Source organism: Camellia sinensis, chromosome 13, assembly GCF_055761805.1.
Source record: "Camellia sinensis isolate YWXY chromosome 13, ASM5576180v1, whole genome shotgun sequence".
Lineage (NCBI taxonomy): Eukaryota > Viridiplantae > Streptophyta > Magnoliopsida > Ericales > Theaceae > Camellia > Camellia sinensis.
In genome coordinates this window covers 151,813,077-151,885,165 of record NC_138973.1, presented here as the reverse complement: position 1 = coordinate 151,885,165, position 72,089 = coordinate 151,813,077, and the positions used below count along the sequence as shown (strand labels likewise).

The 72,089-nt window shown below is 41.7% G+C and overlaps 1 protein-coding gene across 8 annotated transcripts; it reads left to right on the top strand.

Moving 5' to 3' along the window:
* Positions 1 to 52,136: 52,136 nt before the first annotated feature.
* On the top strand, positions 52,137 to 62,823 carry LOC114295927 (auxin response factor 19). Of its 8 annotated transcripts, none has more exons than XR_014349788.1 (14): positions 52,137 to 52,968; positions 53,333 to 53,445; positions 54,390 to 54,488; positions 54,589 to 54,645; positions 54,855 to 55,010; positions 55,094 to 55,178; positions 55,305 to 55,395; positions 55,513 to 55,677; positions 55,853 to 55,975; positions 56,291 to 56,366; positions 56,472 to 56,613; positions 57,130 to 58,982; positions 59,073 to 59,268; positions 62,145 to 62,823. XR_014349788.1 is itself a non-coding variant. In XM_082903747.1 (14 exons), the coding sequence occupies exons 1-14, from the start codon at positions 52,902 to 52,904 to the stop codon at positions 62,278 to 62,280; spliced, it is 3,354 nt and encodes a 1,117-aa protein (XP_082759873.1). In that variant the 5' UTR covers positions 52,137 to 52,901; the 3' UTR covers positions 62,281 to 62,823. The 8 variants fall into 8 exon arrangements, 5 of the variants coding, with proteins under 5 accessions (XP_082759873.1, XP_028096027.2, XP_082759872.1 ...); XM_082903747.1 differs by having other exon boundaries at positions 59,078 to 59,268; XM_028240226.2 differs by having other exon boundaries at positions 56,472 to 56,622; positions 59,078 to 59,268.
* The last annotated feature ends 9,266 nt before the right edge of the window (positions 62,824 to 72,089 follow it).

The window sequence follows — 72,089 nt, the reverse complement described above, 5'->3', positions numbered from 1 at the left end:
AGCAGAGGTAGCTGCAGTGGCCGGGAAGGTTGATGAGAAAGGAAAACTACTGGAGGGCACATGTGTGGAAAAATAAATCCGAGAAGCGGGTGTTGTAAAAGCTACAGATACTGAATAGGAAGCTGCGCTGAGGCAGTTTGAGAGAGAAAAAGTTGAAAACAACCCGAAAATCGCAACAACATGTCGTCTTGAAAGGGGACATTTGTACTGTAAAGATGATTCAGGTAGAGCCAAACAACTATTTACTAGCGACTAATGATGAGTGATGGGACGACAATGATTTACATCTGGCCCATACTGACGAAGACTGGGGGGACTACATCCCAGATAATACATGGCATTCTGAGGAGATAGACCATCTCACAAGAAGTGGATATTATTTTAAACCTTCACACTTGGATCAAGTAGAGTCATTAGGAAAGGACCGGGAGGTCGAGAAAGAGTAGGAGAAGTAGCTAGAAGAGGAGCTAGTTCTGAAGCAACTCAAGAAGATTCAAGCTGATATCTCTATCTAGGGACTCCTCATGGCTTCACCGGTGCACCGACAGGTAGTATTGTCGGCAATGGATAAAGCAAAATTGTCCATTGATACAATGCCCAAGCAACTTATGGGCCTGGTCTTTCCAAGTGGAGCCAAGCCGATGCTCACTTTCTCTGACAAAGAGCTACCGCCAAAAGGGTCGGCTCATAACAAGCCATTATACATATCTATGGAGTGTAAAGAAAAGTGGGTGCTAGTGGTGTTGGTAAATATCGATTCTACCATTAATGTCTATCTTTTCCGTACTACCTATGCAATAGGCCTCAAACCAGCAGACTTCATCCCTACGGCCTTGGTGATACGGGCATACAACAATACAAGCAGAGAGGTCATAGGAACAGTGAAAGTACAAGTCCAGGTGGGCCCATCCGAGCAAGAGATTGAGTTCCACGTACTGGATGTGCCAGCTACCTTTAACCTGCTGTTAGGGAGGCCTTGGTTACATCACGTGAAGGCTGTATCCTTTACCCTCCATCAAATGTTGAAGTATCCTCATGAGGGAGAAGTAACAACTATTTTTGGAAACTCGTCTATACATCCACCGCCAGAGGTGACTACACCATTGCTAGAGATCAATCATGGGGATGAGGATGTATTCTCCTCGGGATTCACTCTGGCAAAAGCCTAAATAGTGTAGACAGTACAAGTCACGGAGGAAAGTATGTATGTCAATGCCCAGTCCATCTACTTCATGAACAAGCTATGGCATGTTCTGGGAATAGGGCTCAGAAGGAGGGGGCAGAAAGTTGTTATAGCACTAGCAGAGGTGCCACACAACCCGCATGCCTTTAGGTTGGGCTACATGCCCACCAAAGAGGACTAGATAAGAAAGGGGAAAGAAATGAGGGGCAGAGCCAAGGCCAAGAAAGCTGGGAAGCATTATGAACTCGTCCACAGGCCAATCCGAGGGACGTTGAACGGCCGTTTTGTTAGAGAATGAGAGGACTTCCCCTTTTTCTGCTTTCCTAAGCCTTGGGTAGATTCCTCGAAGAAGCGTGTCCCTAGATTTAAGATCTTCTTTGACCATGATTTGCAAGACGATGATGAAGAAAGGGCTAAACTAAGCATCAACACTCGCTGGAGAAAAGAAGATGACTCAGACAATAACGAAGTTGACATAGGGGCAACACTGGCTGATCTCTTGACAGATCCCAGGACCGACATAGAGAACTTAGGGGATAATATTACTGTCTCTATGATTGGAGAGAAACCGGGTGTGGATCCCGCCAATGGTATTCTGGATGCATCAAGGGCATCGTGTCTTACTTAGCAGCTGGAGAAAGGCTTTATTTCCAATTCTGAATCGGGTGATGAGCCAAAATTTGATTCCTCTAAGTCTATGGAGTCAAAATCAGATTTAAGTCAGTCTGGGGAGTCTGAGTCTGGCATTCCCGGGGGTGGTAACCCATATGCCAAGGTCCTGTTGAGGTCCTCTTTTTCCTTCTCTTTTGAGTCTATTGTAACTGAAGAGCCAGAACTTATGAATGAAAACACTGCAGATTCTATATACTACTCTGTGCCGCTGATTTATTGCACTGACCAAGATTTTCAGAATTTCAATGAAAACAAAGAGGAAAAAATTCCTCTGGCTTTGAAAATTTTGATTAATTGAGAGGAGGAGAGGCATGCTAAGCCTGGTACTGATGAAATCATTCCCATTAATGTGGGCACTAAGAAAGATCCACGCTTGGTCCAGATCGGGTCCACGTTGTCTTCAGAGGAATGCGAGCATTTAATCGCTTTATTAAAAGATTTCAAAGATGTTTTCGTGTGGTCCTACAAAGACATGCCTGGAATCAACCCTGAGATTGTACAGCACCAAATCCCTCTTGACCCTGAGGCCTAACCAATCAAACAAAAATTGCACAGAGTTCGTCGGGATTGGGCATTGAAAATCAAGGAAGAGGTCACCAAGCAAATTGATGCAGGATTCTTGTTAGTGTCTGAGTATTCGACCTGGTTGGCCAATATTGTCCCAATTCCAAAGAAAGACTGCAGAATCTGGGTTTGTGCTAATTTTCTGGATGTGAACAGAGCTAGTCCGAAGGATGACTTTCCATTGTCGCACGTTGATGAGTTGGTAGCCTTCACCGTGGGCCATGCATTGCTATCATTCATGGATGGGTTTTCTGGGTATAATTAGATTCTGATGGCACCGGAGGACAGAGAAAAGACCGCATTCACCACGCCGTGGGGTACTTACTATTACCGAGTCATGCCCTTTGGGTTGAAATATGCTGGGGCCACATATTAGAGAGCTAGGACCACCATTCAACATGACATGATTCACAAAGAGGTTGAGGTATACGTAGACGACATGATTGTCAAGTCCAAAGAGCGAGAAGGCCACTATACCACACTGGAAAAATTCTTTCATCAGATCAAGGAATACAGATTAAGGTTAAACCCACGGAAATGCACCTTTGGCGTGATAGCAGAAAAAATGCTCGGATTTCTGATCTCGCAAAGGGGAATTGAAGTAGATCCTTCCAAAATCAAGGCCATCTTAGAAATGCCACCACCAAGGACTGAAAAGGAGGTGCGCGACTTTCTGGGTAAAGTGCAATTCATAAGACGGTTTGTCTCAAAATTAACCTCAACTCGTGAACCACTGTTTGATCTTCTAAAAAAGGGAAGAAGTTTCAATAAGATGATCGATGTCAGTTTGCCTTTGAGCAGGTCAAGCAGTACCTCCAGAATGCACCTATGTTGTCACTACCAGAGCTGGAGAAGCCTTTGATTATGTATTTGTCGGTAACGGATTTGACTATGGGGTGCATGCTAGCTCAAGAATCTAAAGATAAGGTGGAAAAGGTCAACTACTATTTGAGCAAGACGATGCTGGATTATGAGACCTGCTACAATCCCCTCAAGAAAGCTTGCTTAGCTTTGGTATGGCTACCAAGAAGTTGAGGCACTACTTGTTAGCTCACTCTGTAATCTTGGTTTCAAGATTAGATCCCATCAAATATCTCTTCGAGAAACCAGCGTTTATGGGTAAATTAGCTCGTTGGTTGCTTCTTCTCTTCGAATTTGATCTCAAGTATGTCACGCGCAAATCAATTAAAGGGAGAGCTATAACAAAACTCCTAGCAGATCACCCAGTAGAAGGAGATAAGGTAATGAAATACTTATTCCCAGATGAAGACATTCTATAGGTAGAAGAGGAAACATGGATGATGTACTTTGACGAAGCGTCTAATCGGTACGATTATGGGATAGGTGTGTTGCTCATAGCACCTAATGATTCCTATATACCCTTAGCCTTCAAAGTTCGGTTCAAAGTGTCCAACAATGAAACAAAATACGAGGCATGTATTGCTAGTTTGGAAGCTGCTCTAGAACTAGGGCAATAAGGTTGGATGTCATCGGAGACTCAAACTTTGTTGTTTCTCAAACGAACGGAGTTTGGAAAGTCAAAGAAGAGAAAATGAAGGTTTATCATCAGACCCTGGATATTCTGATTCCAAGGTTTGAAAAACTAACATTCACATATCTGCTAAGAGAGAACAATTGGTTTGCTAACACATTGGTAACTCTATCTTCCATGGTAGACATCCCTTTTGGAGTCAAGATGCGTCCAATTATTATCGAACAGAAATACACGTCGGCCTATGAGACCATTGCGGCAATAGATGAAGTTCAATACAAGAACCCCTAGTATTACGACATTTAGAACTTTCTGGAAAAGGAGACATATCCACCAGGGGCAAATGCCAAAGATAAACAGGGAATACGGCATCCAGCTGTCCAATTTATCATCTGCGAAAACAACCTATATAAAAGAGGTCATCTGGGAATGCACAAGTTGTGTGTTAAGGAAGAGGAATTGAAGCGTCTCATGGAGGCTATCCACGGAGGAGAGTGTGGAGCACACATGAATGGTGTGATGCTGGCCAGGAAAATCCTTAGACAAGGCTACTATTAGTCCACTATGGAGGAGGATTGTATTGGTTTTGTACGACGATGCCACAAATGTCAAATCCATGCCAATCGCATGAACATCCCGCCGATAAAGCTTTACAACATGACTTTGCCATGCCTTTCTCAGTTTGGGGAATTGATGTTATCGGTGCAGTCTCGCCAAGGGTTCAAATGGGCCTAAGTTTATCTTGGTGGCGATTGATTATTTTACGAAATTGGTGGAAGCTCAATCTTATGCTGTGTTGAAAGCATCGCATGTAGCCAAGTTTATCAGAAACAACATCATCTGCCGGTACAGAGCTCCAAATGAGATCATATCAGATAACGACTCACACTTCAAGAAAGAAGTGGTGGATCTGCTTGAGAAATATAACATGGCTTTTCACTAGTCATCAACATATAGACCACAGACCAACCGAGCTATTGAGGCTGCTAACAAGAATGTTGAGAACATCCTACGGAAGATGGTGAAGACCTACAGGGACTGGCCGAATAAACTGTCGTTTGCTCTTTGCGGCTACAAAACATCAATTCAAACATCTACAGGAGCAACCCCTTATTCTCTGGTGTATGGGATAGAAGTTGTTCTGCCGATTAAGATCGAAATATTGTCGCTGTGAATTATGGCTGAGTATTAGATAGCAGAGCCGAATTGGCAGCAGAGCAGGTTTGAAGAACTGATGTTGTTTGTTGAGAGGAGGTTGAAGGCATTGTATCACATCCAGGGCTACCAGTGCAAAATTGCTAGGGCTTTTAACAAAAAAGTCAAGTCCAGAAATCTAAAGAAAGAAGATATAGTGCTCAAAGACAACCGAGCTCTCATTCGTGACCCTAGGACAAGTTCCGACCCAATTGGACTGGCCCTTACATTATCAAATCTATCTGGTCAGAAGGAGCAATTATCCTTATGGACTTTGATGGCTTGGAGTTCTCCCAGCCGATCAATATAGATAAGTTGAAGTAATAATATCCTTGAGAGGCTCACTAGGATGAAAACCCGGAAGGGTGACCTAGGCAAAAATTAGAGCATGAAAAATTAGAAATAAAGAAAAACTGAACTCGCAAGGTTAAAAACCCTAAAGGCCGACTTTGGCAAAAGTTAGAGTGCAAAAGGATAGAGTTAATACTCATGTGAACCTCAACCGAACTACGTAAGGCCTGATTCCTATCTTTGGGATACGTAGGCAACTTCATCCCAAAGTTTGGCCGTAACCATCTCCAATTCAACTGTCCTATCCATTTTATCTAATTGGGCCATCTTCGTCCATTATTTGTGCTTGGTTGTGTTATCTTCATTTTAGCAAAAGGGCCAGTTGGAATGAAGTGCAACGGCAGTGTTACAATTTTTTGATTCGGGGTTGTACATCTTGTGGGCTAATTCCATGTGTGTCAGGTGGTGACCATTCCGAAAATTGTTTTGAAAAGTTTTAATGAATTGATTTTTCGCAAAATATTACCCTTTACAACTAAGACCATTTTGGGATCAAAAGGAAAATTTTTAGTGCTCACAACTTTAATTCGATTGATTTCAACACAAGTACATTCTCCAACTCTCTGATTTAAGTCAAAGGTACTTTTACATCATAGAAATAGAAAAGAAAAGTCAAAGCAATAAACTAGGGGCATAGATAAGTCAGGTGATCATGCGTCCTCTGCTCATGCTTGCGGTAGTCTCTGTAGCCAAAGTCAGCCCAACCTGTGCCTCATCTTCAAGCCAAGCCAAGCACTCACCAGAAAGGGCATAATTGAAGCTAATTGCAAGGGCCAGAAGCTCTCTCGTCTTCCAACCAGTGAGGTACCAAGTCAGGTTTAAAGCACGAATGGGAAATGGAGCCAGGTATTCTACCCCCTCCTCTAGGCAGATCTGATCATGTCAAAATTGGCCTCTAAATCGAAATGGAAATAGAACACGCAGTGCGTGAGGCCAATCAATTGTATACTCGATTGTCGAGACATCTCGTAGCTCATCTCAGTCAAGTTAAGCCAGGGGCAACGCCAAGCTATGTTAGCCGTAGATCTGCTACACATCCAGTTGCACCACCATCTCTCTTAGGGAAACTCCACCAGCCTCTAAGGAAAGAAATAAGCTCAGGCTGAATACTCGGGGCAAGGGTCCACCACTTTCAGCTTATCCATTAGCCATACCTGGAAAAGGATGAAAAATAAGAGAGATTAAAGAATAGAGAGATGTACGTTGAGAGAAAAGTAAAGAAATGGGCTTTAAGAGAAAATAGAGCATGAATGCCAAGTGATGAGAGAATCATAAATAAGAAAGGGTGGGAAACAATACCTGAAGAAATAGTAGGCTTCCTGCAAAACGAGTGGTCTTTCTCCAACCCATCAGGGTCTTGGCCAATGCCAAACCAATGCAACTCTTGCCCTCTTTCAAACATTGGGCCACTTCGATCAACCTAATGCTAGCTCCACTTCAACTAGGGGCAAGAAGAAAGTGCGCGAGCATACATAAATAGAGGAAATGTTGCCGATAACCTCGCCAGAGAAGGTCACCTCTGTTGCTGATGTCAAAAAACTGATGAATCAAGCCGAGTATATCTAGCTTCTCATTATGAGCTAAAGACCGAGCTTCGTGCAAAGTGAGCCCACACATCTGTCCCAAAGCTTAGGCATGGCCAAAACGAGGCTGAGGCAGAATTTTTTCATCGCGCCGGGATTCTATCGATGCTTAAAACTCTTCAAGAGTTGAACACATTTCCTGTGCTTCGAAGCAAAATACATGTGTAATTGGGTCCCGATATCGAACCGCGACACGAAGGAATGAAAAAAAAAAATGAAGTATGGCTCAACGGAAAAAGCGCGTTTATGCTAAAACCTCAGAAATTTACCTTTTCCCTGTCGTCCAAGGTGGTTATCCAATCTTTTAGCTTCTCGGCAAGAAATATCTCCATTTTTAGAGAAAATAGCAGCAAAAATGAGGTTATGTCGAAGAAATAGTGAAGGAAGACCTTTTGTAGAGGATAAGGTTATGTGGGTGGATGCTAGCTAATGAGCCACCATACTTGGCCGGTCGGCCACCTCTCCTGGTCGGCCGTCCCCTTTGTTGGCCTAGCAGTTTGGCAGTCTGGTTTTGTTCTGTTCTTTGTGCTTTGAGGTCTTGTTTTGAGTTTTTTATTTTTAGCAAGTGTAAATAGATGTGTTTAAGTTGTTTGTACTTTGTTTTCTGCTTATCAAGTTGTATTTTGTATTTTGGTTGTTGGTTGGCTTATTATCCGATTAAGAACATCATTCCAATACAAGCATTTTCGATTTTAAATACCATTCCATTTTCATTCTATGCAAGTGTGGTGCTTATGACGTAAAACAAAACTTTTTTTATAAAACCGCAAGGTCTTACCCCAATCGTAGTTTTTTAAAAAAGAGAATACAAGTGTTTCAAAAAGCAAAAGTAAAAACTGATCTGAAGCTATACAAGTGCTAAGCTACCAAAGTAAAAAAAAACTAAGCAAAAGAGTATAAAAATCTGTACCGGTCGCATCAAGCTCGAGAGGCCCTCTTTGTCCTCTTTCTTGGAGGGGACTCAGGGGTACTATCTCCATCGACGCCGCCATTGTTAGAAGAGTGCAACTTCGAGCCAGAGCTAGTATCGCCATCTCCACTCCCTGACTCAGAGCCAATCTCGGTATCCTCCTCACTCCTTAACCCCGAGTCAGCATCATCATCCTCGCTCGCAGACAACTCAGAGCATCGGCTCACTGCTTTCTCAATGCTGCTGGGCTCAGCATCATCTCCTCTCAAAATTGGCCCCAAGAAAGAGGATGTCTCCTCTGTCTGGGACTCACTGCTCCAGCCCTGAACCCCTACCTTTGCCCCGACATTGACGCTTATCTCGGCCGCGTGCTAGGCCCTGTCTACCTCTCCTCCCCACCGCTGAAGGAGGTGTCGTCAGTGCCACCGCTGAAGGAGGTGTCGTCAGTGCCACCACTGCTGCTAGTGCCATCGGTACAAGGGGAACCTGAAAACAAGCATCAAAGCATCAGTTACAGTATGAGTATGTTGCAGAGTGTCGCATATAGTATGAGTACGTTGCAGAGTATCAGATACAGTATGAGTATGATGTAGTATGAGTATGATGCAGAAGGTAAATTCAACATAAGTGCAGTGTGTCACTGCAGGGTGAGGCAGTGTCAGAATGCATGTCAGTCTAGAATATGAGTATCACATATCAGTGGGAGTATGGCATGTTAGTGCAGTGTGGTGCGCAACAATATGCAATGAAATCCATGAGAAGAAGAAAGAATACCTGGATACCGTGGAGAACAAGTAGTGTATCTGTCCTCTGCACAATGTGAACCAGAGAGGCAACCAACTGAAGGAGACCACCCGTATACTTTGTAGGTGCCTGCAAGTGAAGTTAAAAAAATCAGTATCCAGAAGAGGAATGGCAGGATGTAAGTTGTAAAACACGATTCATACCTGTGGTGCACCCGGAGCCCTGACATACCCATGCTCCACCGCCGGTGGCTCTATCAGGATCTAATAGGTCGTCCCACTCGGCTACCTGCAAAGAATCACGATAGGAATCGCTGGCCAACCGACTGCATGCACAGTATGGGGGTCCTGTCCAATATCAGCCTCGGCCTCATGTGTAGCCTCTTCAACCAAGGAGGCGCCTGCTGCGTCGCCTGTGTGAACTCTAGTCAAGGGCAGCATGAGATGAGTCTGGATAAAGCTCGCGCAATCTCTGTCCCCTCTGAAGAAATCGACATCCATCCCCGCTATGAACTAAACTATAGCCTCAACTAGGAGGCTATCCGCTATCCTCATGGATGTCAGAGGCGAAGTGAGAATGACTGGAACAGGCAGACCTAGAGTCTAACATGCGAATCGCTCACCCAAAAACCAGGCCCGGCAGAATAGGCCCTCTAACAAGATCCGATACCGGGAGGTAGCCCAAGATCCAACGTACTAGTCCCATACTCTAACCGGCATCATCACCCACGACTGCCATGTGATCTGCAAATGGCGAATTTGTAAGTTGTTAGTTGTTGTCAGGTGTCAGGGTATGGATCAGAACAGTAGCAATGGGAATAAAGCAAAAATGACTGTGAGTTTTGAATTACCTCGCGAGCCTGGCGACAGTAAGCAAAGGTCATGTCATCGCAGTGCCTGCCGCGGCACCTACCATCATACTGCTGCAAGTAAGGCATGACCGGTGCTATCTCGTCTATTGGCACTGGGGCGAGAGCCAAGAAATAGGCATAGACCCACAACTGTAAGGCACAGATAATTTGTGAACAATATGTGCGAACAGATATTAAACAGAAAGTGCAATGCAGAAGGCACAATGGGTGACCAGTGATAAAGACAGAACGTGTAAAGTAGAAAGCACAATGCATGGGTAGATATAAAAGCAGAAAGTGCAAAGCAAAAAGCATAAGAAGCAAATAGAAATTGAAAGTACAGTGCATGCCTTCCAGGCTCTCCAATAGCCTCTGACCTTGTTCCCTTTCATGCTAGGAACCGGAGCTCATGTATCCATAAAGGGTGGCAAGGCCAGCGCCACCCTAGTCATAGAATCGCACCAGGGGCAATGTCACGAGGGCACTCAGCAAATATAGCCCTACGGTATTCTACCTATTCACAAACAATGTGGTACCGACAAGATAGATTAGAAAGCCATGCGTGTACTGGTCGGTCTCCTCTTATGTCTCCAGCTTGCTCCCATAGAACCGCTCATAGAACTAGCTGTATCGGACCATGGATGGCCTGTCTCCCCGAGTAAATACATCCATGCTGCCTCCCATCGGCCCATGTCTATGTCAAAAGGGATTGGATCACCCTCAACCCTGAAACCGGTGATCATGGAGAAATCGTAGAGAGTCATCGTCATCTCCCTAGTAGAGGAGAAGTGAAGAGAGTTGGTGGTGTCCCACCACCTTTCCAGCAAGGATCCAAGTAAGGCACGGCTGGCCAAATGTCATGAGAGCCCGGAGCAGAATAAGCCGAAGCCCGCCTCATCGACCAGCTCCAAGACCTGAGCAGGGAGCTCTTGGTACCAGTCTCTTGCTGTCACCATCCCGTATCCTCTCCAGGAGCGAAAGTCACCCTACAACAAGGAAAATGTAAGTCAGATAGCAAGACAATAATGAAGACAGTAATAAAAGGCAGTAATGAAATGATAAGGTAAAGTTTGTCTAAATTTTTTACCTCAGTAGCACCATGAGAAAGGTTGGAGGTCCGTTCCCTCAACAAAACATCCTCAGGCATGCCACCGATAAAATCCTCAAAGTGCAGCATGCTTTTGGGTGCCATCACAGGCTTGTTCGGGTGATAAGTGACCGGGTCAAATGGCCTCAATCTAAGTGGAAATAGCTCTAGCTCAGGCCCTGAAGGAAAGACCTCCTCTGCCTCAAACTCAGCGACAATGTCCTCCACCGCCCCGTCGGCCTCATCAACTACCGGCTCCTTGACCTCAATAGTAGGTGGAAGTACAAGTACCTCAGGACGAACACCATCATATGGGATATCGTTCGCCCTGTGAAAAATGAAGGAAATGAGGGAAAAGCACAGAAAACCTGAAAAGTCAAACCTAGGAGAGAGAAAATGAGAGAAAAAGTTAACACCTCGGAAAAAGTGTGAAACCCAAGAAGAACCCGAGAGAAATGTGCCCTAGAGAGAGGAAACATCTAGAGAGAGAGAGAGTGATTTTGGTTTTGTGTGTGTGCAAAATGAAGTTTGGTAGTGTATTTAAAGAGACGCGAGCCGAAATGCCTGAAATACCCCCGAAATACCCATGTGTGGCCAGTTGTTCACTTTGTGGCCGGCCGTCCCCTATTTGTGGCCGACCGGCCCCTTTTGTGGTCCCAAGTTGGTTTTTGTTGCTCTCTTGTCCAAACAGTGTACAAGAGATCCTGTGATCTTGTTTTCATCTGGGGAAGGAGAATTGAGGTATTTGAGGCTGGTTCGGATTCTGAGGATCTCGAAATCGTGTTCTGGTTGCACCGTTCCAATTCCCTCAGTTTCTCCAGTGCATGAATGTGTTCGGATCTTGAGACAGAGCAAGTTATATCCTTTTTGAGCATTTTGAGGAACTTTAAAGTGGTAAGTCGGAGATCGTTACGAGGTGTCTTTAAACATCGCTTTCTACCTATCATTTTTTATTCACGAGTCTATTATCTTGCATAGAGCATGCATTAATTATTTCATGTTCTGTTATCTATTTTGTTGCATGGAGCATACATTATCATTACACTCTCATCAATTGTATCGCATTGTGTCGCATTCGTTTGTGTCGTGTTTTTCAGTTCTTGTATCCACCCTTGTCACATGAGTGTGATTTGGGCTTTCTCCTTTTAACCTTGCTACGCGAAAGTGTAGTTTGGTGTGTTCTTGTACCATACTACATGGAAGTGTAGCTTGGTTTGTTTTTGTTATCCCCTCTACACAGAAGTGTAGTTAGGATCACCTTTCTACGCGGTAGTGTAGTTAGGTTTGTTTCTTGTGTCCTCTCTACGCGAAAGTGTAATTAGGATCACCTCGCTATGCAAAACTATAGCTTGGTTGTTTTTGTTCCTCACTACGTGGAAGTGTAGCTTAGTTGTTCTTGTGTCGTCTTTACACGGAAGTGTAGTTAGGCTTACCTTGCTACGAAAAAGTGTGGCTTGGGTTGTTCTTGTTAACCTTTCTACACGAAAGTGTAGTTAGGTTTGTTTCATGTTAGCCTCTCTATGCGGAAATGTAGTTAGGATCACTGTGCTACGCGGAAGTGTAGTTTGGTGTAATCTTGTACCATACTAAGCGGAAGTGTAACTTGGTTTGTTTTTGTTATCTTCTCTACACGAAAGTGTAGTTAGGATCACCTTTCTACACGGTAGTGTGGTTAGGTTGGTTTCTTGTGTCCTCTCTGTGCGGAAGTGTAGTTAGGATCGCCTTACTATGCGGAAGTGTAGCTTGGCTATTTTTGTTCCTCGCTACGCGGAAGTGTAGCTTAGTTGTTCTTGTGTCCTCTCTATGTAGAAGTGTAGTTAGGCTTACCTCACTACGCAGAAGTGTGGCTTGGGTTGGTCTTGTTAACCTTTCTATGCAGAAGTGTAGTTAGGTTTGTTTCCTATTATCCTCTCTACACAAAAGTGTAGTTAGGATCACCTTGCTACGCGGAAGTGTAGCTTGGTGTGTTCTTGTACCATGCTACGCAGGAAGTGTAGCTTGGGTTGTTCTTGTTAACCTCTCCACGCAAAAGTGTAGTTAGGATCACCTCTCTGCGCGTTAGCATAGTTTGGTTTTTCTTGTGTCCTCTCTACGCGGTAGTGTAGTTTGGGTTGTTTTGCACCTCTCTACACAGAAGCGTAGTTTGGTTTGTCTCTTGTTAACCTTTCCTTGCGGAAGTGTGGTTTGGATTGTTTCTGATATGCAGAAGCGTAGTTTTCTCGTTTATTAATTTCAATTGTTTCATTGCATTGCATTGAGTCTCCTTTCCGGATGGTATGCTCGTTTGTATTCTCAACTATTACATCGCATCATATGTATCATTTCGCATTCTACCCCTGAACTACACTGGTTTGATTACTTGTAAAGGGATACGTAGGCAACTTTCGTGTTTAACCAATTTCATTTATGTCTTGATTGTTCGCCCAAGTCTTATGGCCTTGTCAACATGGGTCGTCTCTAGGCCTTAACATTCACTTATGTCATTTTATGACTTCGAGCTCTGTTAAAGAGGGGCAATTATAGACACCCCATTTTTGACCGCCCATAAGACTTGGGTGCCTCAAATTATTCACCCAATGATGAATGTATATGCCGTGCAAATGCTCGATTTCCTCAGCAGAAAGCCTTAGTTTTGAGTCTCAGAAGCTTACAAACCTTGCACCACTTTTGGACCAAAACAGTATTTTTCCAAGCCTGACCACTCAGAAGCCTACAGGCCACCTAGTGGCCGGCTGGCCAGAAGTTAGTGGCCGGCCGTCCCCCTAGTGGCTGGTCGTCCAGTTTTTCCGGTAAAACAGATATTTTCTTGCCAGCTGTGCCAACTGTTCCCACAGGTGCATGCACTACACCAGCTATCTCTATACTGATATTTCCGAGATAGTAACACATTTTTCTATATATACTTCACCCCCCTCTAGAATTTAGGTTAGAAAAATTTTGTGAAGTAAAATTCTTGAAAAATATTTCTCTCACTACCTTGCAACCTATATACACCTTACCTAGTCTCCCTAAACCAAATTTTGAGAGCTCTTTGCTGAGGTTATTGAGCTTGAATTTCAGCTCTTGAGGGTGGGAATTTGTTGGTTTGAAACTCAAAGTGTTACTCCTCTTCAAGAGGTATAACTTACAGCTTCTTTACAATACTTATTTAACTATCTTTACTTGTTATTTTTCAACTAGTTTTCACCTGTTTTTATAGGCTGAAACTTATGGTTTGAAGCTATTAAAGGTAGAGGGGTTAATCACCCTTCTTTGAACCTTGTCTCCTAAGTTTTTACCCTTGTGTTTCCTATCTCTTCCATAACTTCTTTCCAACTTTTTACCACTGATTTTCAGAGATTTTCAGAGGCTAAAATGTAGTTTTGAAGTCCCAAAAATGGTAGGGTTAGCCACCCCTCCTTATGCTTGTTTACTAGCTCAATTTCTACATTGTTTTAGCTAACTTTTTCAAGCTTTTTCATGTTATTTCCAGCACTGTTTTTAGCTATTTCAAGACTGTTTTAGGTTGTTTATTTCATTTATGCTTTGTATAGCATGCTTATAGTGTAGTGGTCCTCATAGGTTTGGTGGTTTAAGCCTTAGCCACCAACCTATTTGAGTTGATAGCATTTATTTCATGCTTTTCATACTTGTGTTCATACATAATCATCTCTGCACTCTCCCTCCTTTCTTGGCTTTTTTATTTCTTTGAGAGTTGTTTCAACCGAGTGTTCTTTAAGCTTGAGAAAGAGACCCTTCCATGATTAATGGTTTAATCTCTTCGGAGGTTCATTACCAAGGCATGACATCTCTCTCATGACCAAAACAACTTCTTGTTTGACGCGCCTCTCCATTAGTGGACTTAGTGCTCATTTTTGGACTAACATAACTAAGGAATGGAAAGGTAATTAAAAGAAGCAATAAAATTGAGGCTAAAATGGAACAAGATAATAAAATGGTTTGGGTTCAATCGGACGTTAATTGAACTCATTGAAGCCTTGAGTCATTTCATACTTTTAGTGATAAAAATGGTTCAAGAATCAAGGTCTACCACTTCCCTTGATCAATTCCATGATAAGAAGGAGGTTTGTGGGTCTTTCATTGTCATTTATTGAGATTGTATCCCTTGATTCATAAGTTATCACGCAACGAATTTGTGGCGATTGATGGCTTGCAAATCAAGCCTACCCCTCATTTGATCTGTTTGATGATAAGGAGAGGCAGGGTGGACAAACATCCCCTAAAAATACTCTGTTTTTGCTTTGTTTATTTTCTGTTGCAACAAGGGAGAACCAAAAACTAGTGGTTGGCCAACCACCTCTCTATACGGCCAATCAATTTTACTGGCCGGCCGGCCACCTCTTTTCAACCAAGCAGTGTCTTTTTCCTTGCAAAATAGAGCAGAGGCTAGGGTAAAAACAGTTCAATTTTATGACTGCACAACAGAACCATTCTGGCAGTAGAACAAAGGCATTTTCGAGTGGAAATCTGCATTCATGTATGAGCCATTCCTCACTCATCGGGGCCCGTTAAAACTTATATTTTAATAGTAGTATGTTGTACTTAAAGTAGTGAACTTGTAATACTTAATTACTTAGTTAATTAATTCTGTATTGTAACTAATTAGTTAGTTCAATTCTAATTTGTAATAATTAGCTAGTGTAGTTAATTCATTTTGGTATTGTAATAGTTAGTTAATTCGATAATTAGCTAGGACATTTATTCGGACCCTCTTGCATGAAAGAAATATTGTAATAATGTGTATGTCTTCCAAGCCCCATTTATTTCTCCCTTTTATTTACTTGCTTATAATGGGTAGCATAGAGTATCATATTTCTTTTAGCATTTTCCATGATTTGCATCCATTTATCTCGCATGCATAGGGTTCGGTTCATCATTCTCACAACATTGTCATTAATACTTCGTTGAATACGTGCACTACCACATGCAATCAAATTGATTCATATGACATATTAAAAACCGAACCTATATGTATGGCATTAGGAACTTGCATCTTAGAGCATGCATTTTTCTAACTATTTTGTTTCTTTTGGCTCACCCTGGTTGAGTACTAGGTGAGCACTTATTGCTTTAGCATATTGTATGCATGTGATTGTTGTCATATCAAGCATGATTACCATAAGGCGAAGTGCTTAAGTGATATACTTGTTTGAATGCTTGTGGATAAAGGCTAATTGCTTAATTTAGGATGATTTGATTATTGTGCATATGAGCCCAATTTTTCAAGTGGTGCATTCACAAACTTTTTCAAAACACACATAAAATCAAAGGTAGCGTTTGGTAACGTTTACGTTTTTGGTTTATGTTTACAAAAATTTTATAAAGTGGTTTTTGTTTATTTTTAGAAAAACATAAACTACAAACACATTTGGTTTGAACAAAATGTTTGAAAAATTTTAAGAACATAAACTAAAAATTATGTTTGTTCAGTCCTAAAAACATACACATTATAATTGGAAAAAAAATTTAATTGAAAAAAATAATTAATTAAAAAAATTAATTGGAAAAAAATTAATTGAAAAATAAATAAATAAAAAAAATTGTTTGGAAAAAAAAATTATTTGAAAAAAAAATATTTGAAAAAAAAATTAATTAAAAAAAATTTTGATAGTTAAATTTTTAAATTTCTATTTAAAAACCAACGTAAACTTATTTTTTGAGTTTGCGTTTTTTCCTCAAATTTATAAACTGAGACAACTATTCATAAACTAAAAAATTATCAAACAAGTTTTTATGACAATTTTTAAAATTTTTATAAATATAAACTGAAAACAAAATGATTACCAAACAAGCAAAAAGTGTTCCAAATTTTACAAATTAGTCTATACTTGTGTGCAATACATAGTAAGAATAACATAATAATCAGAACAATGTTAATAAGAATCACATCATGATTAGTAGAGGTTGATCTTTGATCGGATGAGTGAAGTGCTCAATTCATGGCCTTCCCCTCTCATACTTAAGTTCCCGAGCCGAGACACCTTGGTGATGATGGATAAGTGGCCTTTGATACGAGTCACAGGGTTCCTAAATTTCCCAAAAATATTTTAGTGGCAACTCTAAAATCTAGCAATGCAGTCCATTTTTGGCATCACCGATAATTAATGGATTTTCTAAGATTTGCCAAATTTGGAGTCTCATTCATTTTTGTATTTCACATTGCCCTTGTGAAACCAGATTCAGAACCACGGGAGTCCGAGCTATAAGGCAATCGCATCCGAGGAGACTAAACCCCTCCGAGGAGCGCGAAAAACTAGCTACAGTTTCTGGCCACTCTATTGGGGATATTAAAGAACTTGACTTGGACTTCATGATGTAATATTTTATTTACATATATATGTTCATTGTATTGCATTTGCATGGTGCTCTTAAGTCACTGTGTTTACTATCTAATATCCTGGACGACTTGCCGGAGGCTTGCTAAAATGCTGGTCGGACGTACGCAATGTCACGTTGGGAACACAACCCTTGGATTTGGGTTACCGCTGTATCGCTTGATCCTTCTTTCACTTTTCAGTGTTAAGTGTGAGAGGTATATTAGGTAACTTCGCTGAGGTACCCTTTTGACCAATTGGCCTAGCGCATATAGTAAAGCTCTAATTACTGTTCCAACATAGGACAGGATACTCGCCCATGCAGAATATTGTGAAACCACTTGTTTGAAGTAGTGAAACTCTAGATCATGCCAAAGCTAAGACAGGGTAACCCTACCCCCTCATAGAGGTGTTTTGGTTCTCTTTACCTGCTATGTGCTCTGTAGTGGATCTATATAAGGGTGTTTCATATCAGTGGATTAGTTGTATCAGTTTGTAGGGTATAATTCAGTGGAGAGAACAGTCCTTCAGCATCATATCTATTCTGATGAAATTTTGGCTGAGATGCTGTCTGATTTCTGATCTTTGCTTTTCTTTATTTCTTTTGCTAAAATCACAGCTTTAGAAAGACCTGGCATCCCTCAAGTTTTTTGGACTCGCATTGGTAGGCTTTGCAAAATCAGGGATCTAGTTGAAGGCCAGGCAGTGTTAGTCTCTCTTTTGCTAATAATTTGAAGGAGAAGGGATAGGCAGTTGCCACTAGCACAGAGCACTCCCCAGTCCTCTCCCGATTCCCACTTACTCAGCTCTCCAGCAGTTTGTTCTTCCAGATCTGTGATGGCACAAAGTCCAGAAGAAGTTGTGACGATGATGATGGCCTTTCAAAAGGCCATGGATACGGTGAACAACAGGATCGCTGCTCAAGAGAAGACCACTGCTGAACTGCGTCACCCATCGGGGCCATCTAATGTCCATCCCATCCCGGGGCCCCCGCCAAACTTTGACCCACCTCCGCTAGTTGAAGATTTGCGGGGGTCCAGATCCTTGAGAAAGGTTGGCTCAAACTCGAGCTTTCAAACCCCTGGTACAACCCAATAAGGGACTTCTTCTCCTAGATATTAATGATATCGACCTGGCTTTGTTAAAAATTGCTAAACTTGAAAAGCAATTCAAAAAGGCACAGGGAATCAACTCCATTCCAGACATTGAGGATGGGTACATAGAGGCTGTCGTAAGGCTCCCAAACAGATTCAAAATGCCACACATTGACTGTTTTGATGGGTTTGGAGATCCCATGGTACATATCCAACTTTTCTCGGACGTTCTGAAACCAATGGGTCTAACTAGGTCTTAGAAACTCTCCCTGTATGGAAGAACTCTATTGGGTATAGCAGCCACTTGGTACACCAAGTTAGAGGATAAAATGAAGCAGAACTGGGAAGACTTGGCTGAGGCGTTTGTCAATCAGTATTGTTATAATACCCAAATTAAAATGACGACTCGAGAGCTTGAAGCAACCCGCCAGAATCCTAAAGAACCTTTTGTGGAATTTGTTGCAAGGTGTGGGCTAAAGCAGCCCAAATGCCAGATCGACTTCTGAAAAGAACCAAGTTCGGATAGCAGTATAGAACCTTGAGCTTGACATGCTACAAAGGTTAATAGTGACTCCATTGTTCACCTTCAAAGATTTACATGAATTGGGGGTATAGATTAAGAGTGCATTTAACAAAGGGATCCTTCTAAGAACAAACAAACTGGTGAAAACGGCATTTACCAAAAGTAATAATGCCAATAGTAGCATTGTTTCCAAAACCACTGAAATCAATGCCGTCGCTACCAATCCCAAAACTGTCAATCCATTCGCCAATATGAGCCCACAAACAATCTACCCAACTTGAGCCCAACTCAGAACTTTTGCTCCTCTCCACATGAGCCCAACCCGTGCACTAAAAGTCCTAATAAAAATTGGGTATCTCATACCCCTCGATCCTTAACCTTTTCCTAACCCATTCCCAGCTAAACACAACTGTACCCAATATTGTGCATACCACCAGCAACATGGTCATCACACCGACCATTGCTTCCACCTTCGTCATGAGATCCAAGATCTCATCGACAATAAAGCTATAGCTCCACCTTAGAAACCCAATGTAACAAATAACCCACTTTCTGTATAACCGCGTACCTCCCCTCCTCAAAATCTGAACATTATCCATACACGACCACCTACCTTAAGCCCCAGTATATACATCACCTCATCTCACTTACCTAAGCCGGAAGTGGTTATTCTAGAATGCACTAGCTTGTGCTTAATAGAAACATCTTACATCCAACCAAAACCCCGAACACATGCGGCAGTATTGATAGTGCAACCAGGGGAAGTGAAAGTGGAAGAATTTGAGGCACCAGTAATAGAAACAAGGAAAATGCCAGAAGAGGGATATGACCTAAGCGGATATATTGTGGCTATTGACCAACCAAAACCAGAGGTCTTATTACCCAGTGCTTCAGTATCAACGTAGTGAAGGAAAATGGCTCGGAACAAAGCTTGGATGATCTGGCAGATTTAAAGGAGGACTTGGGCAATCTCTGCTTCTTTGAGGAGCATGGTCTCGGAGAGGTCCAGTTTGGGTGGTATAACCCGAGAGAGTCGAAAAACTAATACGGAATGGGTAAGCAGTAAGAAGGAATCTGAAGTAGACAGTAATAAAGAAACAAAAGTCAGGGAAACCAAGACCCTAGAAGTTGGCCAAGGGAAGAGTCTGAGAACTAACCAGGAGGAGATAAATTTGTGAAGGAAGGGAAAAGGAAAGGAGGACGTTGAATCCAAAGAAACTAAAGAAAACTTTGGAGGGAATCTGGTAACAAAGGAAAGATGCGGAGAGAACTAGAATGTTGTCAAAAGGTAGAGATTGGGGCAGCCTTAGCAGAAAAATTACGTGCCAACAGAGCTTGGACTCAGACCGAGAAGAGGGAAATCCTTTCAGGAATTTACCTACACTCATTCTATCAACCCAATGATAAAAGACGTGATATGGGTGTGGTCCAAGTGAAGCAGAGAACTGCCTGTTAATTTTTGAAAGAGAATGGTGGGAGGACATTGACCTACATCTGGCTTACACTGATGAATGATGGAGAACAAATGCCCTCGATGATATGTGGTACACTGAGGAGGTTGACCACCTGACCAGGAATGGGCGTTATTTCAAACCTCTACATCTGGATCAGACTGAGCCATCAGGCAAAGATGCAGAGAAAAGAAAAGAACTGGAAGAAGAAGAGGACTTGGTGCTAAAGCAGCTGAAGAACATTCATGTGGATATCTCCATCTGGGGACTGCTTATGGCTTCTCAAAAACATCGCCAAGCTTTGCTATCAGTGATAAACAAGACTAAGCTACCGATAGAGGATACAACAGATGAGCTGGTATCCCTAATCATGCCTTAGGAGGCAAATCCAGCACTCTCCTTTTCTGATAAGGAAATACCACCTGAGGGGACTAACCATAACAGGCCCTTATATATGTTGTTGGAATGTAGAAAGAAGTGGATCTCGGTGGTCCTAGTCAATACTGGGTCGGCTATCGATGTGTGTCTTGCCAAGACGGCTTATGCCATAGGTTTGAAACCAGTTGATTTCACACGTACGACTCAAGCCACGCTTATGACAACACTAGTCGCAATGTTATGGAGACTATTAAAGTACAAATTGTGGTTGGTCCATCTGAACATGAGGCTAAATTCCATGTCATGGATATGCCAGCAACGTTTAACCTCCTGCTAGGCTAGCCTTGGCTGCACTAGAGAAAAGCAGTCCCTTCAATAGTTCATCAACAGGTGAAATACCCGTGTGAAGGAAAAATTATGGCAGTCTTCGGCAGCTTTTCAATCCATCCACCCCCAGAGATTATCACACTAGTACTGAAGATACAGCATGGAGAGGAAGATGTATTTCTCTCGGGCTTTTCTTTAGCGGAAGCACGACTAGTGCAGACTGTCATGGCAGAAAAGAAAGGTGAATACGTGAATGCTTCGTCCGTCTATATGATGAGTGGACAAGGGCACATCCCAGGGTTAGGATTAGGCAAGAGTGGCCATCAAGGCATTACAACAACAGTGGAGATCAGTCACAGTCTACACTCCTTCGGATTAGGATACGAACCAACAAAGGAGGACTGGAGGTTGAAGAGAGAATAAGTAAATGAAAAGTTCAAAGCAAAGAGGGCTGGAAAACAGTATGAACTGATTTACAAGACGATCACTGGAACCCTAAACGAACATTTTGTCCGGCAAGGGGAAGATTTCCCTTTTTGCGGCTTTCCTGAACCATGGATTGAGCAAGGGGCGAAAAAGAGGTACCCCGGCTTTGTCACGACCCAAACCCACCCCTATGGGTTTAGCACCATAACCGGCCAGTAATCTGAGATTACCGAAGGCCTGCTTAACAGTCAAACAGAATTATAGAGTACAGAGGCCGGCGGAAGCCAATACAGCAATTAAAATATGTCCAATGAGCTGTGACAGTCTGTATGCAAAAAAACTTTTCATATCATATACACATATACAATCAGTACCAGAATAGTATGTACGATATATACAACCGTCCAGATCAGGGACCTAATCCTTATTAAGACAGTACAGTAACATTCAGTCAATACAGATCATAAACAAAAAGGGGAAATCTAAAACTCCCCAAGCAGCCTCAGCTTGAACAGATCAGGAACCTCGAAGTGAGGCACAAAGGTTGGCTTGACAAAACAGGAGTTTACCCTGACGCTTCTAGCAACGGTCCGGTGCCTGTACACCTACATATATATATGAGCAGTGAGCTAAAGCCTAGTGAATAACATAATGCGTAAAGAGGTTAAGAATGAATGTCCTTTCGGTATTGAAAATAGTCAATTGATTCAGTGTATCAGTCATTTAGTCATAACAGTCATATATGGTACATCCATTAGCAAAACAGTACAGTAAACAGTAGGTCTTGAAAGACCGAGCAGTCAATGATGGCCATCAGTAATGGTTCCAAACATGGGAACTGACAGAGATCTCTGTAACAGTAGCAGTAACAGTAACAGTAGTTGCTAAGGATGCCACAATACAGTTCAGAATAGTGGACAAACATTCATTCAGTTAACAGTAAATAGTTCAGAAAATAGTTCAGTTAATCATTCAGAAAATATTCATTTTCAAACATATCTTTACAACATTGTTACTCACAGAGTTCTGGGCTACAGATAAGCTAGTACGCATCTCCAGATGCCAACCCTACACAGTTACAGAGTGAACACACACTAAGCTACACAGTTGGGAAAATAATAACTTAATCCCTATCTTGACTCGGTGTGGTTCTACATCAATATCCTCATTAAGATGCCTTAAACTAGACCTAAGAATGCCTAGAATGGAATGAGGATGCAAAGATGCACTTTAAAAACATTTTCAGAAAACAGGGGTCCCGCTCGAGCGTGTACATATCCGCTCGAGCAGACATGCAGACAAAGGTCTCCGCTCGAGCGTGAGTAAATACGCTCGAGCGTACTGCAAGCTACAGTAAAAGTACTGGATGTGTGAAAATCACGCTCGATTGAGCGCTCGATACCCGCTCGAGCATGTGACACAACTCCCCGCTCAAGCGTCCAATACCCTGCTCGAGCGGACTGTAAAACAGTGCAAAGTGCTAGAAGCACGATTTTCCCACTCGAGCGCCAGTAATCCCGCTCGAGCGGAAGTCCAAATTCTGGGAATTCCAGATTCGAACCTCAAGCTCAAAACCAAGTTTTAAAACACCAAATCCGACCTCATCCAGGATGCAATAAAGAGCCAACCCTTAGACTAGAAATTTGAGAAGGATCTAGTCTTGGGTTCTAAATCGAATATTGAGTCCAATTTTGATTCTGCTGAGTCTACTGAGTCTGATTCTGGTGTTCCCAGGGGTGGTAACCCGGATACCTCAGCCCTGTCTAGGTGGTCTTTTGCATTTTCCTTTGAGTCTGTTATAACCAGAGAGCCAGAACTTCTGAATGAAAATGTTGTTGTTTCCATTTACTTCTCTATGCCATTAATTCATTACATTGACCAGAATTTTCAAAATTTTAATGAAAACGAAGAGGAAGAAATTCCTCGGGCTTTGAAAAACTTGATTGACCAAAAAGAGGAGAGGCGTGCTAAGCCTTGCATGGATGAGATCATTTTAATTAATGTAGGTACTGAGAAGGATCCCCGCTTAGTCCAGATTGTGTCCACGTTGTCTTCGGAGAAACGCGAGCAACTAATCGCTTTGTTAAAAGAATTCAATGATGTTTTTGCATGGTCCTACGAAGACATGCTTGGAATCGATCTTGAGATTGTACAACATAGGATCCCTCTCGACTCCGAGGCCCAACCAGTCAAGCAGAAACTTCGTAGAATTTGTTTGAATTGGGCACTAAAAATTAAAGAGGAAGTCACCAAGCAGATCGACGAGGGATTCTTGATGGTGTCTGAATATCCGACTTGGTTGGCCAATATTGTTCTAGTTTTGAAGAAAGATGGCAAGATCAGAGTTTGCATCGACTTCAGGGATTTGAATAAAGCTAGTTGTAAGGATGACTTTCTGTTGCCACACATTGATTAGTTGGTAGACTTCACCACTGGCCACGCGTTGCTATCATTCATGGATGGGTTTCGAGGTACAAACAGATCTTGATGGCACCAGAGGACATAGAAAAGATTGTGTTCACTACTCCATGGGGTACCTACTACTATAGGGTCATGCCATTTGGGCTGAAGAATGTCGAGGCTACATATCAGAGGGTTACAACCATAATATTGCACGACATGATCCACAAAGAAGTTAAAGTGTATGTAGATAATATGATTGTGAAATCTAAAGAGCGAGAAGGCCACTACATCGTGCTAGAGAAGTTCTTTGAAAGGATCAGGGAATACAGGCTGAGGTTGAATCCACAAAAATGCACCTTCGAGGTAGTCGCAAACAAAATGTTAGGATTTATGATTACGCAAAGGGGAATTGAAGTACATCCATCCAAGATCAAGGCTATCTTAGAAATACCACCACCAAAGACTGAAAAGGAGGTGTGTGGCTTCCTGGGAAAAGTGCAATTCATAAGACAATTTATCTCCAAATTAACCTTGACTTGTGAACCACTATTTGGTCTCTTGAAAAGGAGGAAGAAGTTCCAATGGGACGATTGATGTCAGTTTTCTTTCGAGCAAATTAAGCAGTACCTTCAGAATCTACCTATGTTGTCACCGCCAAAGCCGAGGAAACCACTATCATATACCTGTCAGTGGCACAGTCAACCATGGAATTCATACTAGCACAAGAATCAAAAACTAAGGTAGAAAAGGCCATTTACTATCTGAGTAAAAAGATGCTAAAATATGAGACCTACTACACTCCTTTGGAGAAGGCTTGTTTAGCTTTGGTTTGGGCCACTAGGAAATTGAGACACTACCTGTTAGCCCGTTTTGTAATTCTGGTTTCGTGATTAGATCTCATTAAATATCTCTTTGAGAAATCGGCACTTACGAGTAGGCTAGCTCGTTGGTTGCTTCTTCTCTCCAAGTTCGACCTCAAGAATGTCACTCGCAAGTCGGTCAAAAGAAGAGCTATAGCAGAATTTCTGGCAGACCACCCAATTGAGAGAGAGAAAGATGTAGAGTACCTATTCCCAGGTAAGGAGATCCTGCAGGTACCAAGAGAGGCATGGGAAATGTACTTTAATAGAGCGTCTAATCAATATGGTTATGGGATAGGCGTGTTGCTTATAGCACCTGATGATTCCCATATACCCCTAGCTTTCAAACTCCAATTCAAAGTATCCAACAACGAAGCAGAGTATGAGGCATGTATTGCTGGATTAAAAGCTGCCCTAGAACTAGGGGCAATAAAGTTAGATGTCATCGGAGACTCGAACCTGGTTGTTTCTCAAGCCAATAGAGATTAGAAGGTCAAAGAAAAGAAAATGAAAATTTATCACCAAACCCTGATCATTCTGATTCCAAGGTTTGAAAAATTGGCATTTACACACTTGTTAAGAGAGAACAATCAGTTTGCTGATGCACTAATAACTCTATCCTCCATGGTAAACATACTGCTCGGGTTTAAGATGTGTCCGATCATCATTGAACAGAAGTATACGCTCACTTACGAAACAATAGCCTCAATAGACGAGGTTCAAGACAAAAACCCCTGGTATCATGACATTTGAAACTTTCTGGAGAATAACACATATCCACCAGGGGCAAATGCTAAGGATAAACGAGGAATACGGCGTCTAGCCGTCTAGTTCATCATATGCAGAAGTAAGTTGTACAAAATAGGGGATCTGGGAATACACAAGCTCTGCGTCAAAGAAGAAGAGTCAAAACGTCTCATGGAGGCCATTTACGTAGGAGAGTGTGGAGCACACATGAATGGTGTGATGTTGGCTAGGAAAATCCTCAGGCAATGCTACTATTGGTCAACCATGGAGAAAGATTGTGTCAACCTTGTTCAGCAATGCCATAAATGTCAAATCCATGCTAATCGCATGAATATTCTGCTATCAAAGCTCTACAATATGATTTCACCATGGCCTTTTTCAGTCTAGCAAATTGACATCATCGGGGCAGTCTCGCCAAAGGGCTCGAACAAACATGAGTTCATTTTAGTGGCAATCGACAACTTTATTAAATGGGTAGAGGCGCAGTCTTGTGTTGAAAGCTTCACATGTGGCCAAGTTCAACAGGAATAACATCATCTGCAGGTATGGAGTACCAAATGAGATAATATCGAACAACGGCTCGCATCTCAAGTAAAAGGTGGTAGATTTACTTGAGAAATACAACGTAACTTTCCACAAGTCATCAACATATAGGCCATAGACCAACGGAGCCATTAAAGCCGTGAACAAAAATATCAAGAATATTCTGCGAAAAATGGTGGAAACCTACAAGGACTAGCCAGACAAACTGCCTTTTGCACTTTGAGGTTATAGAACGTCAATTCGAACTTCTAGGGGGGCAACCCCCTGCTCTTTGGTAAATGGGATGGAAGTTGTTTTGCCAATTGAAATCAAAGAACCATCACTGAGGATCATGGCCGAGTGTCAGATAGCAAAGGTGGATTGGCAGTAGAATAGATTCGAAGAGTTGATATTATTTGATAAGAGGAGGTTGAAGGCGTTATATCACATCCAGGGATATCAACACAAAATTGTCAGGGCCTTTAACAAGAAAGTCAAGTCTAGAAACCTGAAAGAGGGAGATATGGTGCTCAAAGACAATTGAGCCCCTATCCATGACCCTAGGGGCAAGTTCCGACCCAATTGGACTAGTCCCTACATCATCAAATCTATCTGGTCAGGAGAAGCAATCATCATCATAGATTTAGATGACTTAGAGTTCTCACAACTGATCAACATGGACAAGTTGAAGAAATACTATCCCTAAGAGGCTCGCTAGGCCGAAAACCCGAGAAGGTGACCTAGGCAAAAGTTAGAGCGTGAAAAATCAGAAATTAAAAAAAAATAGAGCTCGCAAGGTTGAAAACTCGAAAGGGCGGCTTTGGAAAAAGTTAGAGCGCAAAAGGAGAGAGATTATACTCGAGTGAACCTTAACCAAACTATGTAAGGCTTGATTCTCATATTTGGGATACGTAGGCAACTTCATCTTGAAGTTCGACCCTAACCATTTTTAACTCAACTGTCTTATCCATTGTTTGATCGGTCTATCTCACCATCTGTTGGCTTGATTATTTTACCTCCATTTGGCAGAAGGGCCAATTGCAAGATGAAATAAGGGACAGAACAATAGTGAAGGTGAATGCAATTGTGGGCAGTCATGATCTCCTTGATTCAGGGTTGTACTTCTTAAGGATCGATTCCATGTGTATCTCACACTGATCGCTTGCAAAAATTTGTTTTGAAAAGTTTTAATGAAGTTGATTTTCCCAAATTTTACTTTTTGCAACATAGACCATTCTTTGGACCAAGAAGGAAAATTTTCAGTGCCCACAACTTTAATTACATGATTTCAACACAAGTACACCCTCCAACTCTCAGGTTAAATCAAAGTTGCACATCATAAAACTTGAAAAGAAAAGTCAAAGTAATAAACTAGGGGCACAAATAAGTCAAGTAGTGCTCCTCTGCCTCTTGCCCGCACTCTCAGAAGTTTCTGCCGCCAAGTATGGCCCAACCCGTGTCTCATCCTTAAGCCAAGCCAAGCACTCACTAGAAAGAGCACAACTGAAGCTAGCAGCAGAGGCCAAAAGCTCTCTTATCCTCCAAGCAGCAAGGTATCGAGTCAAGTGTGAAGCACGGACTAAAAATGGAGCAGGGCATTCGACTTTTTTATCTGGGCAAGTCTGCTCACGCCCAAATTGGCGTCTGAACTGGAATGGGAAGTAGAAAACACAATGTGTGAGGCCAATCAACTGTATGCTCCACTGGCAGGACATGCTATAACTCATCTCGGTCAAGTTTAGCCAAGGGCATCGCCAAGCAATGTTAGTCGCGGATCTGATGCACATCCAATCACACCACAACACCTTTGTGGGAAAGCTCACTAGCTGTGGGCGAAAGAAGTAGGATCTGGCTGAGTACTCGAGGCAAGGGTCCACCATTTTCAGCTTATCCATCAACCACACCTAGGAAGGGATAAAAAAATAAGAGAGATTAAATAATAAAGAGATGTGTGTTAAGGGAGAAAATAAGGAAAAGGCTCTTGAGAGAAAATAGAGAGTGAGTGCCAAAGTGATGTGAGAAATCATAAATAAGAAAGGATAGGAAATAATACCTGGAGAAACAGTGGACTCCCAGCAAACCGAGAAGTTTCTCGCCGATGGAAAGCATCCAAACCCATTAAGGTTTCAACTAGTGCCAAGCCTATACAGCTTCAGCCATCCTTAAGGCGTTGAGCCACTTTGATCAAACGAATGTTGACTCTGCTGCCACTAAGGGCAAGAAGATAATAGGCGAGTAAGCATATGTAGAGAGCATGTTGGCGATAACCTTGCTAAAGAAGATCACGCCTATTTCTGATATCGGAGAAACGGTGAATCAGGCCAAGAATGTCCAACTCTCCGTCATGAGCCAAAGATTTGGCCTCGTTGAAAGAGAGGCCACACATCCGTTCAAGAGCTTGTGCATGGCTAAAAAGCAGTTGAGGCATAATCTCTTCATTATGCAGGGACTCCATTAATGCTTGAAAATCTTCAAGAGTGGGACACATCTCTTGCAATCCGAAGCGAAAGACAAGAGTAATCAGATCCCAACAGCAAGCAGCAGCGTGGAGAAACGGAAAACAGAGTGAAGTATGGCTCAAGGAAAAAAGGGTGTTCATGCTGAAACCATTGCAATTTACCTTTTCCGTGTCATCCAAAGTAGCCATCCAATCCTTGAGTCTCTCAACAAGAAAAATATCTCCATTTCTAGAGAAAACTAGCAGAAAAGTGATGTTCTGATTGTAAAAGCAGCAAGAGAACCCTTTATAGAAGATAAGGGTGTGTGAGTGGCTGACAGTTGTTGCCAGCTGTCCAATCGCAATTCTTGGCCGGCCGGCCACTTCCTCAACCGACCGTACATTTCATTAGTTGGCCGGCCAAGTATGCTGACCAAACAACTTGGTAGCAGTATTATGTTTGCCCTCTTTGTTTTTGAGTCTTGTTTTGAGTCTTTTGTTTTGGTATTTTTTTATGTTTTGAATTTTTTTTTTAGATCCACTTAATTTAGATACATTTGAAAAATATATAATTTTGTGATTTTTTAAAATATTCACTCAAAAAAAAATTCAATATATTTTTGTATTTATTTAATATTTTTTTTAAAAATCACAATTATTTTACTTTTTAAACATATTTAGATTAGATACATTAAAAAATTGATTAAAATACAAAAGAAAAAAAATTAAAAACTATCGTTGATTTGTGGTGCTTAAACATGGAGTTTTTGATTTAAGATCCCCTAGCAATATTTTTTTAGAAGGATAAAGACAACACAATTTTTTATATTAGTTTAGGTCCTTCAAAACACGTGGTAACAAAATTCTATAACTTTTGATCTAAATCTCTATTTTTTATAAAATTATAATTTTGGAATCATTTTGTCAAGATCTGTAAAATAAGATCCATGATGAATAAAAAATTTCTAAAAGAGAAAAGTTGACAAAATTTTAGTTGATCAATAAAATTTCGATGACTAAGTCAATCTAAGTCAGTGAAATTTTGATAATCAAATCAGTGAAATTTTAGTTGGTCAGTAAGTCAATAAAATTTCATAAAAAAAATTTCTTCAGAATTTTATATTACTTATGGATCTTGTTTGAAAGATCTTATCAATAGGATTCTAAAATTATAGATTTTTCAAAAAAATGGAGATGTAAATAAAACTGATTAAATTTTAAAAGGGTAAATTATACTAACACCCCCTAAGGTTTATGTTTATTACAATTCTCCTTCACCTTTTGAAAATTACATCTCCCCTCCTGAGGTTTCAAGTTTCATTACAGATTCCCCCCTTAGCAATTTAATTTTTTTAAATGCCAATTTTGCCCTCACTAGATAAATTACATTAACACCCCTCACATTTTAGAAATTACAATCCCCTCCCTAAGGTTACCAATTGCCCTTCGGTTAGTATTAGTTGGAAAAAAAATTCATTGAAAAAAAAATTAATTAGAAAAAAAATATTTGAAAAAAAATTTGTTAGTAAAATTTTTAAATTTCTGTTTAAAAACCAATGTAAACTCATTTTTTGAATTTTCTTTTTTTTTTCTCAAATTTACAAACTAAGACAACCATTTATAAATCAAAAAAAAATTATCAAACAAGTTTTTATGACAATTTTTAAAATTTTTGTAAATATAAATTAAAAATTGAAAACGAAATGGTTACCAAACAGGCTTCAGATGGTAAAAATATCGTAAAATTAACAAATAATTAAATAAGTTAACAACATAAGAAAGGACTTATCAAAAGATTCTTAGGCTATGTATGGTTTGATTTTTAGAATTTTTTTTAAAAAAATTAAAAATTAATTTGGTTAAGAAATAAAAAATAAAAAATAATTATCATTTTTATATAATTTTTATCTTTCAAATGGTTAGAAATAATTTTTTACAAATTAAATTGAAACAACCATACGTATGTATATAACTTGCCCAAAAGTTAAAATGATGATTATTTTTTATTTTTTATTTCTTAACCAAATTAATTTTTAATTTTTAAAAAAAAATCTATAGCCTAAAAATCTTTTGATAAGTCATTTCTTAAGTTGGTAACTTATTTAATTATTTGTTAATTTTACGATATTTTTACCATCTGAGGCCTGTTTGGTAACCATTTCGTTTTCAGTTTTCAATTTATATTTACAAGAATTTTAAAAACTATCATAAAAACTTGTTTGATAATTTTTTGGGTTTATAAATGGTTGTCTTAGTTTGTAAATTTGAGGAAAAAACGTAAATTCAAAAAATGAGTTTATGTTGGTTTTTAAACAAAAATTTAAAAATTTTACTAACAAAAATTTTTTTCAATTAAATTTTTTTTCACTGAATTTTTTTTCCAACTAATACTAACCGAGGGGGCAATTGGTAATACTTCTTTAAACCTTAGGAAGGGGATTATAATTTCTAAAATGTGAGGGGTGTCAATGTAATTTACCTAGTGAGGGCAAAATTGGTATTTAAAAAAATTAAATTGCTGAGGAGGGAATCTATAATGAAACTTTAAACCTCTGTGGAGAAGTGGATTGGAAATACTCTTCTGATCCTAAGGAACGCTCGTGATCCTCTTCCAGTCACCTAAAAAGAATAAAACACTCCAGCGGGGGTGCTGGAATAAGCACTCCGACGGACAAGTAAGTAACCACACTCAGGAATACTTATATTCTAAGTTAAGCACTACAATTCTCACATACCTCTTTCTGGCTGATGTTCTTCTATTTATATCTTTTCTTCCATTGGCCTCGGGATTAGGTCCATTTCCAACTCATATTCGGCACATCTTATAATGGACCGACCCTCACTCGGCCCCTTGCCTAATCGGCTGTTTGGCTTAATAGGGTTGGATTTGAACATGTGAGCCAATTGTCGAGTGCTTCGAATCTCGACTCTTCGAGATTCGACTATCCGGAATCTCTACGACTCCCTCTTCTCGGCCCCCCACAATTGCCCCCCAAGCACTCCACTAACGACAGTCGGCTGGAATGTTTGGTTTCGAACTCGAAGAGTCAGAGTCGAAATTCGGCGACTGACCGTATTCCAACGCAAATGTCTGTACACACGCTTCTCGGTTATCATTTCAACTTCCTGCCTCTTCGTACGTTTCTATTTATTGCAATTTGAAATTTCGACGTCTTTTCAAATGCATACATGCTTTTAGACGCTCGTCGCTGGATTGCCTTCCAAACTACCACTGCAACTTCTTACTCTTCTCTATCTCCTTCGCCTCTTGTAAGTTCTCTCCTTCTCTGCTTTGTTTTTCTTTTGGCTTAGCATAATCCTATTGGCTGGAGGAATGGCGAAACATTTAAAAGATCTCCTCTCACCAAATCGAATTTCTGGCTTCCGACACCATTTTTCCATTCCTGATGATGTTCGTCTGTCATTTGTGGCAGACGGCACCCTCGATATGGAGAGGGTTAATGAGACCACGATCGTCTTTCCTCTTCTATCAATTGCAGAGGGTGGGGTCCATTTTCCCCTTCACCCTCTCCTTAGGGCCGTGCTTTGCCATTGGGGGTTAATCCCTTCCTAACCCAACGTCAACTTCTATAGGATCATAATGGGGATTATCGCACTAAATCGCCGCCTTAGACTTAACCTTGGCATTCCCGCTATTCGGCATTGCTACGCCTTGGCCAAGTCTTTTGGTCGGCACGGGCGTTATTTCCTTAAGGCCAAAGATATTGACCATCAACTAGTGACTATGCTTTCCAGCTCTGGGAAGCGAGTCGATGATGTTATGGTTGTCGTCCAAGGAAACTGGGAATTCGACGAAGGTGAGGATCGCCTTGATCGTATTCCTAGATGGAGGGGCGAACCAGGTGGCCGTGTGAAGCCCCTGAAAAATGTATTTTGCTTGGAAACCCTAATGTTTGAATTATTTTCTTAAAGCCCCTCGTTTACTTGAATTAATTCAAATCTTGTCGGTTAGCATTACTATTTTTATTTTTATCGAAACAGGAATTTCCCTAACCGGATTAGGATCCCTAACCTAATTTAATTCTACATAAGTTACATGTATTTAACTCCAAGCCCTCACCCTTTAATTAAATTCAAAACTTGTCCCAAAAACTAGTACTTGTACCTTGTACCTTGAAGTACCATCAGTCTTGTTATATATATACACCTAGGGGAGTGTGCCTAGAACCTAAAATGATTTAAATAATTACCCCATCACACTTCCCCAAGGAGGAGCCAATTTTCAAGAACCACCATCATGATGTTCTAGGAAAACCAAGACCTAGTGACCTAGACCTAGGATGCAAAATCCAAGAACTGGTCTCATTACAACTAGGAGTTGCCTAAACCAATGAACATGCCTCCCAAAATCCTTCCATTCCTTTAGAATTCAAACAAATCTTAACCTTTCCATCCATATCCAACTAAGGGGCATTTAGGACTTTTTGCCTCAAAGGTTTGCCTATGAATACCAACACACCCCCTAGTTTGCAAACACACACAACACACTCACTCACACACACATTTCGGTTAGAGAGAGGGAGGAGAGCAAGAGGGAGAAGTCTAGAGAAGAAGAAGGAGGAAGAAGAGAGCTTCTTGTGCAAAGTTTAGAAGGTAAGCCACAAACACAACCTTCTCTTTCATTTTCCTTTTTTCAATACATATTTCTAAGGGTTCTAAATAATGTTTTCAGATCTGTTATTAATGATTTTTTATGTTAAAAATGCTAAGGGTTGAGTATTGATTCCATCTCTCTTGTATTTTCTCCATTTTGGCACAAAACCATCTTTTTTTATACCAATCTCTCAACTTTCCAAGGGCACTCTTTCAAGAAAATTTTCTGAGTTAAATATATGTTAGTTAGCATGTTTTCTTCACAAAAGAAATGAAAACTTTCCCTTGGTGGAACCCTTTCCTCATAAAACTTCTTGTTTTGGGCATAGTACCTTAAAATCTGTTTTTGCAGCCCACTTCCAGAAATTCTAGAAAAATGTACAAAATTATTCTGGACCTCTATTTTATGTCAAAACCTTCCTTAAGGTGTTAGATTTCAACTAAAATTGGTTTCATCGAAAAACATTAAGCGGTTTGAAAGAAAATCAATTTTTCGTAACGGTCGACGGATCTGGACAGAACCTGGACAGCGCTGTCATAGTTTCTAAATAACTTAGAATCTGGAAAAACAATCCCATTTCCGAAAAATGTTCTAGAAACTAGATCAAATTCCCTACGAACCATAGGAATACCAAATCCGGTGAAAGATCTAAAATAGACCTTTCATTTTAATCTTTATGCGATATTAAATTTGGAAATTTTATTATGTGTGGATGTTTTATACCCTTGAGTTCATGAGATTTTCTTATTAGCTTATGATCATATCTTGGCATGATATTATATGTGTTGTGGTTATGTTATTTACCTTTCTCATCTTAAGAATGCATGCTTATATGGATATTATTGTCTTATAAGTTGGACTAACCTTGATTTAAAACATTTAATTCAACGGGAAACCTAATTGGGAGGGTATTGGGTTTCGAGCACTCGAGTAATGAAAAGATGAGTATATGTGATATATGGATTGTTGGGATGCGTTCCCTATTTAGAAGTTAAAGTCTTGCGCAAGTGGTTTTCGGAACCCTTGAACGGAGCGGTTGTGTTCAGACCCTAGGTGGCTTGGTGTAAGGAGGGATTTCGGGCAAGGCCCTATTTTACCGTCTCTTTTGAGGCCCTGCGGTTGGCGCTACACAGTACATAACCGTTGGTAGGCATCCGAGGTTAGGTCTGCAACAAAGCAGCAAAAGAGGGGGCATACCGAATAATCCGTGTCCGATTCTTGTGGTTGGGAGGATGAAATCTCTTTGGGGGATTTCTAGTTGCTAACAATCTAACTCAACCCTTTATTTATTTATTTGAGTATCATGCTTTACTACTTGATGTTATAATTGTGATTGTGTATTGGACTGGGAAAAAGGGATGGGGTGTGTGTGTGTTTACTGGGCATTCAAAGCTCACAGCGTATCATGCCAGGTGACAAAGCGAAGCTTATAGCTAGAGACGACAAGCCTGAAACCTTCGAAAACTTTTGGCTACCTTAGGAAAGTTAGAAATTTCTTTTGATATTTTGTAAGGCTCATATAAAGATTTAAATTTTCTTTTTGGGATGTAATGTAATAGAACAAGCTTTTGAAATTAAGGATATTCGTGGTTGTTATGCACTTATACTTTAATATTTACATATATGAACCTTATCGTTGCTTATGAGACCTTGTGTCAATACCTTTTAAGATCTGTCAAAAGGGTAGTGTGCTACATAAGAAAGCTGGACTTAGAAGGGAGGCTAATCTGACTCCTCCAGCGATCTGGGATCTTACTGGTTATTGACCATAGGACTCATTAGTGACTCTCCCTTGACTGCAACCAATGGTGTAGAACCGGGGCGTCACAGGCCGAGTGTCTTCTTTTATTTATTTACTTGTTATATTTATTAAACTTTATTTTCGGGACCTCATGGTTTTGCTTTTACAGGAAACGATTTGAAGAAAGTCTTGATATTGACCGACGACGCCATCCTTTCAGAAATCAAGACTGCACTTAAGTATTTCGGCCGACCGAGTCTTCAGAAGCAGGGGAGAATGGCCCACGTTCTGCTCCGCTACGAGCCGACTTATACAACCTTTTCGGCGGCGGAGAACATTCCAATTCCGGAGGGTGAGAATTTTCTTATGGCCCTTATCTTGACTGATTTCAGAAATTTGAGACAAATCAGTCGCGAGGGATCAGATTCGGAGCGACCGGAAATTACTGAGGCCACCAAGTCAGACCAATCTAAAACTGAGGTTGACGAGAATTTGAAGTTAGCATTTGAAGAAGCCGGTCTCAATTCGGCTAATCCTCCATCCACTTCGGGTCAGGAGGACTGTAGACACCCCATTTTTGACTGTTCTCAAGACCTGGACGTCACCGTTTGAACACTCAGTGATCATCCTTGTTTGTGTTCGTCCTGAGTTCCCGGAGGTCTCGGCTACGCACCTTGCCTCAGGATCTCTCGACTCGACTGTTTTGTGTTTGGGTTTGCACCAAACACTTGTGTTTTTGCTTTGGAGGGCAGGGAATGGCTTGTTGGCCATCCCCACACTCCACCGGCCATGGCTTGAGGCCACCGGCTGTGTTTTGTTACCATCGGCCAAATGTTTGGCTGACCGGCACTCTAGATGGTCGACTGGCCATCTATTTTGGTCAAATTGCATTTTTGGCTGGCCGACCACTGTTCATCTGCTTTTGCAGATATTTTTATGCCAGCTGTGCTAGCTGGCATACACTTTGCTCCCCTCCATACACGTGTATGGAAGGATCTCCCTCTTGACTAGCTTACTTAAGAAGCTTTGCAAGAGTGAGCTCTATAAGAGGGAGCCTCTTCTCCCTCCATTAGGGTTGAAAAAAAAGCTCCAGAGCTCTGAGTTTTAGGGTTAGGGTTTACATATACTCTATCTCTATATCTCTTCCTCCTTTTGGTGTATTAGTGTGTGTTTGTTCTTACTATTGCACACAAACACCTACCATTACACCTTTCCTTAGTTGCTGAGGCATTAGAGGGTTGATCTTGAACTTTTTAAGCTAGTTTTGATCCAAGAAGAGGTCTGGTCTTGTGATCTTGGAAGTGTTCTTCAAGGGTAAGTGTTCTTGCCCTTTATTCCCCATTTTTGCATAGCTTTTTTGACTACCTTACACCTGTTTTCGAGCTTAGCTTATAACATATAAAAGTCTTGTTTTTGCTTGCTCTAAATAGTTGTTTAAGAGTGTTTTGTTGTTTGGAGTTATTTGACCCCTCTTAGGCCTTGTTTGGCCCTATTTTTGTGCTATTTTGGTGAGCTCCGGGACCACTTTGTTTGGGCCTCCTCACCACTGAAATCTTGAGGGATTTCAGTGGTGAGGATGGTGCCTTGAGGTCCTAAGAAGGAGAGGGCCATCCCCTCTCCTTGTTGTCTTCAATAATGGCCATTATAGCCTCATGTGTGAGCATCATTTCTAAGTGCATGTTGGCCATGTCTTAAGTATTATTTGGTAGTATTTTGCCATATATTACCTCTGTTTTTACTTGGTTTGGACACACCATGCTTGCCTTGCATACATGTCTTGTAATGCCATGGATTGCCTTAACATGCCTTGTGCTTTGAGCCTTGTTTCTAGCATGCTTTTGGCTTAGCTTTGTGAAGCTTTTGTGCTCGTTTTAGCATGCTTAAGCTCTGTTTTTGGTTGTTTTGGTCGACCACGACATGCTTTGTATAGCCACCTTGCATTTTGGTTTGTAGGCCTTGGGTGTGTGAGTGTGGAGCATGCATTGCTTGCATCATTTCAGTGGTTTGGAACAGCTTAGCATGTCATTTCAGTCCTCATGGCATGCTCGTATGCTTGCATTTGATGTCCCTTTAATGCTTTATAAGGTTGCCATCTTATGCTCCATGTTCGGCTTCTTGTATGGTTCCATGCGTAACTCATTTAGATGCCATCTAAGTGGTTCTCGGGGTTCATTTTGACATGCTAAAACCCTGACTTCAGTTGTTTAAATCCTACCATGTTTGGTTTTGCTAAGTGTAGTTCAATACCCTTTTAGCTTGCCTTGAGTTTTGGCCATGCTTGCATGCTTTGTTTGTGTTGATTGGTCAGTTTGGCACCTCTTTTCCATGCAATTTCAGAGCTTATAATGCATGCCATTGGTCCATGTTTATTCTCTTTTAAGTGTGCTTAAAAGTTGTCTCTACGTGCCTAAGTGTTGGACCTTGCGTGCATGCCTATTTGTATGTGTTTTGGCTTCCATCCTTGAGCATGTTGGCCACTGTTTTAGGCTTGTTTGAGGGCTGCCTAAATTAGTCTAAGTCCATTCTCTCATGTTGTGGCGTGCTCACCTTGTGTGTTGATTGCATACTTGGCTTATCATGTGTTGTTGCATGTTTAAGTGGCTTTGCATTTGGCATGCATTTATCTTGGTTAAGTTGCCTAGCATGTTGTCACATGCCTTGCCTACTTGCATGCCCACATTACATTTTGTACGCTTATCATTCCATGATTGACTCCTTAGGTTGTGTGCCTAGCATCATTACTTGCTTGCATGTTCATATTGCATGCCTAGTTCACATGCCTAGGTTCATTACATTGGCATGCATGCCTTACCTCTTGATCAAGCTATGATAGAGGTTGAAGGCTCCCTTGTATGTTTATATGCATTACATTACATTTGAAATCAAAATGGCACACTTGGTCCCTTGGGCCATCACGCATTGAAATGCGCAATTGGTGGTCCGAGAACCAAGAACCATGTCCCTTTGAGTCATAAACATGATAAGGGATATGTTGGTGCACACATTTGCTTGGAATGCATTGCCATGCCTTGTTTTGCCTTCTACTGCTGTCAAAACAGGATTCTGCAGGAAGATTTGGCCGGCCGGCCATCTTTAGTGCTGACCGACCAACAATTTATGGCCGATAGCTTAACAAATGGCCGGTGATCATTTCCTTTGGCCGGTGACCATTTCCCTTGACCGGTGGTATCCCACAGGCTTCATAGAATGCACCTTGGGAATTTTGCAATGATTAGAGAAGGAAAATAGTGCGGACAGAGGCAACTTGTGCATGGCAGTGGACTTCCAAGCGGAGTCGAGTACGCATTGCATTGGGCCCTCTTCCCGAGGCTATTTACTGTTTTATTAGATTAGTTAATTTGCTTAACTAGTTCAATTGGTCTGTAATATTTAATTAGCTTGTAGGTTAGTTAAATCTGTATTATTCTTTTGGTCCCTCCGAGCGAGGGCGAATTTGTAATAAGTGTTGGTGCGTGTGTGCATGTCTTCCAACCCCCACTTCTTTCTCCCTTTTACTTACCTGCTTTTAATGGTTAGTATTAAGGCACGTTTAATTTAGCATACCTTATGCTATGCATGCGTGCATCATTCATCAGCTTTGCATGCACCGGGCTCGGCGCATCATACTAATTGCATAGTATCTCAAATCTAACTTGAACACATGTTATCTGTGCATTTCACATGCCATCCATAGATTAGCCGAGCCTCTTCTAGTGACATTTTGTATGTGATGCATTAGCCATTTTAACATGAACTAGGATCATGCATGATTACTAACTAGTTTCTTGTTCTGGCTCAGGGTACACTGTGAGTGTTTATGCTTTAGCATCTCGCATGAGTGTGAATGTTAACATGACAGCATGCTTACCATGTGGCCATGTGCTTATGTGATATTACTGAATGAGTGCCTGTGGGTGAAGGTTGGATTGTTTGAATTGGGATAATTCATCGAAACCCATATTTTTAGCCTACTCGCGAGTAGCAAAATTCAAACCATTTTCCAAACAAACAGAAATGCGATGCTTTGTTCCGATTTAGGAAATTTAGTCTATACTTGTTTTGCTGTACGCATCACATAGTAATTCTAGGTTAATAACCGGAATAGGAACACATAATGCTTTCAAAACAAGATATCACGGTTAGTAGAGGCCGATCTTTGATCGAGCGAGAGGGGGTGCTCATAGCTGACCTTCCCCAATTGTACCCAAGTTCCCGAGCCGAGGCAACTTTGGTGATGATGGACACGTGGCCTTTGGCACCGAGTCAGGGTTTCCTAAATTTCCCAAAATAAAATATTTAGGTGGCTACTCTGTATCTTGCAAAGTAGTCCATGTTTGGCACTTCTTTTCTAAAAATCTATTTTCCAAAACTATTTGCCGGATTTGGACTCTTTGGTTCAAATTAAGAACCGTGACAATTTGAGGGTCCTGAACTGTAGTGAACCCAATATGAACAGAACAGGACTCATCCTCCCGGGACGTTCGGGGACGTCTACAAGGACCGTCTGCTCGACGATATTTTTCACGATCTAGAGGACCTTCCCGGCACATTCTCAGAAGATATGGCTGGGTTGAGCCTCACTAAACTTGCCAAGAAGGCAAACGCGGAAAGGATGGCCGCGCGGCGAAAGGCGGAGGAGATTTGGGCTGCCGAATCTCAGTCCTAGACCTCCTTGCCTGTTATTGAGGGGACGACAAAGAATGGAAGTACCGAGGCAGAACCTTTTGTGCAGGCAAGTGTGGAAGCTGAGCAAAGGTTAGAGAAAGGCCCTGCCGATGTCGAGGCTGGTTTAGAAGAACGTGCCGACAAACGACCTCGTTTGGAGGAGTCGGATGTGATCGTACCTTTTGTTATCCAGTCCAAGATAAAGAATATGCCGATCTTCTCTGATACTTCGGTGATCAAAGATCCAGCGGTTACACTCAGCTTGGTGATGTCCGTTTCACTACCTGCTGACAAGGCAGCTTTTCGAGCAGAGCCGGATCTGGTTACAATTGGATTGGCCGTGCAATCGGCTCTTTTGGTATATATCTGCACTTTATCTTTTCTCTTTACGCAAATATTATTGTGTTCTTATCTTCCTGTTTTGCAGGCCGTCGGAAGAATAGCCGACATGGGTCGTTGCTATCACGATGCCGTCGAGCTAATTGGCCGTTTACAAGCGGAAGCTGAGGGCCAAAGGAGTATGGCGCAGACGGAGGGCACTCATGCCGAGGCCGAGATGGAGAGAGCCCGCAATGCTAAAGAATTGAGATCAGTCACCGAGAAAAGGGCGGATGCGAGCGATGACGCGCTTAAATTGGCCCAGGAGGGGATCTCTAAATTGGAGGCTGGGTTGGAAGAGATGAAGGCGGCGAAGGAAACGGCCGACCTGAAGGCTTCCAGCGCATTCGATGTTGGGAAAAAATCTGCTTTTGATGAATACGTAGACGAAATCCCCAAATTTGAGAATCGGGGATTTAAACACAGCTGGTGTCACGACCCAAACCCGCCCCTATGGGTTTAGTACCGTAACTGGCCAGTAATCCGAGATTACCGAAGGCCTGTTTAACAGTAATACAGTAATACAGAGTACAGGGGCTGGCGGAAGCCAATACAGTAATTAAAATATGTCCAATGAGCTGTGACAGTCTGTATGCAAAAAGACTTTTCATATCATATACACATATACAATCAGTACCAAAACAGTATGTACAGTATATACAATAATCCAGATCAGGGACTTAACCTCTATTAAGACAGTACAGTACAAAAACATTCAGTCTATACAGAACATAAACAAAAAGGGGGAAAACTAAAACACCCCAAAAGCCCTAGCTTGACAGGCTCGGAACCTCATAGTGAGGCACAGTGGTTGGCTTTGCCAAAAGGGAGTCTAACCCACGCTCCTAGCTCCGGTCTGGTGCCTGTACACCTACATATATATATGAGCAGTGAGCTAAAGCCCAGTGAATAACATAATGCGTAAAGAGGTTACGAATGAATGTCCTTTCAGTATTAAAAATAGTCAATTGATTCAGTGTATCAGTCATTCAGTCATAACAGTCATATGTGGTACATCCATTAGCAGAACAGTACAGTAAACAGTAGTCTTGAAAGACCGAACAGTCAATGATGGCCATCGTAACAGTAAACAGATGTTCCAAGATAAGAACTGACAGAGATCTCTGTAACAGTAGCAGTAACAGTAACAGTAGTTGCTAAGGATGCCACAATACAGTTCAGAATAAAGGACAAACATTTATTCAATTAACAGTAAACAGTTTAGAAAACAGTTCAGTTGATCATTCAGAAAATATTCATTTTCGAACATATCTTTACGACATTGTTACTCACAGAATTCTGGGCTACAGATAAGCTAGAGCGCGTCTCCGGATGCCAACCCTACACAGTTACAGAGTGAACACACACTAAGCTACACAGTTGGGAAAATAATAACTTAATCCCTAACTCGACTCGGTGTGGTCCTACATCAATAGGATGGAATGAGGATGCAAAGATGCACTTTAAAAACATTTTCAGAAAACAGGGTTCCCGTTCGAGTGTGGGTTTACCCGCTCGAGTGTACAGGCAAACAAAATACTCCGCTCGAGCGCGAGTTACCACGCTCGAGCAGACTATAAAACATGCCAAAAGTACTAGATGTGTGAAAATCACGCTCGATTGGGCGCTCGATGCCCACTTGAGCGTGTGACACAAGTCCTCGCTCGAGCGTCCAATATCCCGCTCGAGCGGACTGTAAAATAGTGTAAAGTGCTGGATGCACGAATTTCACGCTCGAGCGCCAGTCACTCCGCTCTAGCGTGAGTCCAAAATCTGGAATTTCCAGATTCGAACCTCAAGCTCAAAAACAAGCTTCAATACACCAAATTCGATTCTTTTGGGCTTTTCTAGAAAACACTTCAAAACTCATAATATAACATATTTCAAAGATCAATTTGAGAAAGCAAAGCCCAAAGGTAGTTCAATTAATTCCAATTTCAAACCAATCTTCAAGAACAAAGCAAGAACTTTACATACATGAATTTTAAACAACTTCAAGCTTCAAATACATGCTCAAATGAGCCAATTTCTCCAAAAACAAGATGAACTCATGGTCCAATGCAAAAATATGGACATGCATGAGGAATTTCATGAACAATAGCTTCAAACTCAAGAATGGCAACATGCATGCATGATATATGCTACAATTCAACATATTAAGCTAATTTTGACTCCAATTTTCAATATAACAAGAATCAAGCAAGAACTAACTTAAAGACAAGTTTAAGAAGGTGGATTCTCTACCTTAGACCTTGAATATCAAGTGTAGGAAGCTCAACTATGAAATCAACCTTCAATTTCTTTAATTCACCAAGCAATTCACAAGATGGAACTCAATTTCTCTCACTCTCTCCCTCTCTCCTCTTTTGGTCGGCTATCTCAAGAAAATGGCTGAGGAAATGTTTTGCCTAAGTGTATTCAAGCCTCAATATGTGTAAGGAAGTGGGCCACTAAGTGGCAAAGTTGTAATTAAGGCTAACTTTTGTAGTTTAGCATTATTTAATCCAATTTAATCATACAGAATCACATTTCAGTTAAATATACCATAAAATCACATAAATTATGATTAACACATATCGCTAATCAATTTCAGATTCGGCCGCCAATAAGGCCTCCAATTTGTAGTTTAAAGCATAAAACATGAACAGATAATTTCACAGTCAACAGATAGATATGCATTCAAACTAGCACAATCAATCAATCAGTTTAGTGATTCAGTCAATTCAGTCAATTATCATAATCAATCTCAGTTTAACAGTAATCAGTGGTTAATTAGTAAACAGTGGTGAGGGTTGTCACAGCTGGCTCAAAGCCCTTGCTGCTGCTGATGTGACATTGGCTACGCTAATTCCATACGAGCAAGTGGATGTTGAGCCACTGGAGTCTGACTCCGAGGACTAATTTGGGCGGCTCTTGTTTTTTGTTTTAGGATTTGCATGTAATTTTTAGCTTTTTACAGCTTTTTGTCTAGTTATTTTCATATGTAAAATGGTTACAATTTGTGCCCAATTTACTTAATGAAAATTCATTCTATACTTTGCTGTTACTAATAAATGGAATTGTTTGGTTGCTGTTTTGGATAAAACGTTTTGTATACTTGCCAACTAGATGATAGGCTGTTTAGATAGTTAGGCCGTTTAAAAAGCCAAAAATCAGTACATGAAATGGCTGTGGTACACTTTAATTGGCATAGGGCCAAGATGCTCGACCGGTTAAATTAATAAATCTGTCCTTGCCCCAACCAGTGCATAAACTTCAAGGCATTTGCCCATAATCGCCGTTTAGATAATTAGGCCGTTTAAAAAGCCAAAAATCAGTACATGACGTGGCTGTGGCACACTTTAATCGGCATAGGGCCAAGATGCTCAGCCGGTTAGATTAATAAATTTGCCCTTACCCCAGCCAGTACATGGACTTCAAGGCATTCGCCCATAATCGCCGTTTAGATAATTAAGCCGTTTAAAAAGCCAAAAATCAGTACATGAAGTGGCTGTGGCACATTTTAATCAGCATGAAGCCAAGATGCTCGACCGGTTAGATTAATAAATCTGCCCTTGCCCCAGCCAGTGCATGGACTTCAAGGCATTCGCCCATAATCGCCGTTTAGATAATTAGGCCGTTTAAAAAGCCAAAAATCAGTACATAAAGTGGCTGTGGCACACTTTAATCGGCATGGGGCCAAGATGCTTGGCCGGCTAGATTAATAAATCTGCCCTTATCCCAGCCAGTGCATGGACTTCAAGGCATTCGTCCATAATCGTCGTTCAGATAATTAGGCCATTTAAAAAGTCAAAAATCAGTACATGAAGTGGCTGTGGCACACTTTAATCGGCATGGAGCGAAGGCGTTTGGAGACTGCCAAAAGCGTTAATGAAATTTCCTTGAGGTCGCTGCATGCCTACGAATAAATGGGGTGAGCTCGCGCCAGTGGGTCCACTTATTCTTATTCAGACTCAATTTGAACTAGCTTGGAGCGAGGGCGAATGTCAAACAGATTGTTCTTCAACAGCAGAGGAGAGGGACGAACGCTGGCTGAGCTAGATACTGCGATGAATCGCAGTGGCGAGCCTGCGCGTGCAGGAGGAAGGGCGTCCAAGGAAATTGAAAAACGTCAACCTTCAAGCCGTTAAAGTAGATCACCCTGAAGAGAGAAACATCAACGGGGAATCTCCCTGCGACCACGACTGAGGAATGAGTCAGACGCGACGCCACGACCATTGAGTTTTGCGGTGTTCGTGGGGAATAAACCGATGACTGAGGCAAATTCCATCGTCAATGATCCGGGTGTAGCGGTCGAGTTCGCCTGACAGATCTTTCCACCGGAAGTCCAACAATCGATGGTTGGACGACGCGATTTCGAAGTGTTTCGAGAAGGAATTCATAGGGTGGTGAAGGGGCTATACACCGCCTACGAAGTCGGCATGCGTCTATGCGCCGCGCGGCAGGAGATGGAGAAAATGAACGAATGGGTCCGCAGTTCGGAGGCTCGTGCGGAGAAGGCAGAGGGCGAGCTTAGGGAGCTTAGGAAGGTTAAAGTCGCCGATCCGCATGCGGCGGGTCAATCTAACCCGATTGTGGACGAAAGGGTGACCCAACAGCTATTGAGTCATGCCATCGCCGACCGAGATACGGCAGACATGTTTGCCGTAGCAAATGCGAGGGCCAAGGGTTACGAGGAGGGTTTCTGTGCTGGCCGGAAAGTTGGGATCGACAAAACGAAAGAGACACTTGCCGAGGAGGTCTGCCGATGCGAGAATCGCGGCTTTACGCATGGTTGGCTTGCGGCTCTTCAGGCCGCGGAGGCTCTCCGAGCGAGGGTGTCGATTTCAACTTATGTGACCTGGATCATCGTGATCGTTTGCCCTTTTCCACCTTTGAAGTTGAAAAGAGCGATGATGAGGGAGACGCCGAATAAAAATATTCGTTATAAATGTTAAAACGCGGATCACGTCTAAGATTATGTAATTATTGGTTGGTCGAATAAAAAAGTATTTTATTTTCAATGTTTTGTTATAAGTTTTGTTCGGCAGACACATGCTTGCATGCGTTTTATTGTATAAATGTTTAAATAAACGTATTCCAGACAATTGAATAGACATTGTTCGGCTTGATTTAATCGACATCATTGTGTTATCGGCCCAAAGACATCATTCGCCGATGGGGTTCCGAATTCGGAGACTTGAATTGGCCAATCATGATATCCACGAAGGGCGCTCCGAATCCGGAGACTTTATCAGCCCAAAGATGTCATTCGCCGATGGGGCTCCGAATCCGAAGACTTGAATTGGCCAATCGTGATATCCACGAAGGGTGCTCCGAATCTGGAGGCTTTATCGGCCCAAAGACGTCATTCGCCGATGGGGCTCCGAATTCGGAGACTTGCATTGGCCGATCGTGATATCCACGAAGGGCGCTCCGAATCCGGAGACTTGAATTGGCCAATCGTGATATCCACGAAGGGCACTCCGAATCTGGAGGCTTTATCGGCCCAAAGACGTTATTCACCGATGGGGCTCCGAATCCGAAGACTTGAATTGGCCAATCGTGATATCCACGAAGGGCGCTTCGAATCTGGAGACTTTATCGGCCCAAAGACGTCATTTGCCAATGGGGCCCCAAATCCGGAGACTTGAATTGGCCAATCGTGATATCCACGAAGGGCGCTCCAAATCCGGAGGCTTTATCGGCCCAAAGACGTCATTCGCCGATGGGGCTCCGAATCCGGAGACTTGAATTGGCCGATCGTGATATCCAAGAAGGGCGCTCCAAATCCAGAGACTTTATTGGCCAATCGTGATATCCACGAAGGGCGCTCCGAATCCGGAGACTTGAATTGGCCAATCGTGATATCCACGAAGGGCGCTCCGAATCCGGAGGCTTTATCGGCCAATCATGATATCCATGAAGGGCACTCCGAATTCGGAGACTTGAATTGGCCAATCGTGATATCCACGAAGGGCGCTCTGCATCCGGAGGTGTGAATTGGCCAATCGTGATATCTATGAAGGGCACTCCGAATCCGGAGACTTGAATTGGCCAATCGTGATATCCATGAAGGGCGCTCCGAATCCGGAGGCTTTATTGGCACATCTTTGAACTAGATTCTATAGTAGGTGAATGGGAATCTTTGTATTACAGAAAAAGAGATGTAAATAGCGAACAGTTCAGAACAAGCATCGTGTCCCACAAGTCGGATTAATGATAAAATTTGCGTAAATGCGAGGAATTCCAGGGCCACAGCAGACTCCTTCCTGACATGTCTTTGAGCCGATATGTCCCTACTCCGGCGATTGAATCAATCTGGTAGGGGCCGTTCCAATAAGGACCCAATTTTCCATCGGTCGGTTTCCTGTCAGTTGGAAGCACCTTCTTCAGGACCAATTCTCCTCGTGAGTAGCAGCGCAGCTGAACCCATTGATTATACGACTTTGCTAGTGTTGCTGGTACCGTGCCATGGACGCAAGGGCTCGGTCTCTTCGTTCTTCGATTAGAATCAAATCCAAAGCCAGCCTCATGTCGTTTCGGCCCGTATCAAAAACTTGCGACATGAGCGTCGGGTGGCCGATCTCCAGGGGTAAGATTTCCTGGGTTCCAAAGCATATAGCAAACGGCGTTTCTCCAGTTGATCTTCTCGGTGTAGTTCGATGAGCCCACAGTACACTCGGCAATTCTTCGACCCATTTTCCTTTGGCTTTTTTCAGCCTCTTCTTGATGCCGTCCAAGATGGATTTATTAGAGGCTTCGGCCTGGCCATTGCTTTGGAGGTAAGCCGGCGTAGAAAAGTAAGGCTAAATACCATATTTGCTGCACAGCTCTCGGTATACGCCACAATCAAACTGGGTGCCGTTGTTTGAGATAAGAGCTCTGGGAATGCCGAATCGTGTTATGATGTTCCTCCACACAAAGCGCTTAACGTCAGCATCTCGGATATGTGTTAATGTCTCCGCTTCGACCCATTTCGTGAAGTAATCTGTTGCGACGATCAGGTATCGCTTGTTCCCTGGAGCCCTCGGCAATGGTCCTACGATATCAAGCCCCCATTGGGCAAATGGCCAAGGACTGGTGATAGAGTTTAACTCTTCAGCAGGCAGATGGTTTAACGGGGAGAATTTCTGGCATTGTTCACACTTTTTTGCATAACACTCGGCGTCCGCTCTCATTGTCGCCCAATAATACCCCTGCATTATAGCTCGATGGGCTAAAGAGCGTCCGCCAAAATGGGCTCTACAACTGCCTTCGTGTATCTCAGTCAGAAGCTCTCCGACTTTGTCCGGGTGCACACATTCCAAATATGGGCTGGAGAGTGACTTTTTATAAAGCCTTCCTTGCGGATCCAGGTAATATCGCATGGCTTTGTTTCGCAGCTTGTGTGCTTCTTTCTTATCCTCTAAGAGCTGTTCAGAAGATATGAATGCAACAATGGGATCCATCCAACTTGGTGTAGATTCGACAATGTTGATTTGGACTTCCTCCGGAGGGCCAATGCTTTGCTCTGGGATGAATCCTACTTCGATGGTCCGTTTAACCTCTGAGTTGATTGCGAAGACTAGGCAAGCCAAGGCATCTGCATGGGTGTTCTGATCACGTGTTATCTGGTTCAACTCATGATGGTCAAATTTTACCAACAGGGAATTAGCCATTTTCATGTAGGCCGTTATACGGTCGTTTCTTGCCATATTCCCCCTTTAGCTGATTGATCACCAGTTTTGAGTCGCAAAATACAAACAGACGACGAGCACCCAGAATATGCACGTTCCGCAAACCGACTAAAAAGGCTTCGTATTCGGCTTCGTTATTTGATGCTTCGAAGCCGAGCTTGACGGCCTGCTCAATTATTGTGCCATCAGGGGTCATGATTACAACTCCAGCTCCGCTGCTCCGTTGATTGGACGATGCATCACAATATAACTGCCAGATGTCCCCAACATAAATCCTCCAGTTCGGCTTTGGTAGAATTTCATCTGACTTGGAGTCGGTGACATCAGACTTGAAGTCGGCAAGGCCCCCAGTGAATTCGGTGACGAAGTCGGCAAGCACCTGTCCCTTGATTGAGGTTCTGGATAGAAATTGAATATCGTACTGGCCAAGTTCCAGAGCCCACTTTGAAACACGTCCAGATGCTTCCGCACTGCGTAGTACTGATCGGAGGGGATAATCTGTCAGCACCCCAATGCTATGCCCCTGGAAGTAATGCATGAGCTTCCTTGCCGCCATAACTAAGGATAGGATGAGCTTTTCCAGCGGAAGGTAGTGTGTTTCGGCGTCAACCATTTCCTTGCTCACATAATATACTGGCCGCTACTCCCCCAGCTCTTCCTTTATCAATACGGCGCTGACGGCTCGGTCAGAAACTGCCAAGTACAAAATGAGCGGGTCGCCAGCCGAGGGTGTTGTCAGGAGTGGTACTGAGCAGAGGTAGGTCTCCAGGCCATTGAAAGCGGCTTCGCACTCGGCGGACCATTCAAAGGCCTTGCCCTGCCGTAGTGTATGAAAGAATTGTCGGCAGCGATCTGTGGACCGGCTTATAAACCTGTTGAGTGTGGCAGCCATCCCCATCAACTTTTGGACCTCCTTTACTGAACGAGGGGAGCTGAGCTCCAAGATTGCTGTGATTTGCCTTGGGTTGGCTTCGATTCCTCTGTGGTTGACAATGTAGCCCAAAAAATTGCCAGAGCCGATACCAAACGCACATTTGGAAGTGTTCAACTTCATTCCATATTTGCGTTGGATGGTGAATGTCTCTTCCAGATCGGCTATATGATTCTGATCTTCTTTGGATTTGACCACCATATCGTCAATGTATACTTCCATAGTTTTGCCGAGTTTCTCCTTGAACATGGTGGTGACCAGTCTCTGGTAGGTTGCCCCCGCATTCTTCAACCCAAAAGGCATTACCTTATAGCAATAGGTTCCTCTTGGGATGGGGAATGCAGTTTTCTCTTGGTTCTCTGGGTGCATAGCATTTTGATGATAACCTTTATAGGCATCAAGGAAGCTCATACGCTGATGGCACGCCGTAGCATCTACAAGCTGGTCTATCTTGGGAAGAGGAAAACAATCCTTTGGGCAGGCTTTGTTTAGGTTCGTGAAGTCGACGCACACTCGCCAAGTCCCATTTTTCTTCTTCACCACCACCGTATTAGAGAGCCATGTAGGGTAGGTCACTTCCCTAATTGCTCCGGTGTCAAGCAGCCTATCAACCTCCTCAACAACGGCGGCAGTGTGCTCTGCGGCTGACCGGCGGCTTTTCTAAATGATTAGCTTACACTTAGGATCGACATTCAAATGGTGCTGTGAAACTGACGGATCTATACCCGACATCTCGTACGGAGTCCATGCAAAGATATCGAGGTTGCTAAGCAGAAAAGATATTAGCTGCCGTTTGTCGGCCTGATGCAAAGAGGCTCCGACTATGAAGAACTTGTCGGGGCTTCCATCAATTTGAACTCGTTCTAAATCTTCCGTTGCCTTTTCATTTGGAGGCCGCCCATCATCGTCGAGGCTTTCTCGATCTGGCAACTCAATGGAATTCACTTATAGTTCCTTTGGCGTTTTCTCAACAAGGAGATAACATGCTTGTGCCGATTTCTAGGAGCCACGGATTTGCTCAATACCGCGTTCTGTCGGGAAGCAGAGCAGCTGATGATAGGTGCTGGGGACGGCTCGCATAGTATGCAACCAGGATCGCACCGTGATGAGATTATATGGTGACAGCAGCTTGACGACTAAGAATCTCACATCCACTGTTCGGGTAGCTGCTCGTACGGGTAGTCTGATTTTCCCCAAGGGGTACTCTGGATTGGCATTGAAGCCGAATAGGGGGTAAGAGGCCGGAGAGAGATCGGATTCGGAGAAGCCAAGTTTGGTGAATGCCTTGTAGTACATAATCTCCGATGTGCTCCATTGAGTACGCGCTCAACGGTGAATCGGTTCACGCGCAACTCAATTGCCAAGGGATCAATGTGGGGCAATGTTACTCCGGCCAAATCTGAATCATCGAAAGTGATAACCTCGGCTTCATGGGGCCGTTTAGCCGGAGTGAGTTGCTCTTGAGGGTTAGACTTTGATTGAATTGCGTGTACCGCCGATGACATTAGCAGGCTGTATATCATGTGGATCGCGCGGAGCGAACGTGAATCCTGTGCCAAGGCTATTGCCTGGGTTGGGTTGCCTTTCCGGACGTACTGTTGTAGCCGGCCGTCTTGTACTAATTTATCGTCGTACAGGGTGAATGACGGTGCTTTGAATTTCTTGGGTAGCACTGCCTTTGCGATCTGTCGCGGAAAAGGATCGTCTTGATCGTCATCCGAGCTGTTTCTTCTTTGCTTACGCCTTGTACGGGGACTCTCTTCAGAAGAACTGGTAATTTCAGATCGTCCCTTCTTCTTGAGCTCCGAGGATAATGAGTCGGAGTTGCTATCAGTATCTTGTTGTCGAGCTCGAGATCGTCGACCAGCTACCCTCACGGGTCGTTCCGGGCCTTGATATGCAGCTTGTTTGGACTTCGCCACCTCCAAGGCCAAATCCTGATGGAGATGTTCGTTCTCTGCAATCATGTTCTCCAATCTTTGTTCGTTTTGCTGTGCTTGTTCCAAGATCGCTTGCATTGCGTCGTGCTCTGAAGTCGAGAGTAAGGCGAAATTCAAGGCACATCTTGCGGCAAAAGTCTCTGTTCTAAGCATGGTTATTGGAGTGGTTGCATCTTGCGGTATAGGGTCGATAGTGACTGTCGGAGGATCTTCCGTCACGCTCGCCATGGATGTGCTTGAGTATTCCCACAGACGGCGCCAATTGTGGAGAAGTGGTTTGGAAATACTCTTCTAATCCTGGGGAACGCTCGTGATCCTCTTCCGGTCACCTGAAAAAGAATAAAACACTCCGGCGGGGGTGCCGAAATTAGCACTCCGACGGATAAGTCAGTAACCACACTCAGGAATACTTATATTCTAAATTAAGCACTACAATTCTCACATACCTCTTTCTGGCTAATGTTCTTCTATTTATATCTTTTCTTCCATGGGCCTCGGGATTAGGTCCATTTCTAACTCATATTCGACACATCTTATAATAGACCGACCCTCACTCGGCCCCTTGCCTAATCGGCTCTTTGGCCGAATAAGGTTGGATTTGAACATGCGAGCCAATTGCCCAGGGCTTCGAATCTCGACTCTCTGAGATTCGACTGTCCGGAATCTCTACGACTCCCTCTTTTCGGCCCCCACAACCTCACAGAGATATGTAATTTCCAAAAAGTGAGAGGAGGAACTGTAATAAATATAAACCTCAGGGATGTGAGTATAATTTATCCATTTTTAAATTATTTAATAAATGTAAAAGGTAAAATAAACTATCTAAACTATTAATGATCTTTTTAGAGCATCTCCAACCGTTCATTTCTTTTTTCACCAAATTTGGGTAAAAAAATAGGTTGTTTTCTCAATTTGATACGGCTTCCTCCAACGGTGAGCATCAAACCTGTCGAACAAAATATATGCAGAATTGAGAGACGTGTCGACCGGTTGGTCAACTGACCGGTCGACCGGTAAGACTATTTTTTTTTTTTAACCTATTTGAACCTTTCGACCTGTTTGAACCTACCTATTTGAAAGGGAACCGGTCGACCGATTGGTCAACCAGTAGGTCAACCGGCTGGTTGACCGGTCAGTCTCCCCCAACGGTCACGTACAGTAAAATGGTGAAACCTAGAGCCTGTTCTCACTTTGATGAATTTTTCGTTCCATTCTCATTTTGATACCAATTTACTAAAACCATTGAAATTCCAAAAAGTGACTTTTTTACCAAATTTCAAATCTGATGCAAGATTTGATGAACCGTTGAAGATGGCCTTAGACCTTCTCTACCATGCAAACTATATAAATGATGTATATTGTTAATTTTTTTTGTAAAATAATTTAGAAAAGCAGATAAAGATAATAGCTTGGTAGAAAACAAATAATAATAATAATTGGGGTATGTGGGCGGGTGAAAGTGAAAGTGAGAGTGATTAACCACAATTAAAAGCAACGAATTAAGGACTTATTTGGAAGTGTCAGGTTATTATATATATATTTTTATTTTTTATGAAAAAAATATGAAATGTGACTTAAAATTAAAATGATATGATAAAAAAATGATATATAATCATAAAAGATGATTGTAATTTAAATAAGATAATGTATTTATTTTAACACATGTCAAATAACCTGATGTAATCATATAAGATGGTTATAATTTAAATAAAATAATATATTAAAATAATATATATTATTTTAAACACGTCAAATAATCTCTACCTTTTTAAACTCAAGGTCAACTTGGGAAGATTTTAAAGATTATTTGATATGTATTATTTTAGTATATATATATTTTTATTTTTTTTTATTTACATCATATTATCTTTTTATTATATTGTACATTTTAAATTTTTTATTAAAAATATATTTATTTAAATCTCATTTGAAAATAATTTTTTTTAATATCTTTTTAATTTTTATATTAAAAATATATTTATTTAAATCTCATTTAAAAATATTTTTTTTAATATCTTTTAAATTTTTATAAATAAATATAAAAAATAATAGGACAATTTACAATAATTTTTTAGTTAAAACATATATTGTCAATTGTCAAGCCAGACTTTAATCTCAAGTCTTATAGGAGAAAAAGAGAGAGAAATAGGGGCACAGAAATAGACTAGTGGAATTGAGGAATGAGAGAGAAAAAATATATTTGAGGAGAGAGACAGGAAGAAAGTGAGTAAAATATTTAGAGATAGAGAGAGGGAGAGAGTGAAAACTTTGAGAGATAGAGATAGAGATAGAGATAGAGATAGGAGGTGTGTTGGGTTTGAGAGTGAGGAGTGAAAAAGGGGGTTGTAAGAAGAAGCAAGAGGAGGAGAGAGAGATGTCCGGAAGCTGTAGTGGGAAATAGGGGGCAAAAGTGCAGAGCATTTGGTCTTCTCTCTCTCTCTCTCGGACAAAACTCAGCAAACCCTCTTTCCTTTTATTTTACTTTATTTTTTTTCCTTCAAAAAGCTCATCCTGTCCGGTCTTTCTATTGTCGGCCTCTTTTCCGGCCAGACCCACCTCCCGGAAACTCCTGATTCGCCGGAAATAACCAACCCCCGGCTGTCTTATACCTTTATTGACCCCGTTTAACTCAAAGTTCTCAACCTTTTTCTATTTCTTTTTTTTCTTTTTTTTCTTTTTTTCTTTTCTGGGAAAATCTGAGGAACTTTCCTCGCAGCTGAGAAAATCTAGTCTAGCCTAATCACTAGAGTCTGATTGTCTGATTCGCTAGCTTCGATTTGGCTGTGGAAATTTTGAGAATTTGGTGGAGCTTTGTAAATTTTGAGAGTTTGGTGAAGCTTTGTTTGAGAGTTTTGTGAGTGATGAAGATGCCGGCGAATGGTGCCGGAAGTTGTCCTCCGGCGACGGCATCTGGCAATTCCAGCGAAGGTGAGCTTCTGTGTTGGTTGTTGACTTTACTCTCTTTTCTTTTAACATTGAAACAACCGGTGGATCGCCTCAACTTTAAGAAGCCGTGTTTGTCCTTTCTTCTTCGTTTTCTCTCTCACTCCTCTTTTTGTCTTTCTTCCTTATCAGAATCCATATGGCTTTACTAAAATTTTCTCAAAAAAAAAAAACCAATTTCCGGGAAAATACGGAGAGGCTTTTGTCACCTTGTGATTGGTTTTGAGGTTGGAATGTCAGTTGTAAATATTCCAAAGTTTTTTCTTTTTTTTTTTCTTTCCATTTTCCTTTATTCTCGCGGAAACCAAACAATGAGTGACTGACACGTGTTATTTGGTGGTGGGATCAGGAGAGAAGAAGAGCATAAACCCGGAGCTATGGCAAGCGTGCGCCGGTCCTCTGGTGAACTTGCCGGCCGCTGGGACCCATGTCGTCTACTTCCCACAAGGCCACAGCGAACAGGTTTGCTGTTATATATATAGACATACATGTAAAAAAACAAACACACACACACACACATACTACCATATATTATTCTTGCTATCATGCGCCATATGGTTAATCTTCAAAGCTAATTTTCCAATATGTTTAGGGCTTGGGGTTTCATTTATTGTGTGCTGGCGTTGAATTTTGCTTCAAGTAGTTTGTTGCCTAAATGTGGAATTAACAGTGCCCATGGTGAAAGTGACAATCATCAGTTTTAAAAACTTGGTAATCAATATGAAGCAATATCATAATGCCTATTGGTGCATTTTTTAGAGGTATTTTGGGTGTAAAGTACGAAATTAATGATCCCCCTTGATAAAGTAGTTTGGACACCTTTCTTTTTTTAGCTAATATGTGTGTATTTATATTACTTGCTGATAGAGCTTACCTATCAAAAAATCATCAATTATGCTATGGGGACCAAATTCGGGTCAGTACTTAGAAATGAGGTGTATGGTGTCGATTCAAACTCAGCGTGGTATGGGTCAGGCTAAGAATAAATCTGGCCCGCACATTTCATTTTTTGGATAGTTTTTGGGGTAAATTTGGGTACCCATGATGGGTCAACAAGGTGGTAATTTGATGGACACACCATATATGGTATTCAAAATTTGGTAGGTCACTGTAACATTACTGTGTGTATCTATACCACTAGAGAATGTTCATGCTTGTAATCAGTCAGCCATTGGCGAAGCTAGAGCTTAGTTTATATTTTCCTTTTACAGATTGTTACAGATTGCTACAGATTGTTATTGATTTATGAATTGAAAATTTGTTGCATTTCCAGTGTTGAATGAACCCAATACAATAGTGGCTATATGATTGAAATACATGAAAACTTTCTGTTTAATTATTGTATTAATTATGGGACCTAACCTACATGTTTATCCTCATTGCATGTGTAAAAATCTCCATTTCAGGTTGCAGCATCTATGAAGAAGGGTGTGGATTCTCAAATCCCAAACTATCCAAATCTTCCCTCAAAGCTACTATGCCTCCTTCACAATGTCACGTTACATGTATAACTGGCTTTAATTAGCTTTCATTTCTTTTATGCAAAAACGGGTCAATAGTAGTAATTTCTTGTCATCAGCTAATTTAATCATGTTTATTTCCTAGGCGGATCTAGAAACGGACGAAGTATATGCTCAGATGACGCTTCAACCTGTTCCCTCTGTAAGGACTTGCTGCAATATTAACTGTTGCATTATCCTTGTAGTAAAACTATCCATAAAACAAAGTTGATCGATGAACAAAAAATGAAAAAGAAAGTTTGAAGGTATAGGAAGATTTAGCCCATAATAATGTCCAGGGTAAGAAAGGATTATTACAGTTAATTTTAAATTGCCTAATCAAACTGAATCTATCTACACCTTTTGTTACAGTTTGACAAGGATGCATTATTGAGGTCAGATCTTTCGATGAAGGCAAATAAGCCACAAACAGAATTTTTTTGCAAAACTTTGACAGCGAGTGATACAAGCACTCATGGAGGTTTCTCTGTACCTCGCCGTGCAGCAGAAAAAATTTTCCCTGCTCTTGTAAGATCTTTTATTTAAAGATTTTGTTGTACTTACTCTAAAATCATGGGTCATGTAACCTAATACTCTCACTTCTTTTGTAGGATTTTACCATGCAACCACCTGCTCAAGAACTTCAATCCAGGGATCTGCATGATAATGTATGGACTTTTCGCCATATTTATCGAGGTAGGTTCATTTTGTAGGAACTTCATATTTCTCGAGACTTCTAAACCTCGTTTGCCTGTTGTTGTTACCCTTATTGGGCATTACATTTCAAAACATATGATATGATTCTGGTATGTCATGATTTAGGGCAACCAAAACGTCATTTACTCACTACAGGGTGGAGCCTATTTGTTAGTGGCAAGAGGCTTTTTGCGGGTGACTCAGTCTTATTTATTAGGTAATGGAATTAAATTTCTAAATCACATTGTGGTGAATGGCAACTTTCTGACCTTGATTATGAACTTGTGTTGGATTACTTTGGACAAACCTTAATACTTTTTATGGTTGTGACCAGGGATGAAAAGCAGCAACTTCTTTTGGGCATTAGACGAGCTAACAGGCAACCTACCAATCTGTCATCATCGGTGTTGTCAAGTGATAGTATGCATATTGGAATTCTAGCAGCAGCTGCCCATGCGGCTGCAAATAATAGCCCCTTTACTGTCTTCTACAATCCAAGGTCTAGTTGTTTCTGTTTGTTTTACTGGTATATTTCCTTTGAATTTATCATTCTTACATGATGTGCATTTCCCAGTGAGTAATGAAACTATTTACTTGGACAATATTAGTCATATTTAACATTAAATTGCTTTGGTTGTTGTGGGAATTTTTCTGATAATTTTGTGTGTATGCAGGGCAAGTCCGTCAGAATTTGTTGTTCCTTTAGCCAAGTACTACAAAGCTGTATGCAGCAATCAAATATCCCTTGGCATGCGATTTCGGATGATGTTTGAAACTGAAGAGTCAGGAACAAGAAGGTAGTTGTATTTTTTGAGTCTTTATTATCCGAAACATACCAGTAATCAATCTGGTTGGCACATGAAATTAAAACACACAAACGGTGACGACAATTTGATGATTAATCCCGTACATGATATACAACTTTAAGACTGACTTCTATTTTCAAATTGACAAGATGGTTCTTGGTTTAGTTTTTAGGTACCAGTGTATCCTGTTTTATTTTCCACACAAGGCATGATTTTCAAACCCAGTATCTTTAAATTTGAAAAGCTGATTGTGTAACTTGAAATGCCTTTTGAAAGGATTAAAGAAAGACAGCTATGTTACTGCAGGTACATGGGCACAATTACAGGAATCAGTGATCTAGATCCTGTGAGATGGAAAAACTCACAATGGCGAAATTTGCAGGTAAAAACTGTGGTCTTCATTCCTTGTGTTTTTAAAATTTATTTATAAACTATTTTTGGTCTAACAACATAGTTAACTCATCCTTCACACTATACTCTTGTGTAGGTTGGTTGGGATGAATCAACTGCTGGGGAAAGGCGTAACCGGGTCTCAATTTGGGAGATCGAACCTGTTACAGCCCCTTTTTTCATCTGCCCAACCCCACCATTCTTCGGATCAAAACGTCCACGGCAACTAGGAATGCCAGGTAATGGATGTAATGCTTCAACCTTTACTAAATTTTTTGCCCTTTCCTTTGCTGTTATTTTTAACGTGCCATTCTTTCAAATTGAAGAAATGGTTATTACATGGATGGCATTTGGGTGTGGTGGCATTTAAGGGGAGCCCAACTTGCCTGGGCCTCCACTTTTGATCTGCTGAGTAGGCCCACCAAGGACTTATCCTGGATAAAAGTGGACGGCATAAGCTGATCCAATTATCCATTTAGAAAGGATACAAAAATGCAATGGACAGAGTTTTATGGGTTAGATGCTCTTTTTGTCCTGTCCTGTCTTGGTCAACCTTTGACCTTTGAAGGTATCTATGTTGTGGTCCTTCAGTGGTGAATAGTATCAAGTGCTAAAGTCATGATTAGAACCTTGAAGATACTTCTGTTAGAAAGAAGACACTTTTTTTATCTCAACAATGATTTGACTATTTGAAGGCTGGGTTTTGGTAGGGTATTTCTGACCCCACTCTCCCTTTATTATTTTACTCTTTGCAGATGATGAATCTTGTGGTCTAGAGAACCTATTCAAGAGGACAATGCCTTGGCTTGGTGATGATATGTACATGAAGGATCCCCAATCTCTCCCTGGACTAAGCTTAGTCCAGTGGATGAACATGCAACAAAATCCTTCTCTGGGTAACTCATTACAGCCCAATTACTTGCATTCCTTATCTGGGTCAGTTCTGCAAAACCTTGCCGGAGCAGATCTAACGCGTCAGTTAGGCGGCTTGCCATCACCCCAAATCCCTCAGCAAAACAACTTACAGTTTAATACCCAGAAGCCAACCCAGCAAACACAGCTTGATCAGCTCCAAAAGCTACCAGCTGCTGCCACATTGAATCCCTTAGGTTCTATCATACAGCAACAACAACAACAACAACAACAGTTTGTTGATATTACTCAGCCGCCAAATCAAAATCTACCCTTGACACAAGTTCAGGCACAACTTCTGCAGTCACAGGCTCTTGGCCAAACTCAGAATATTCTTCAGCAGCAACCATCTATTCAGAACCATCAGCTACACAGAAATCTTTCTCAGAACCTGCAGCTGCAACAACAGATTATAGGTCAGAACCAACAGCAGAACTTAATGCCATCCCAGCTGCCCGATCAAGTAAATCAACAATTACAGATGTCTGAGAATCAAATTCAGTTTCAACTTTTACAAAACCTGCATCAACAACAGCAAGCAATTTTAGCACAGCAGCAGTCTACACTGCAACAGCCTCCCCAACTTCCGCAAGTACAAGATCAACAGAGACAGTTGTTAGATGCATCTCAGAGCTTTTCTAGGGCTGCAACACCCAGCCAAATGGTGGACATGCCTCAGGCAACGGCAATCGCAACCTCACTCCCTCCTCAGTCACACCTTATCCCACAGCAAATGTCAAAGACTAATAATAGCCAACCAAATATCCGGTTCTCTCATCCACCCCAGCAACAACCGAAGCTTCAGCAACATCAGCAACCTGGTGTGCTTCCAGAATTGCCTGGGCATTTGGGACACACCCCCACGAGCAATCAGCTCTCCACAACTGGCAGCAGTTTATTGACTGGAGCTGCAGGTGGAGGCCAATCTGGATTAACTGATGATGTTCCATCTTGTTCAACTTCACCTTCCACAAACAACTGTCCAGGCTTGGTTCAACCAATCATGAACGGTAGGGCCCAGCGAAGCATGGCAATCGGGGAGGAGATGACTCAGTCTTCTGCCACACTCTTGAGTTCCAGTGGTCTGGAAACCATGTCTGCTAATGCTAACTTAGTTAAAGATTTGCAGCTAAAACCTGATTTCAAGCCTTCATTGAACATTTCCAAGAGTCAAAACCAAGGACTTTTGGCCCCACAAACATATCTAAATGCTGCTGGAACCCAGATGGATTATTTGGACACTTCATCTTCGGCAACTTCAGTTTGCCTTTCTCAAAATGATGTCCATTTACAGCAGAACATCCCATTGTCTTTCAATCAACAATCATTATTGTTTAGAGACACAAGTCAAGATGGGGAGGTTCAGGGTGATCCAAGGAGCAGTGTTCGCTTTGGAGCAAACACTGATAGCCAATTGGGGATGCCCATGATTCCTGATCCTTTGCTTACAAAGGGTATGGTAGGTTCAGAGAAGGATTTCTCAAATAATCTGTCTTCGGGAGGTGGCTTGCTTTCCACCTACGAAAACCCCAAAGATACACAGCCGGAACTTTCATCATCAATGGTTTCTCAATCATTTGGAGTTCCAGATATGACTTTCAATTCTCTTGATTCCACAATAAATGATAGCAGCTTCTTGAGCAGGGGTGCCTGGGCACCACCATCACAGTTTCAGCGGATGCGAACATATACAAAGGTTTGGTGTTGAACATTAAACAATATCAGCAGCTAGAACTATGTTAATTCTTTATGTTAATCTTGAATTCTGACTTAAAAAATGTGCTAGTGAAGGTGTACAAGCGAGGAGCTGTTGGAAGATCAATTGATATTACCCGTTATTCAGGCTATGATGAACTTAAACAAGATCTGGCTCGTAGGTTTGGTATAGAGGGACAGCTGGAGGACCGACACAGAATCGGCTGGAAACTTGTGTATGTGGATCATGAAAAAGATGTCTTGTTGGTTGGGGATGACCCTTGGGAGTAAGTACACAAACTTAATTCTTCCTGAAGTTTACATATGTTGTCATAAATGTCTTTTGAACAATACAAGAAGTAATGACTGCTGCTTCAAAATCTTTGTTGTATCTTGTAAACTTGAGAAATTCAGTTTTGAAAATCTATCCCTTCCATGTGTCTAATGGAGAAACGCTACATGATGGAACTTCTTTGAGTATTGGGGCTGTGCCATGAATTTTTTGGTGGTTTACTCTCTCTCTCTCTCTCTCTCTCTCTCTCTTTTATTTATTTATTTTTATTATGGATTATTGATTTATTTTTTGGTGGTTCAATGGTTAAGACTTGGCCTAATAATCTTGAGGTTATGGGTTCAAGTCTTGGGGCCACCGCTTTGTGCATTATGCCAAAGGTTAGGTGTGTACTCAATCTTTCCCCTCCCAAACACATTTTTTTTTTTTGGTGAATAAGTCATAAAATAAAACAGTAAACGGGCAAATACAAGAATACAAGGGGCATACCCCAGGACCTACCAAACTAAACAAAGCCACAGAAGCACACGAGCGGCTAGCTAACTAGACAAATACACAAAAAACCTAAGAGGAAGCAGAGGGTACAACATAAATCTAATTGCCCTATTCAAAACCCCATCAAAGATAGATAGGGCCAAGAACAGGCCCATAATAGAACAAAACAAAATCTCCATTCACCTCCTCAAGGTGCAAAATAGCAGCATTGAAACTAGACAAAGGGTCTAACAAGACACTAAATAAGAGAACTGCACAACCCGCAGAAAAATACATCCACAGCAGAGGCCCAAAACACATCCAAAGTAGGCTAGTTAATGAATACAAATCTAAAAGAGGACATATAGGTGGTGTTTGGGAACAAATTTTTTAGGTTTTTTTTTGTTTTTTTTTTCACTAAAAGACAATTGGTTACAAAACCAAATAAAACAAATCCAAACAAAATATCACATCTAACCCCATAATCATTTCACTTTTTCTCACGAACATTACATCCAACCACAAAAAAACCCAACTCTCTTCCGAAACACAAAAAAAAAAATTCTCCAATAATATCCTACAACTAAAAAAACCTACAAAAAAATCCACTTCCCAAACACCCACATAGTGGCCCTATTTGGTAGAGCTGTGGGAAAAGTGATCATAATTTATAGTCTAACAGCTTATAGCTTATAGCTGTGAACATAAGCTGATTTTTTACTTATAAATTAAGCTTCTCCTCCCCCCACTTAAAGAATAAGTTGATTTTTGACTTACAAAAAGCTATAAGCTATATTGTTAAGCTGAACCAAACGCATCAAAATAGCTTAAATTAAGCTAAAAGCTGAAATAAGCTGAAAATAAGCCTACCAAACAGGGCCAGTATCCAAGAGTAAAGAAGAAACCAGAGAAAGCTATAAGTACAAAGTAACACATAAAACTGTCCATAGGAGAGCATGTACTCGGACTGGCGCAACTTGCAGCCAAGACAGCAAGACAAGCATCCTTCTCCAATACCAACAAGAGGCACGACTGTCCCAAAGCTCTGAAACTGGAATATCACCATGAAGCAACCTAGACCAACAGAGGACCCTTTCCAAGATAACCATAGGAGCAGATATGTGCTGGAACTGGCACAGAAAAGTGCTGCCTGGCCCACTGACAATCATACTTCACAAAAAAAAAACCACGAGGTAATGGAACATAACCTGAGGAAAACCTCACTCATATATGTACTAACAATCTTAACACTCAGAAGCAGAGACACTCTCAAAGAATAGGTTAAAGAACCATATTTGAAAACCAATCCAAAAATATATCCTCACTTCACTAGGCTCTCACCAAAGAACTCCCCCAAACACATATTAATGTGTACTAATTGGGCGTTGTTTTATTATGGATTATTGATTTATATCTATGCAGCATTTGATTACCTAGAATGAACCCCATTACCCTTTGTCTGCCTGCTCTGCTATGTGCTTAGTTGTAAAATATCTCGCATAAATTTCAAGCGAGAATTTTCGCATCTTGAAACTGATGGTTGGTAACTCTTCAGGACCGGAAGGTTGAAAATTGAAGGAGAACAAAATTAGAAATCAAATAGCTTGGTTCTGGTGTTGAAGAAACTAATTGTTAGTTGAGTGTTAAGGATAGCAGGATTGGATCTCGTTGACAACAAAACTAATAGTTATGGTAAAGTTTTATTGTTAGCGTCTTGGTGGTATGGGTCATGAAAACAGTGTCTCCAGAAATGAGTAATAAATTAGTATAAGATTGTGTAAATCTTGCCCTCCCTTCAGCCCACTTTAGTATGCCCATTGTGACAAATCAAGCCTTAAGTCTCCTTTAATGGAGTCGGCTACTTGAATCCTTCTTTTTCACCCGACTCTATTAAAAGGCTATTTAGTTAGTCAAATTAAGGAGATTCATATCTCTATTTACTACACTAATCCACGTCAATTTAGGCCTGCCCCTTCCCTTAACACTTTATCTATCGTCACTGTATCGCATCTCTTCACTTCTGCCTTTGTTGGTCTCCATTGTATATGATTAAATAATCTCAATCTATTCTTTCTCAACTTATCTTCTATCGGTGTTATTTCTACCTATTCACGAATATACTTATTCCTAACTTTGTCTTTTCTAGTCTTGCTACACATCAATATATACTTAATTTTTTAGCAAGTGTACCTTGCCATTAACATGCAGGCTCGCAGTTTCTAAATATAAAATGATTCTTGCAGAATTGTGCTCACTATTTTATCATTTCTCATATTCCTGAATTAATCATTGATTTGTGTTAATTAAACTCTAACTGGTTCCTGTACCTTACAGAGATCTGAATAGTCAGTCCATGTCAACTTACATGTTTGGTTTTTTTTTGTGCATTTCATTCAGGGAGTTTGTAAATTGTGTTCGTTACATCAAAATTCTTTCACCACAAGAAGTCCAAGCAATGAGCTTGGATGGAGATTTTGGGAACAACGTTCTTCCAAATCAAGCCTGCAGCAGCTCGGATGGTGGAAATGTGTAAATTAGGCTACTGATGAAATTCTAGTGATTCCTCTTCCAAGTTGAAATCTTACTACTAGGTATTACTAGGAAATATATGTTTGTTGCTCTCGCACGGCCAAATATTCTCTGCACTGGGTTTCCTATTGTCTTCCATACTTCGGGAGGAGAATAAGGTGACTCCATTTGGGATCTCAGCATATATAGGAAGTAATCTCTGCCAGTTAAACTTTGTTTTTCAACTTGGGCCTGATTCTGAAAAGTATGAGCGTGGGCAAGATTAACAGGATGGCCTGGTCGGTCTAAGAAGCATGGCTATGAAGCTGTGATTTCAGTTCAGAGAAGAACAGCATGCATTGAAACTTTTTTCGAATATGATGACGTTTGTTGTGAGATCAATTTCAATTTGTTGTGCCCTATTATGTTGACTACCCTCCCACTCAGGTGGTGAATTGTAGAAAGTAATAGCTTGAAATTTGTATGGCTTACACTCTGATTGTATAGATTTGTAGATTTCTCCTTTTAACCAACCCCCATCCCTTAATGAAATTGCTTAGTCTTAAAATTCTTTTTGTTCATGAAGGATGTGAGGCTTTTGGATTGTATGTTCAATACTGGTGCTTTTCTTAGTTGCTTCAGACAGAAAGCGAGTTTTAGAGTTGAAGTCGTGGATTTATTGAAGAGAATGATTTGCCTGTCATTTCTTTTTTTACACTATTTAAGCTACATGATGGTTTCTTCTCAACATTTAGGGGAGGCAAGGCAATCTTAATTCGTGATTTCGAAGGTGTAAAATCAACTGTTAGTAAGCTCTAGTTATTTTTAGGGATGGCAATGGGGGTTAATCGGATGGATATTAATTCCTTCTCATTCTCTTATAATTATTTTTTTCCATTCTCCATTTCTCATTCTCCATGGATACTATCCCTCATCTCCTAATGGATTTGGATTTTTTCAATCCAACTTTGACTTTTTTTTTTTTTTAAGATTCATAACTTTTTTTTTTTTTTTGGTTGATTCATAACCAAAATTAAATATACATTCAATCTTATTTTATTTTATTTGGCTCAACAACAAAATTAAATGCACATTAATTAAAATTGTCACATTATTCTTGTCAAATTTTATGTATATTTAAAAAAAATTAATTTATTTAAAAAAATTCTATTCCTACAAAAAAATTTCATCTTTTTAAATTTTTTTAATTTTATGTATCTCCTCTTCTCTGTTAATTGATCTTCGATAATCTTAAGGTGAGTTGTTACTCTTGTTTCCATCTTCTTTTTCTTTTTTCTTTTTTAAAAATTATTTGCACTTATAGAATGAATTTTCTTGTTTTAATATCTCCTGCAATTATTTTATTGGATTTCTCTCTGATTTGATGGTAACCTTAGATTGAATTTCTCAATTTTCATCTTAATTAGTGATCACCTTAATTGAAATTTTGTACATTTTTGTCTTCAATTTTCATGTTTTGGTTATGATTAATTGCGTGTTTTTGATTAATAGTCACAATCTTGTCGTGGCTAGATTGTCGCCATCGCAAATCGCTGTTACTGTAGTGAGAGGATGAAAGAGAGTGGGAATTGGAACTCTAATTGTAAACAGAGTAGTGAAAACTAGGGATGACAATGAAAAACTTACCATGTGGGTATCTATGGAGACCCAATCCAAATACATGAGTTTTCCTCTTGTCCGTCGGGTAGGATAAGTGATATTCTTTAAATCTCCATCAGAGATGGGTACTCAGTAATTTTCCCATTTGTTTTAGGTACATCAAAAAATAATTTCTTCATATGTTTTCACTACTCTATTTACAATTAGAGTTCTAATTCTCACTCTCTCTCATCCTCTCACTACAGCAACAACGATTTGCGATGGCGACAAGATTGTGACTATCGATCAAAAACGCGCAATTAATCATAACCAAAACATAGGAATTGAAGACAAAAATATACAAAATTTCAATTAAGGTGATCACTAGTTAAGATGAAAATTGGGAAATTTAATCTAAGGTTACCATCAAATCAGAGAGAAATATAATAAAATAATTGCAAAAAATATTGAAACAAGAAATTCATTCTATAAATACAAATAAAAATTAAAAATTGAAAAAAAAGAAGAAGAAGAAGAAGAATATGGAAACGAGCGCAACAACTCACCTTCAAATTATCGAAGATCAATTAATAGAAAGGAGAAGGAGATATATAAAATTATTAAAATAAAAAAAAAAGAAAGAATTTTTTTTATAGGAATATAATTTTTCTAAATAAATTTAAAAAATTCTAAATATACATAAAATTTGACAAGAATAATGTGACAATATTAATTAATGTGTATTTGATTTTGTTGTTGAGCCAAATAAAATAAAATAAGATTGAATGTATATTTAGTTTTGATTGTAAATCTTAAAAAAATAAATAAATAAAATAAAATAAAAAAGAGGTTAAGTTAGGTTAGAAAAAATCCAAACCCATTAAGAGATGGAGAGGGTAGTATCTATGGGGAATGGAGAATGGAGAAAAACAATTATAAGGGAATGGGGACAAGAATTAATATCCACCCCATTAACTCCCATTGCCATTCCTAGTGAAAATATATGGAGAAATTATTTTCCGATATACCTTAAAAAAAAAAGAAAAAAAAAGAGCTTATGGGGAAATTAGTGGGTACCCATCTCCGTCCCATCCCCAATGGAGATTTAAAGAACATCACTTATCTTATCCGACAGACAAAAAAAAAAAGAAAAAAACCCATATATTTGGGTTGAATCTCTATAAATATTCACAAAATAAGTTATCTATTGTGATGCTTAATTATTTTGTAGAACGACTTCACTTGTAACCTTTTGCGCTTTCTACTTTTTTTCATTTCCTTTTTTTATGACTTTTTTGGTCATTGGTGATAATGAAACTTCAAGTCCCACTCTCTTCTTTCATGTCATGCCAACCCTTTAACTACTACATTTGTTAGAAATTGGGCATCCATGTTACATGACTCATGAACCTTTTGAACTTTATCCGTGTAAGTTTGAATTTGAATTCAAAATTTATTTGAATAACCACTCATGATATTTATATCTATCATATCAACTGATATGGATAGATTGATATATATGGTTATATATCAGATTATATATTTTAAATAATATATTGATATCAAATACGTTATGTAGTTTTTATCCATAACATTTTTATATACTCTCTTTCTCTAAATCTCTACTATTATGAGAATGATCCAGCCTTTGCACTGTGACTTGTGTGGGTGATACTCATATTGTGGTATTACTCTACTACTGAGAGTTCGTTGTTCGCATTTTTGAAGCACGTGATTTACCCACAAGATTCTTCGCTTCAGGTTCTATCACTTAAGGTATGATATGATATTTTTACCCGCTGCGAATCCTTGTTTTACATTGGTATCAGAGCCTTAATGGGTATTTTCGTGCTTATTTTATGCAATAAAATATGTGTATAATTTTATATAAATATATACACGATATATGCATGAAAATTAATAATTTTTCAAAACTTTACATGCATGGTGGTTTTACATGCTTTAATTTCAGTCTGCAAATCTTACATATTTAGAATCCTTGTTTCGAGACCTTCGAAACCATATATTGTTTGTTAGATTTGGATTTACGGTTGATGAGATTCATCAAACCCTAATTTGGGTTCGTTTTGATTTTTTGATGGTTTGAGGAGGAAGATGAAGTGCAGGATTTCTGCACTTCCACTCTCATTAGAAAGAGAGCGTAATACACCTTAATGATACAGTAATGATGGTAGGACGGGTTGGACTGATCCACGCTCTTCAAGCCTAATATCCGAATGATCAAACCCACCAGAGAACCTGCACACGAGTTCAACGGGGAATGGGGAGTCCCCCAGCGAACCCTCTGACGAGCAAGTTAGAGAGAGAGAGAGAGTAGAGTATGTAGATAGATTAGAGATAGAAAGCTTAACCTTCTTCTTGTATTCAATGTCTGCTTATATCCTTTGGTAATCATTTCGTTGTCCCTTCCGACCTATCACCTTGGCCAAAAGTCTATGTTGTAGCTTACCTTATTCAGGGTGAGGGTGTGCTGTCCCGACGGAGAGGTGTTGTCGTAATAAATGCTGTGAGGGGTTGCATTAATGGCGATGTGTAGTGGCAATAACTTTGCAGATCTTTGTCTGTTGATGTGGCTTGCCCTCTACCTGCCATATGTCTGAATATCATTGGTCTTTCATGTCATGTTGACTTCCAGCCGTGCTGGGCCTTATCAGTTGGGTTATGCATTGGGCCCTAAGTGGTAGACTTGGGTTGTTCATAGTGGGTTATGGGCTTTATGAGCCTATCCACGTCAGTAGTCCCCCATTCCCAAGTGCAGCTTTAGTCCAACGAAGGGAATAAATAGCGAAAGGAACGGCCGACCAAAAGTGGCCGAATGGAGGGACTGACCGTGAGGAGGGCCGACCATGAAGGATAGACGAGCGGGGGGACCGACCATGAGGAGGGCCGACCGCGAAGGGTAGCCGAGTGGAGGGACCGACCATGAGGAGGGCCGACCGCGAAGGGTAGCCGAGTGGAGGGACCGACCATGAGGAGGGCCGACCGCAAAGGGTAGCCGAGTGGAGAGACCGACCATGAGGAGGGCCGATCGCGAAGGGTAGGGCGGCGGGGCTCGAGAGGCGGCGGGTCACGTGACGACTGGAAGTGGGAAGGGGGGCAGTGAATCGTGGTCGTACACGTGGCAACATCTGGTAGGGGGAGGTTAGGCGTTGGGCCAGGAATGAAATGATAGGTCATTATAGGGTGTTGAAAAGACAGTGTTGGCGGTTTTTTGAAAAATTTTCAAACTGGCGAAATTTAATAGGGACCCTTGGAATACGGGCAAACCTTGGGCCTTTGGGATTACTCGCTTTACCTATCTCTTCACAAAACATCAAAACATTCCCAGCGTAAACTCCTTCGTTGCCAACGATACACCCCTGCAACACTTCTGGAATTTTCTTGCGCCCGCATCCAAAGCTATTCGAAGACATACAATAGGGATGGCACAAGAGGAAGCAACCATCGCAAAGGGTTGATCCCCTAGGGGATGATGACACGGTGGACCTGGCAGAACGATATAGGAGGGAGAGGCAAGTGGAGAAATCAGGGGAACCGGCGGGTTTAGCTCGTCCGTTGACGATGATAGTAGCTCCGAAACCAATAAGCCAGGCTGAGCCAAATCACTGGCATACGAAGGCTGACAAGTCAACCGTTACGGCAGAGGAGTTGGAGGGTATGCAAAAAAAATACCAAGTGCCTGAAGAAATAGAATTAATGTTACCGACAACAACGGAGAGGACTTCCGACGCCTAGTCGGGGGAGTTTGCCCTATACGAAGAGGCGTTGAAGGGAGGGTTGAGGTTGCCGCTTCCACAGGTGGTAGTGGATGTCCTCAATCGACTGGAAGTCGTGCCAGGCCAACTAATGCCCAACGCATGGAAGATTGTACTGGACTGTGCAAGTGCGTGGCCGAAGGCGAACGAGGGAGCGGCCATGACGGTGGACGAGTTTTTTTGCCTGCTATAAGGCCTCGGGCCAGCAAGAAACTTGGGTCACTTTGCAGGCGGCGGCAAGAAAGGGTTTGGTGGTGGGGTTGCCGTCATCAATTAAAGGATGAAGGCTGCGGTGGTTCTACGTATCTGCGAACGGCGGAGTTGGAGTACGCACGGTGTGGAGTGTACCCACCAAGTCTACGGAGCCAAAGCTGGGGGCTGCAGTGGAGGAGGGGGTGAAAAAGGTGAAGGCATGGAGGGAGAAGGAGGGGGTCAGATGGGACGACCTCGTTCAGCCATCAGCTTTGTTTGCCGTAAGATTGGACCCTTAGCCGACCGGTGGGGATCTGGCACCGGCAGAGCTTGAGGCGAAAAGGAAAGCACAAGAGGCGGAGGACCGGGCCCTTTTTGCCAAAGCCAATAAGTTCAAGAAAGTGCAATTAGGCCCGCCACCAAAACCGGTCGCGAGAGAAAGAATCCGACCGCGCCCCAAGCCGCTGGGGGGAAAAGACTTGGGCAGTTTCAAGCCACGATCGCCCCCCGTTGATCCAGTGAAGGAAAGGGAAAACAAGAAGGAGGAGGTCTTGAAGAAGAAGAAAAAGAGAAGGGTTGCCCCTGAGGGGGCCTCAGATGCGCCTGGGTCGAAGAGGGCGAGGGTGGGCGGTAAGGGCACTCCGATGGTGGAGGAAACAGGGGAGAAAGGGGTGGAGGCAACTCCAAAAGCGGTCGTCGTCCCAGAGGCGCAGAGGGAGAAGAGCCAAGGGGTCTTAGAGAAAGAAAGGCATGCAAGCGCCCTGGACCCCAAGGTGCAACTAGAAAGTGGGTCGGCTGACCCTAAGGAAGTGATGGAGCAGCAGCCCAAGGGAGGCCCTGCGCCCCAAGGAGAAGGGACCAGGCTGACGACTGCAATCTACCACGCTCGCGCCGTGTCTGGGCGACTGGAGGGAGAAGAAGGCCTAGCCAGGGCTGCTGCAGATCACCTTGTGGGGATTGTGGACGAGGCAGTCGTGCGCTCGGTTTCCAGGTTCAATGAAGCTGAGCTGCTAAGAGGGTTGTGCTCTGCCCAAATAGAGGTAACCACCTTAGCAGGGGCTCTGCTGAGAAAGGCGGCGGCTGCGAAGGTCAAGTCGGAGGAGGCTAAGGCCCAACTTGCAAGTTTCAAGAAGGAGAGTGCAAGCTGGAAGAAGGCTGCGCAAAGCGCGTGTGCCAGGGGTTGGCAAGAGGCTGAGAAGGCAAAAAAGATATAAGTATTGGAGATCGTGCAGGGCAATGTTGCCGACCGTGCCCATGCTGAGCTGCTGGCGGTCAGGTTGGAGCTAGAGGACGAACGCCGCAAGGTAGTGTCGCTGGAGTTCCAGCTGGCTGGCGAGCAGAAGAAGCTGGGGGATGCCCAAAATGCCTACACGGTCACCACTGAGCGGTTTGAAGAGGCGATGGTCAACAATGAAGAATTGCGCACCCAGCAGATCAAAGAGAACGATGAAGTGGACGTGAAGATTGCTGGGCTGCAGAAGGAGCTGGAGGATGAGTGTGGTCGAGCGATGAAGGAGAAGGCAAGGTTGTAGAAGGAGCTGGAGGATGAAAAAACCAAGGCAGCCTCTGAAAGAGCAGCATACCCCGATCTGTGCGTTACAGCAATAGAGCAATTCAAGGGGTCTGCTGAATTTCAGATGGCAGTCAATGCCGCGGTCGCCAACAACTTGGCAAGGGAGGTGTCTGGGGGGGCAGGCCCGTCGGGAACGACAGCTGGGGGCAGGACTGAAGCAGAAGTTATTGAGAGCTTCCAGCGGTCGGACTTCTACAAACACGAAATGGTTGAGTTCTGGGACAGTGGCTGGAAGATGTTCAAGCGGAAGGCAGAAGAACTGTTCCCAGGCTTGGACCTTAGTGGTGTAAGGATTGATAAAGACGACGTGGCCCAGACCCCCCTAGATGAGGGCATTGAAGAAGAAGACCTTCTTTCAAGTGAGGAAGAGTGATTGGTGTGAACAGAACCTATACTTAAAGTTTGTTTTGTGTTTTTGTGTTTTTTTTTGTTTTTTTTTTTTTGCTTTTGAATGACTGTAAGAAACTTATGTGCACATTTGTGAATAAATTAAATTTTGAGTTGTTTTCATGCTACTACTTTTGTTTGCGCATCTGAAGTGAATGAGAAAGGCGACTTGTATAAGGCTTATGTGTAAATCATTGTGAAGTGTAAAATGTAAGGAAAACTCAATGTAAAGTGAAGTTTAACGTGTAAGAAAAATTTGATGCATAGTGAATGTGGGAAAGACTCAATGCAGAGTGAATTTTAATTTGTAAAAATTCAATGCAGAGTGAATTTTAACTTGTAAAAATTCAATGCAGAGGGAATGTGAGAAAAACTCAATGCAGAGTGAATTTTAACTTGTAAAAATTCAATGCAGAGTGAATTTTATGGATGCCGACCCAGCGAGGAACGAGACTGATTTGGAAAACATTGGACTGGAATGTGACTAAGTATGGCCACTATGCTTATGATCATGAAGGCGTAATGGTGGCTTCGGCCTGCCTGGGAGCAAGGATCCTCTAGAGTATTTTTTTTCTAAAGTTTCCTAGAGTGGTGCATTGTGTGGTTAAGATTTAATGACAAGTCACATCAATTTTTCAACATTAAATTTCAGCCACACAATACACCACTTTAAGAAACTTTAGGAAAAAAACACTCTAGAGGATCCTTGGTGCCTGGCTGGGGCTTGAAGCAACTCACTCTGGCGGGGCTCTGCATGCTCAGTCTGACTGAGGCTTTAAGTGACTCGATCTGGCCGAGCTCTTTATGCTTAGTCTGGCTGAGGCTTTTTGTGGTCAGTCTGGCTGAGACTTTAAGTGACTCGGTCTAGCCGAGCTTTTCATGCTCAGTCTGGCTGAGGCTTTTTTTGCTCAGCCTGGCTAAGGCTTTAAGTGACTCGGTCTGGCCGAGCTCTTCATGCTTAGTCTGGCTGAGGCTTTTTGTGCTCAGTCTGGCTGAGGCTTTAAGTGACTCGGTCTGGCCGAGCTCTTCATGCTCAGTCTGGCTAGGGCTTTTTGTGACTCGGTCTGGCAGAGCTCTTCATGCTCAGTCTGGCTGAGGCTTTTTGTGCTCAGGTTGGCTGAGGCTTTTTGTGACTCGGTCTGGCTGAGCTCTTCATGCTCAGTCTGGCTGAGACTTTTTGTGCTCAGGCTGGCTGAGGCTGCAATCAAAGCGTTATTGGAATACCACAGATAACTAAAATATAAGCTTGCTGTCATACAAAGTGTAGGCCCATGGGGTCATAAATTTACACCATATGAGAAGAAAATGAGAACATAGACTGTCAACAAGAACATACAACATTTTGGACGATACAAAAATACAACTTTTATTGAAAATAGCGCTTCAAATGTTCAGCGTTCCAAGGATGGGGGAGGTCTCGACCTTCCATGTCCTGAAGTCGATAAGTGTCCGGACGTGGTCTGGCCTTCACAACGTAAGGTCCCTCCCATTTGGCTCCCAATTTGCCCTCAGTTAGATTTTTGGTGGCAAGAGTTGCTTCTCGCAAAACAAGGTCCCCCACGGCGAACTCCCTTGGTCGAACTCTGCGGTTGTAATGTGTTCTCATTTTCTGTTGGTATGAGGCCCGTCTGACTGCGGTTGTTTCTCGGAGCTCTTCAATCAGGTCTAGGTCTGCCCGACGCAGCTCTTCAGTTAGTTTTGGATTCGGATGTAGAACCCTTGGGGTAGGAAGACCGATCTCCACTGGGACGACCGCCTCGGCGCCGTATGTTAAGCGAAAAGGGATCTCCCCAGTGGGAGTTAGAGCGGTAGTGCGGTAAGCCCAAAGCACATTTGGTAGTTCCTCAGCCTAAAGTCCCTTAGCAGCTTCCAACTTGGTTTTGATGATCTTCAGAAGAGAACGGTTGGTGACCTCAACTTGACCATTGGCTTGGGGGTGACCTAGGGAAGAGAAACATGGCTGGATCTGAAGCTCTGTACAGAATTTCCTGAACTTGGCATTGTCGAATTGTTTGCCGTTGTCGGAGACGATGGCTTGAGGGATGCCAAACCTGCATACGATCGACTGCCAAATAAACCTGGTTGTGTTCCGCTCGGTAATGGTGGCAAGAGGTTCTGCTTCAACCCATTTGGTGAAGTAATCGATGGCGACGATGGCGAATTTGGTTTGGCCTCGGCCAGTGGGAAGTGGGCCAACCAGGTCGATCCCCCATTTGGCGAAGGGGTAAGGACTGCAGAGTGTGATCAATTCTGTAGGAGGGGCATGGGGGATGTTGGCAAAACGTTGGCACTTGTCATATTTGAGCA

Excerpts from the sequence above, each read along its gene's own strand:
- LOC114295927 (XM_082903745.1), top strand. The coding sequence starts at position 52,902 with ATGAAGATGCCGGCGAATGGTGCCGGAAGTTGTCCTCCGGCGACGGCA. Across the intron at positions 54,646-54,854 it reads CGCTTCAACCTGTTCCCTCT|TTTGACAAGGATGCATTATT; the intron begins GTAAGGACTTGC and ends CTTTTGTTACAG. Across the intron at positions 58,983-59,077 it reads GGATGCGAACATATACAAAG|GTGTACAAGCGAGGAGCTGT; the intron begins GTTTGGTGTTGA and ends GTGCTAGTGAAG.